Source organism: Peromyscus leucopus, chromosome 3 (genome assembly GCF_004664715.2).
Source record: "Peromyscus leucopus breed LL Stock chromosome 3, UCI_PerLeu_2.1, whole genome shotgun sequence".
NCBI classification, from domain to species: Eukaryota; Metazoa; Chordata; class Mammalia; order Rodentia; family Cricetidae; genus Peromyscus; species Peromyscus leucopus.
This window is the reverse complement of record NC_051065.1, coordinates 58,465,543-58,523,853: the sequence shown is the minus strand read 5'-3', so window position 1 is coordinate 58,523,853 and position 58,311 is coordinate 58,465,543. Positions and strand designations below refer to the sequence as shown.

Sequence of the window (58,311 nt, the reverse complement as noted above, 5' to 3'; positions counted from 1 at the left end):
ACATCAGCTGGGTCCTCCAGTTACTCAGTAACTACCTCTGAGGTTCCCAGTCAGGAGAACCTTTCACAGGCTCTGTGCATTCGCTCTGCTCGACTAACTCAGCGTTGGAAAGAAAGTCTCTCTTTCTAGAGGTGAATGCCAGTGAGAACAGCCAGGATGCCCTCCCCCAGTGCAGCCAAGTTCACAATACCCCACCCCACCCCCACTCTTGGCCCAGCACTGCCACCAAAGACCCCTCAATTTTATGTTTGCAATCAATGCACAAACTTTTGGCCCTCTAAGTGCCTTATTTTGGGGACAAGGAAAATCATAGAACAATTTTTTTTTTCCTGCCCCACACGGAAACTCTGAAATGGCTTGTGCTCCGCATGTAGCCAGAAAGAACCACTGTGCTGGATGGGGCTGTGGGGAAGTATAAAAAAGGACCCTGGGAAGCATCCACCTCCTTAAGCTCAGGAAGACAAGAGTGAGCTTCTCTTCCATGGAGATTCACTATCTGGATCCAAAGTTGACCTGTGTGCAGATTTCCAAGAAAGGAAAGCTTCCTGATTTCATAGCAGACTTAGCTGTCCGAAGAGGTGACCCCAGGCAAGTAACAGCCCTATGGGTGTGCCCAACAGGTAGGATGGCTACCTGCTTATCCTTGCTTCCAAGTCTGTCCAAGACTTGTTTCTAACTAGGGTTTGTCTCCAGACAGAGGCTTCCAGGAATGCTAGTAACTGCGTGACCAGAGAGGTGAGTGTCATATGTATCATGGAGTGGGGCTTGATGCATGCCTAAATAACCTATTAGACCCTCCCTTTTTTTCTTCCTGCTTGACCATTCTTGCTATATGAATTGAAGAACAAAGGCAAAAGAGCTAGGCTATTAGGCCACCACCAAACCACATCAAAACCGGTCCCGTCAGCCCCCATACCAACACAGCCAGACCTTATACACTTGTGGAATGTTCCTTTACACTGTGTGAAGATGTGTCACTGTGATTGGTTTAATAAAGAGCCGGATGGCCAGTAGCTGGGCAGGAGGTGTAGCAGGGACTTCTGGACAGAGGGAGCAGTGGGAGGAAGATAGGCGGAGTCTCCAGCCAGGTGGAGAGGAAGCAGGATGAGCAGTGCAGGATAAAGGTAACCGAGCCATACAAAAGGACGTAGATTTAAAACATGGGTTGATTTAAATTATAAGAACTAGCTAGGAGCAAGCCTAAGCTAAGGCCAAACTTTTATAATTAATAATAACTCTCCATGTCATGATTTGGGGGCTGGTGGTCCAACGAAAAATCTGTCTACATATCCTGTCCTAAGGGAAAGAGAGACTGGACAGGTTTGTCTCAGAGAAGACCCGAGGTAACTGGCATGCACTTGTTAAGCATTGACATTTTTATCGTCCACTTTATAATATCTGGACAAGCCTATTTCTAGATCCGGGTTAGGGACTTGGAGCCTCAGGCAGGCAGCAAGACCTCCTGGGCCACCAGCTACTCATCAGCATGGCTGACAGTCCTTACACTCTGTGCTGGGGACACATCAGTGATGCCATTTCTACCTCACTTTCTAGTCTTTGCCTTCATCAGAACAGCCCAGGCTCCTGGCTAAATGCAGGTGTTTAGGAGGGTGGCTAACTCCTTATGGGCGACTGTCTCCATCCGGCCCGTGGCTCCTGCCGGTGGTGTTTATATGCAGTGTCCAGCCTGAGAAAAAGCACTGGGTAACGCACTTTGTGAATGGATCAGATTTCATAGTCTTTATGCTGTGTGACGCTGTCCAAATATGCAGCTGCACTCAGAACTGGTTTCCTTCAGTCATCGGCTGGATGCTCCGACCTGAATGGAGTGCTGTGAGCTCATTCAGTATGTCAAACACAGGAGCTGTCCTCCCAAATCAGATCTCCTCTGTTTCTATTACCAGTTGATTAATCTTTGAAACTAGAAGAAAAACTTCAGAGTTTTCCCTCTAAATCCTGTCTGACCACTGTCCCTCACCAGCTACCTGACACCACCGGGTTCTTTTGTTGTTGTTTTAAGACAGTCTCACTCTGTAGCCCAGGCTAGTCTAGAACTCACTATACAGCCCAGACTGGCCTCAAATTTGTGACAATCCTCCTGTCTCAGCCTCCTGAGTGCTGGAGTTACAGGCACGTGCCATGTCTTAGGGTTTCTATTGCTGTGATGAAACACCATGATCAAAAGCAATGTGAGGAGGAATGGGTTTATTTCACTCAGTTCCACATGACAAGTGATCATCAAAAGCAGTGAGGGTGGGAACTCATGCAGGGCAGAAACCTGGAGGCAGGAGCTGATGCAGAGGCCATGGAGGGGCTTGCTCATGATGGCTTGCTCAGCCTGCTTTCTTATAGAGCGCAGGACCACCAGCCCAGGGATAGCACTACCCACAATGGGTTGAGCCCTCTCCATCAATCACTAATTAAGAAAATGCCTTACAGGCCTGCCTACAGCCTGACCTTATGGAGGCATTTTCTCAAATGAGGTTCCTGCCTCTCAAATAACCCCAGCCAGTGTCAAGTTGACATAAAACTATACAGCACATGCCACCATATCCAGTTCAGATTCTTTTCTTTTTCCAAGACAGGGTTTCTCTGTGTAGTTTTGGTGCCTGTCCTGGATCTTGCTCTGTAGACCAGGCTGGCCTCGAACTCACTGAGATTCGCCTGGCTCTGCCTCCTGAGTGCTGGAATCAAAGGTGTGTGCCACCACCGCCCCAGATTATTTTCAAATCCCTCCCTAACCCAGTGGTTCTCAACACTAGCTCAACATTAGAATTATAATTTTAAATTTTTTTCTGTGATGGTGAGATCAAACCCAGGACCTCATGTATGCTAGGTAAGTGTTGTATTCACTAAGCCTTTGTATATTGGAATTATTAGAAGAATGATTTTGTTTTGTTTTATATTCTGAGTCAGGGTCTCCTGTAGCCCAAGCTGGCCTCCAACTCCCTATGAAGCCCAGGGAGGATGCTCTTGAACTTCTGATCTTTCTTCTATCCCTAAGTGCTGACATGGACCACATTGGTCTACTAGAGGAACAATTAAAATACAGATGTGGGTTGCACCCGAGCTACCTTCCTCACTCACATGTATAGACAATCCATGAACACAGTAGCCTTGCCGTTGACCCAGCTCACACTCTGCTTGTCAAGCCATTGGCCCTGGGGTAAAGTGAAGTTGCATTCTTCTGGTTTGAACCTGGGATGTCTGTAGCAAGCTTTTTTATTGGTCCCTAGCTCACAAATAACGACAAGGGAGACTTATTATTAATTATGAAAGCTCTGCCTATAGCTTAGGCTTATCCCATTATCTCTTATAACTTAAATTAACTCATATGTTTATTAACCTACATTCTACCATTTCTACCATGTGGCTTTTACCTCTCTCCCATTCTGTGTATCAGACTCATTCTTCATCTCGATGGAGTCTCCTGCACCCTTCATTATCTCTTCTTCCTCTCTCTGCCCAGAAGTCCTGCCTATCTCCCCTGCCTAGCTATTGGCCATTTTTATTACACTAATCATAGCAACACATCCTCACACGGTGTACAAATATTCCACAACAGATGTCCCCTGAAGGCTCATGTGTTAAGGCCAGCTGATAAGATTTGGAGGCAGCAGCTGGGCAATGGTGGTACACGCCTTTAATACCAGTACTTGGGAGGCAGAGGCAGGTGGATCTCTGTGAGTTCAAGGCCAGCCTGGTCTACAAAGTCAGTTCCAGGACAGCCAGGGCTACACGGAAAGACCCTGTCTTGAAAAAAAGAAGAGGAAGAGGAAGAGGAAGAGAAAGAAGAAGAAGGAAAAGGAGAAGGAGAAGGAGAAACAAAACAAAAAACGAAATTTATACTAGTCTGAAATTGACCTAATCCTTCTTCTCTTCAAGACTGGAGACAATAAGTCAAGATAAATAAGGTGTTTTCGAGATTTAGGGGTTGTTATAACCGATGTATGTCTGTGGTGGCACAGCCGGTGACATGGCCCACCACTGCCCGCAGCTTCTCTTTCCCAGGAGCCTCTGCTCGGGTGAAGCTAGATCCTTGACTACACACAGAGAAGAGTTTCTTCACAATGATTTGTTGCTGGAGAGCTTCTCTCCAGGTTCCACCAATCCTCGCAGTCCCACAATCCATGTATAAAATAATCACTCAGACGCTTATAATACTTATAAACTGTATGGCCGTGTCAGGCTTCTTGTTAACTGTTCTTATATCTTAAATTAACCCATTTCTATAAATCTATACCTTGCTACATGGCTGGTGGCTTACCGGCATCTTTACATGCTGTTTGTCCTGGCAGTGGCTGCAGTGTCTCTCCCCCCTTCTTCCTGTTTCCCCAATTCTCCTCTCTCTTTGTCCCGCCTATACTTCCTGCCTGGTCACTGGCCATCAGTGTTTTATTTATATAGAGTGATATCCACAGCAATGATTGGATACGATTCTATGGCTTCCTAAGTCAAATTGCTCAAATGTTGTAATTCAGAACAAGGCTTAAAGATTAAGCAAAGGTTAGCTGAGTATAAAATCCCAGCACTTCCAGGGCAAGCCTTGCTTTCAAGGCCAGCCTGGGCTACAAAGTGAGTTCCAGGATAGCCTAAGCTACAGAGTGAGACCTTATTTAATCAACAAACCCAACCAAAGAAGGAAAGCAGCTTAAAATTTAAATAGAATTTATAAATTAAGTAAAAATATATGAGCTAATTTGTTAATGTGTGTGTGTGTGTGTGTGTGTGTGTGTGTGTGTGTGTGTGTGTGTGTGTGATAAGAAGATATCTTGAGGGAGTAGGTTCTCTCTTGGGTCCTGGGGATTAAACTCAGGTAGTTAAATTTGGTGGCAAGTGCTTTTGTTTACTGAGCCATATTGTCAGCCCTGGTTTATAAAAATCTTTAAAATAATTTTCTTCTAGGCCAGGCAGTGGTGGTGCATGCCTTTAATCCCAGCACTTGGGAGGCAGAGGCAGGTGGATCTCTGTGAGTTCGAGGCCAGCCTGGTCTACAGAGCGAGATCCAGGAAAGGCTCAAAGCAACACAGAGAAACCTTGTCTCAAAAAAAAATTTTTTTTTTCTTCTAAAAAATTAGTCTTAGTATTATGTAACACGTGTGCCTGGTGCCACATGCATCAGAAGAGGGCATTGGATCTCCTGGAACTGGAGTTACAGATGGCTGTGGGCTGCCATGTAGGTGCTGGGAATTGAATCTGAGTCCTCTGGAAGAGCAGCCAGTGCTCTTACCTGCTGAGCTATCTCTCTAGGCCCATAATTTGTTTTTTGTACAAGAAATTCTAAGGTGATTTTTTTTTTTGAGGTGCACTATTCAGATTTAAGGATTCGAGAGGAGCACAAACATGATAAAATTCCAGGTTAACAGCCTTTCTGTTCCTAAGTAAACACAATTGTTCTCTCTCTCTCTCCTTCCTTCCCCCACCTCCCTTTCTGTCCCCTTCTGTCCTTCTCTTCCTCCTTTTTTTCTTTTTCTAGAAACAGGGCCCAGTGAAGAAGTTTCTGAACCTCTTGACACCACCCAGCCCGTTAGGGTTACAGGTATGCACCGATATGTCCAGTTTACCCAGTTTTTGTTGTTGTTGTTGTTATTGTTTTAAACATTCTCACTTGAGAAGGAAAACAGGCATTATGTCTTCAGGCATTTCTAGCTTCATCCCTCCCCTGTCCCCTTAAATTTTCTGTCTTTCTGTCCTGCCTAGATACATTGTCCACTGCCAGCTTTAGCAGCATCGTATTCCAGGACACAGGAATGGTGCCTGAGAAAGGAGAGTCACGTCATTATCCACCCTCCCCAGAGCCATCCTCTTGCCAGCTTACCTCAAGCTCCTGGAATAGGGAGCTTTGTGGGGTGGGGGGATCTTCTCCCCCAGTGCCTGCAGGACCCTGCAGACCAGACCTGAGATCATGATCAGCGGACTTGGTTGGCCAACCTTGGTTGACTAAGCATATTCCCATCTCTCTGCCTTTGTTTTCCTGCGATCCTACGGCTGCATAGGTACCTGCCAGGCGGGCAGGAGGACCCTGGTCTCCCTGTCCACCCCATGGCTGACTGAATAAATACCTTTCCTGCTTCATCACCCTCTTTCCCATTGGGTCCTGTGGGGTGAGTGACTGGTCTGTTGGGCTCTCTGGAGCCAAACCCTCAGCCAGGATTCCAGTAACAGATTCACCGCTTCCAAGAGCCCCGGAGTTATCTTTTGTTTTGTTTTTGTTTTTTGAGACAGGATCTCTTGTAGTCAAGGCCAATCCAGCCTAGCCTTCAAAAATTGTCTAGAGATAGTTTATTCTGGGGTACAATTTTGTGCCTCACAGAATCCACTTTCTTGTGCCATGTCTGTCTAGGGCCCTGTAACTTGGAGATTTCCTCCAGATCAATGTCATGGAGACCATGATGAGTGGTATTTCTAGTCTTCAGTCAGGGAAGAATGTGATTTTGTTACCATTTCTATTCAAAGTAGCTTGTTCAATGTTCCCCAGAGATTCTGATCAGGACTTGGGTGATGAGACTTTCTGTCCTACATGCAGCTTTGGAGTCTGTTTTCATTCCAGAGGCACATTCAAGTGCTTTGTGTCATATTTTGTTTGTGTTTTGACAAATAAAGCTTGTTGGAGTCAGAAAGAGGAGCTAGCCATTAGTCAACCACAGAGGCTTGCAGCGCGGTAGAGAGACAGGAAGTGGGAAGGCCGGGCTGAAAGAGGCTCTCGGCCTCTTTGGTCAGAGGAACAGAAGACGTAAGAAGTCACTGGTGGCTGCTCCCCTGGCTCTCTTATCAATAAGATTAATTAGATCCATGCTTCACAAGGGTGTGTGCACAGTCCTTCTGACCTCAAAAGTTGAATGGACTTCCCAGAAGCCTCTTTACGCCTCCATGCTCTCCACAGAATTCCCAGCTCATCTGCCATTGAGCTGCTTTGTAGGGCTCCAGCCTCCTTATTGTTTTGCACCAAGGCCTCAGTTGTCCATCAGCAGTTCTCCAGGCTCCCTCCTCACGAGGTTCAGGTCCTGGAGCAGAGTTCCGAAGCTCTCAGTCCTCATGGCTGCCTTTCCTCCCGGGCAGGACATCGACAGCTCCATCAGAACCATGAGCAGGGGCTCCCTTCTCCAGGAGTGACACTAGGTTCTGTGAGTCAGCGACAGGAGAAGAAACTGGAAGTCACTGTGATGCAGTCTACATAAGAAATCCTGGAGATGAGTCCCCCAAATAAAACAGTCTGGGGGGCTCAATTAGTTCATTTTCTTTACCAGGTAAAGAATTAAAAGGTAGGAAAGTCTTGAGTACGGTAGGTGGCAGGTGAGAGACCTCAAACACAGCAGACAGAATCAGCAGTTGAAGAAAGGTGGGGGGGGGGGGGGCGTGCACACAGCAGACACACAGAGAAAAAGACATTCCACCAAACAGATGGGATACTCAAGGAGCTGAAAATCCAGTCTGTTCTTGAGGGCTAGTTTTTTTATTTTATTTTATTTTTTAAATGTCTCTTCAGAGTTTTCATCCTCTAATTTAGGGTTGGTTAGTTTGAAGAAATACAGGATGGTTGATTGGCCAACAACTGTTGTATAACATGTCCTGACCCAGCCTTGAGTTTATTGAGCCCATCCATCAGCATGGGGCCTGCTGGTGGGAGACAAAAAACCTTTGTTTTAAGATGCTGGGCTTTGCCAGGCAGTGGTGGCACATGCCTTTAATTCCAGCACTTAGGAGGCAGAGGCAGGTGAATCTCAGTGAGTTTGAGGCCAGCCTGGTCTACAGAGTGAGCTAGGACTGTTAAAACCCTCTCTGTAAAAAAAAAAAAAAGATGCCAGGCTTTAGGTGGATCTCTGTGTGTTCAAGGCCAGCCTGGTCTACAGTGGAAGTTCCAGGACAGCCAGGGCTACACAGAGAAACCATGTCTCAAAAACAAAAAACAAACAAACAAACAAAAACCCAAAAAATTGTATGTATAGGGGCTAGAGAGACGGCTCAGATGTTAAGAGCACTGGCTGCTCTTCCAGAGGTCCTGAGTTCAATTCCCAGCAACCATATGGTGGCTCACAACCATCCGTAATGAGATCTGATGCCCTCTTCTGGAGCACGCAGAACACTGTATACATAATAAAATCTCTCTCTCTCTCTCTCTCTCTCTGGTTTTTCATGACAGGGTTTCTCTGTGTAGTTTTGGTCCCTGTCCTGGATCTTACTCTGTAGACCAGACTGGCCTCAAACTCACAGAGATCTGCCTGGTTCTGCCTCCTGAGTGCTGTGATTAAAGGCATGTACCACCAATGCCCGGCCAATAAATCTTAAAAAAAAAAAAAAAAAAATGCCAGGCCTTTGTCTCAGGGCAGGAGGGTGAGAAAGGAACTGGCCACCTTGAAAATCCACCACCTTATTACCTAGCCGTGGCCCCTATCCCTAAGTCTGCCTATAGAGAGCTTGTCTAACTCTTAGTGTTTTACTGGGGCCCCAGGAGTCTCAACCTACTGCCCTACACTTGGGTTGGGGGAAGGTGTTAAACCCACTGGATGAGACTGTGACCACTACCACAGCTTTATGAGCCAAATCTGAAGCAAGCTCTATTAAACACTGGCCAGGATGATGGACACTAGCCAGGTCCATACTCGGGATTCCCAAGTATGGCCCCACATTACATTAGTCAGAGGCTTGTAAAATCAAAACCCACAAGGCTTCATACTTCCCACCTTCGTCCAATTAGGGGCAAGCATGCCTCCTGCCCATGTGTGATCAAGTACATCCTGTGCCGTTGGGGCAACCGACCTTGTTTACAGAAACGAAAGCATTTGGCTTGTTATTTTACATGAATAGCCCCTCAGCATTTCAGGAAGTTCTTGGGCAAGTGAGGCTTACAGGTTAAGGGCAATTTTGTTTTATAGATCTCTTAAGCACAGTAACTTAAACTTAAAACATAATTTTAGTCCTCATAAAGGGAGACTGGATACTTCCTGGAATGGAACTCCTAAAGCAGAGGACTGGGACAATAAGAAGTCTGGTGTCTGGGAGGAATCCAACAAGAAGCTGGGAAAGGGACAAGCAAATTGATTATGGCTCAAATGTGTAGACTGGATCTTGCTTCAAAAACATAGTCAGGGCTCTCTAGAGTATCAGAACCGATGAGTGAACATATATTAAAAGGGGGATTGGCTTACGTGTTTCCAGTTAAGTAGCCAACATGGCCCCTTGCATTCTGGAGGAGCTTAGAACAGTAGTTACTCAGTTCACAAGACTGGATGTCTCAGCAGCTCTGATATGGTGCTGAAAGCCTGGAGAATCCCAGAGAACCACTGCTGTCTAGTACACCATAGAAGGCCAGAGAAGCTGGGTTCTGATGTTCAGCAGAGGGCGGCAGCAGTCACAGCAACAGAGTGGATGCACTCCCCAACAGGCAGGGAAAGAGGACAGGTAGACACAGAAGCTTTTCTGTTGGACCTCCTCCCTATGTCTAAGACGGTGCTGTCCACTCTGAGGCCAGATCTCCTTCAGTTCCTCCCTCAGGAAATACCCTACAGTCCTGCCCCTCCCAGGGGGTATTTCTCTTCCTCTCACCTCCCTCTCTCCCCCTCCCTTCATCTCATAGATTCGTCAAAGGCACTTTATTTTATTTTATTTTATTATTGTTCTTGTGGTGAGGGGAGTGAGCATGTACCGAGGTACGCATGTGGAGATCAGAGGATAATTCTGAGAAGTCAGTTCTCTCCTACCTTAGTGGTTCCAGATATCAAACTCAACTCATCAGACTTTCACAGCAAGCTTCCTTTACCTACTGAGCCATCTCGCTGGCCCAATGTGTCTCTTAGTTGATTCCAGATCCAATCAATTCGACAACCCGATAACCATCCCCAAAAGAAATGAGAGATGGTTCTTCAGATCCCAATGTGAGTGACCTCAGTCCAGGAACACAGGCTTAGGTTGCCCTGAAGATTCATTTCACTGAGGAGGCAGATGAACAATTTTTTATAGTCACAGAACAAAAAGGTAGTTATAAATCAATGCATTTTACCAAGCACATTGATGAGGACATCAGTCGGGTTACAGCAGAGCGGGAAATGTCTGATCAGGTTTCAGACGCCATCTAAGGAATGACATCCTAATGTTCTACCTGATACTTAGATGCAGAGATGGACCAGTGATAAATGGCTATCAAGGAGGCCAAAGACAGCCCCAAATAATCTTGATTCTGGGTCAGCAACATTCCAACTTTCAACAGCCAGAAAGTTCTAATCCCAACCTGCAGAATCTTGGACACAAGAGTGGTATTCAGGGTACTTCAGTCCACAACTGGCCACTCTTATCAAGAGCTAAATCATCTTGGGTGGCGTCTAGGGAGGAGGCTCAGTTGGGAAAGTTCTTTCTTCTCAAGCATGAAGACATGAGTTTGGATCCCCAGCAGGCACACTGAAAAACAAAAACAAAAACAAAAAACTAGCATGGGAACAGCAAGGCAGCTTTAGTAGGTGGAGACACTTGCCATGCAAACCTGAAGACCTGAACTTGATTCCCAGAACCCATAATGGAAGGAGAGAACTAACTCCCACAAGTTAACCTCTGACCTCAACACACTTGACGTGGCATGTGAATTTCTGTAAAAACACACACACACAATTGTGTGCCTTTGATGAATCTATTAAAGGAAGTGCAGGCCTCTGGCAGATCTATAAGGGTATTTCCTGGAAAGACGAACTGAGGGACAGGGAAGGCCTTTCCCCAGAGATGGCCCAGATATAAGGAGGTCTGAGGAAAAAGCTCTGCTCTTGCCTGCCTGTCGTCACTCCTGCTGATGTGTTCATCCACCCTGTTCCTGCCACTGCTGCCATCATTCAGTGACTTTGGAACCCAGTGTCTTTAACATTAACTCTTTCAAGAGCAACGCCCCAGCAACCTAGTTCTCTTCCTCTAGGCCCCACCTTTCAGGACCCACCATTGTCCCACTGGAGACAAAGCTTCCAACACATGACTCTTTGGGTAGCACATTTAAAGCCCAAATTTGGGGTACTGACATGAGATTTAAATGTAAACAGAGGGCAAGAGGTAAGCAGAATTAAGCAGTCTTGGTCAAAATGCCTTTCCAAGTGCTGGAGAGATGGCTTAGAAGTTAAGGGCACTGACTGCTCTTCCAGAGGTCCTGAGTTCAATTCCAGCAACCACATGGTGGCTCACAACCATCCATAATGAGATCTGGCGCCCTCTTCTGGCCTGCAGTTATATGTGCTGTATTTATAATAAAATACATCTTTTACAAAAATGCCTTTCTGCCCATCACTGAGCCCGCTCTGCTGCACTGTGTCTCACTAGGGAGCTGGTGAGTCGTCAGAACCGTGTGGACATCCTCTAGGGAGACAGTTCCTCCCCTGGCTGGCATCAGGGTGTCAGCCTTTCCCCATCCCCCGACACGAGAGTCCTAGGAGAATCCAGTCTCTGTGGGACCATTCTCTCTGTAGTTCAATAGCCAAAGGGAGGGGCAGACGTGGATCTTTAGAATATTCTCCTGTCAGGATGGTCACACTTCTGTCCCAAGGATCCACTCCATATCTGTTTATGCTTCTTCCCACAGGCGGCAGTCTCCTGGTCAAGTGGAAGCGCTCTGGGTGGAGCCAGCACTTGCCCTTCATTTACTTATGGGTCATTACCACCTACCAGCCACCATTTTCAGAGGGCCTATGAGGGCGTAGAATCCTGGAGGGGGCTGTGCTCAGTTCTGTATCCCACTGTACGAGGGCAGTCTTAGAACCCCAGAAAACGTCAAAGCCAACATGCGCAGGAAGACCGTGTCTCTTCTCAGAGGAGGAACTGGTGCCGAGAGATCAAGGGGCTTGTCCTCGTCACACAACTACTCAGCAGACTTGGAACTAAAACCCGGGCTTCAGTTCCCAGTCTGTTCCTTCCTCTAGAGTCAGCTCCTGTCCTCTTGGTATTTTGGGCATAAGAGAGAAGGGGTATATGTATCTCTAGAGAAGTTTTGCTCTTGGATTCAATTCTGATTTTTCTCTTCCCAAAGCTTGTTGAAAGCCAAATAAAAATTTCCTCTGCTGGATTTGAAATTTTTTTTAAATGAATCTGAAGGAAAAAAATAGCAAATCTGCTATCCTAATGAGATAATGAATGCATAAGTGCTTTGAAAGAGGCAGAGCTCTTCCGCGCTTTCACATATAAGGTATTATTATGCCCTTGAAAGAAGCGCACAGGCCTGCAGGCCTTGCTGCTGTGGGGGCTGGGCCTGGCAGAACGTTGAACACAATTTTCTCTAGAAGGCTGACTCATCCCTTGATTGTCCCCAGCTTAGAGAGCCACATTTCTTGGGGTTATTTTCCACCTCCGTCGGGAACTGCTGGTGGGACCCTTCTGGAGCTGGGCTCTGCGGGAGCCCATTGCAGAGAGGTGGTGTCGGCCTGAGGACTGTCCAGGCCAGCTCTGGTGGCACAGCTATCTGTGGTCAGCTGTCTGTATAACTAGCCTTCTGGATCTGCCTTTAAAGGAGTCCCACTGTGGGCTCCCTGCTAGTGCGGCTGAAAGGAGGCCTTTGCCAGAGCTAAAGAGAAAGCCAATAGCTGAGCTACAAAAGGAGCCGTCCTAGATCTGACTACCTACTGCATGGCAGGTTTGCATGTGGGATGGACTAAGAAAAGGAGAATCCTATTAATGTCCACAGCACACAACCAAAGGAACGGTATGCAGGCCAGTCCTTTTTAAGTTGCAAGGTGACTATTTTTGTCTGACTTAGGCAACAAACAAAATACGACAAAATTTTAAAAAATCAAAAACCCCACAATTTTATTGACCCACATAGCTGAGAAGCCAAAGGCTAGGGCTGATTATAGGAACCATTGGATCTTCAGTCTCAAACGTCATCAGGGCTTGGTTTAAGCCTGTCTGTCAGCTCTGCCTCTTTCCACTGTGGGCTTCTTCTCTCAGGACCCCTCTGGTGGCACTTCTAGCAACACTGATGCTAGACCTCAGCAAAAGAGAGAAGGAATCTCTTTCAATAATGCTTCCTCCCCTACTGAATCCTAGACTTCATTCTGATTGGATCAGTTTGGGTCACATGCCCACCCTTCTATTCTTATTGGCTAGAAGAAGTCCAGGGCTCCAATTCCAGGGCCCAAGGGTAGATGTGCCCCTTAGTAACTTAACTTAAAATCTCAGAGGAAAGATTTCAGAAGGTTCCAGACAGGACAATGGCTGCTTAGCTCAGACAGAATTGAGTTCTACCTACATAAGCATTTGAAATGATTTCAGAGTACTCAAATAATTGAGTACTCAATCTCCAATGCATGCCTGAGCTCTGTCACCCTTTGCTTTCTGGTGGCTTGAATGGAGAGTACAGAGAACAAGTGTCTTGATAGTGTGTCACTTTTAAGGTATAAAGTACAGATTTCAGGCTGGGTATCCCTCCATAAATAGATTCATTTTTAAAAGCCTGCCTGGTTAGGGGCAGAAGTGTAGTTTAGTGGTAAAGTAAATAGTTAGCTGAGGGCCTGTCTTAGTTAGGGTTTCTGCTGCTGTGAATGAACACCATGACCCCAGCAACTCTCCTAAAAGAAAACATTTAAATGGGGCTAGCTTACAGTTTCAGGGGTTTAGTCCATTATCTTCATGGCAACGTGCAGGCAGACATGGTGCTGGAGAGGGAGCTGAAAGTTCTACATCTTGATCTGCATGATCAAGGGGGGTGCATGAGGGAGACCATACAATCTAATACCTCAGTCCAATAATAATGCAAATTTAGAGTATGGTGGTATTTATAAAGTCCCTCAAATGACTCAACATACGCAACACCATTTGTGGCTTTTACTCTCTGGATAACCCTAGTGACAGCATCACCAAATGTGAGCTAGCTCTCAATCACAGCCATCTTGGCCAGTTTCTTCTCTGACCTGTTCTCCAAAGGCTAACCTCCCTCCATGTCTCTGGTGGTCAATCTTGGTTGTCAGCTTGATTATATTGAGAAACGTCTAGGAGATCAAGTGTTCCCAGAGACTGTAGCCTAATGAATAGTTGGATCCATTGATGGATTTAAATTTAAACCATTGGGAAACTATGAAACTGTGGAGCTTAGGCTGGGTTAAACAGTATTAACTGAAGTGTGTCCTTGGAAGCTGTCCTTCACCGGAGCCTCTTCCTGTCACTGCTTCCCTCTGCTCCCTGCTCACCAGGGCATGGGCTGCCCTGCTCTGCTTTCTCTGACATGATGCATGAAACCTTCCCTTTGAACAGAATGAGCTTTCCCTCCTTTGGAGTTGATTTCTCAGGTGTTTCTCATTGCCATAGCAATGAGGAAAGTAATTGATAAGTCATCTGACTGTTCTCTGCTGTTCCACAGAATAACACATATTGGATAAATTTTAAACAAAAACCTTTTATTTGGGTTATGGTTCTGGAGGTTAAGAAATACAAGACCAAGGACTGTATCTGGGGAGGGCCTGTCTGTTATAGTTATAGTGAAGTAGAATGGCAAGTGAGCATGTGTGAGGCAGAGAGAAGGGACAGAGTGTAAGGGGTGGTCAAACTTAAAACAAACCCACCCCTTGCCTGGGGCTGCAGCTCATTGGTAGAGCACTTGCCTAGAATGCACAAGACCCTGGGTCCCCAGCACCACGTAAACCGTGTATGGTGGTGTATACCTGCAATCCCAGCACTTAGGTGGTGGAGGTAGGAGAAATCAGAAGTTCAAGGTTATCCTTGAGTATACAGCAAGTTCAAGGCCAGCCTGGGCTACAGGAGACCCTGGAGAGGCAGGGGAGTAAAATAACAAAAATGAATCCTCCTCTCATGCTCTGTGATAATCAACACATTTCCTTGATAAGGACCTGAATCCTAGCACTCCTTACCCAGTGTTAAAGGAATTCCACTGTGCTGCTCCCTCTGGAAGCTGCTGAAAGGAAGTCATCTACCATTGCCGGGGTAAAGAAAACATTAGTTGTTACAGCTTCACTATATAAAATAAGCTATAAAATAAAGCGCCCGAGGTACTCGAGAGATGGTTCTGTGCTTAGGAGCACTGGCTGCCCTTGAGGGGACCCTAGTTCAATTTCTAGCACCTACATGGCAGTTCACAACCATCTGTGACAGCAGTTCCGGGGATCTGCTGTCTTCCTCTGGACTCCTCAAACACAAGGCATGCATGTGTTTGGTGAACATACATACATGCCAGCAAACACTCATATACATTTAAAAATAAAAATGAGAAATCAGCATCTTAGATCTGGCCATTCTACATGGCCCCACATTCTACAGTTCCAACCTTTGCCATAGTCTATTCAAATTTTGGATTCATCAATGGATTAAACTGTTCACTGGATCAGAGCCCTCATAATCAATCAGCCAATGCAATAACCACACAGACATGTTCAGAGGTGTGTTTTCTAATCTAGACATCGCTCTGATCAAGTAACAAGATAATCTTAGGCAGGGATGAGGGGAAATTGACCTTTACAGAATAGGATGGGGTCCACCTGACCACCCATAGTAGACCCCATCTCCTAACATTGTTGAATTTACAGAAACTCTGGGGACACATTCAAACCATGGTAGCAGGAATTTTAAAAGTTCTTATTCATAAAATCAAACCCGAGGCCAGTTATTAGGGTCAATGCTGGTAGATCAGAGAGACAGAACAAACCACAGCTATCTCACCTCGCCGGATCCTCAGCTGGTCCTGTTTCCTCAGACTGGAAGCTTCTGTGTCCTCATCCCGAATGAATCTCAGCTGTACTGTGTTGCTCCATAGCCTGAAAGCTTAACCAGGCCACATGCTTAACCAGCCAAATGCTTCTAGTTTCCGGTCCTCACGCCTTATATATCTTTTTGCTTTCTACCACCACTCCCTGGGATTAAAGGCTGGCTTTCTGGGATTAAAGGCGTGTCACCATGCTTGGCTATTTCCAATGTGGCCTTAAACTCATAGAGATCCAGAGGGATTTCTATCTCTGGAATGCTAGGATTAAAGGTGTGAATGCCACCATTTTCTAGCCTTTGTATCTAGTGGCTGTCTGTTCTCTGACCCCCAGATAAATTTATTAGAGTACACAATATTTTGGGGAACACAATACCACCACAAACCATAGCATTTCCTCTGATGTGCTATGTCCCTTCTTCTCCATCCATATCTGGAATGACTCTTCTGTCCTATGTTGCAGCTCTAGAGACAATACAGTTCAGACAGAACATCTTACCAAGGCATTTCAAGGTTCTGGATAACAAACCCTTTTTGTATCTCATTTCTCATAGCTGGAAACCTTTTGAAACCCACTGCCATAAGCCCCAAACTTAATTCTTGCTACTCTTCAGTCTGCTTTGGTTTTGAAGTCATGCTGTTTCTCTGGCTCTTTCTCCCTCTGAAAGACCCATGATGCTTCTCTTACTGCCTCACCCAACTCCACTCTCCTCTCCTCTATCTATTAGGATCTAAACAGAGGTGCTGTCAATGGAGGTTGAATAAACATGGAATTTTCCAATGGATTCTAACAGGCAACAAAGCTTTTGTCTTCTTCTTTGTTTGTTTGTTTGTTTGTTAGTGGTGGTTTTTTAAGACATGGTTTCCCTATGTAACAGCTCTGACTGTCCTTAAACTCACTTTGTAAGCCAGGATGGCTTCAAACTCACAGAGATCCACCTGCATCTGCCTCCTGAGTACTGGGATTGAAGGCATGTTCCACCAATGCCTGGTGCTTTGTCTTCTTGAGTGAGCTCAACAAAGAACTGAAACTTCCTTTACTTGCTAATGCATAGACCTTTCAAAATCTCCCAGGTCCCACCATTCCTAAACATGTTAGATTTTTAAAAATTCCCGGGGCTGGAGAGATGGCTCAGTGGTTAAAGAGCACTGGCTTTTTCAGAGGTCCTGAGTTCAATCAGTTCCCAGCAACCACATGGTGGCTCACAACCATCTATAGTGGGATCTGATGCCTTCTTCTGGCACAAAGTCATACATGCAGATAGAACACACACACACACAATATATATATATATAATATATATATATATATATATATATATATATATATATATATATTTCCCATACAACATGTTTCTGGTCTGTAAGTTTTACTACTTGACAGTCTTATCGCCATTAACAACTTGCCTCTAACTACTTGGAGCCATTCTTCACTGGCTGGTCATTGTTGGCATCACTCTAGCAACACAAACTAAGTCTACAGGCAAAATTCTAGTACTGAATTGTTGAGATTACTGTATTATTCACAATAGCCAGGAAATAGAATCAGCTGAGATGGCCATCAGCAGATGAACAGGCACATAAAATGCAATGCATATACACAGTGAGACTTCATGCACTTACAAAGAGAAATTAAAGCATGACATTAGGAAGAAAGTGGATAGAAGTAGAAATCATTATGTTAAGTGAAATAAACCAGATGAAGAAAGGCAAATACTATATGTTTGTCTTGTATGCAGAATCTATAAATACAGTTGTGTGTGTGTGTTTATATGACTATGTAGGCAGGTTACAGAACTTAAAAAAAAGGATAATGAGAGGGAAGGAAGAGATCTTTAGGCAAAGGGGTAAAAGAATATATGTAACATGAAAGCCCACAGAGGGGTGGGGACACCCATCTAGGGGAAGGAAAGAATCCAGTCAGAGGGAGGTAGAACTATGAGGGAGGCCGGAGTGAATGAGAACAAAGTGTATTGATACATATGTATGAAGACACCATAATGAAGCCCATTGTTTTATATGCTAACTTTTTTTTTTTTTTTTTTTTTTTTTTTTTTTTTTACATTCTAGCACTTGAGGCTATAATTCCAAGTGCCTACTGGGGCCAGGGTAATTTAATGTTTCTAAGTAGGAGAGGTAGAAACAATGGCTGAGTAGAGAATGTGAGCTCAAGCTATAGGCATTCAAATTCAAATTTTATAAGACACTGTGGGACAAAGAAAAGTCACTGTCATTCAAATAATCTAATATGCGTCATGACTGCAACCACCATTTTTGCTTGTGTAGCAGCTACTTTTCTGGCTGTTGTTATAAAGTACCTGACAGATGCTATGGAAGGGAGCAAGGGTCTACTTAGATTATAGTTAGAGAGGATAGTCCACCACGGCAGGGAAGCCATGGCTTGCAGCAGAAGCATGAGACCAGTGGTCACAACGAATTTGCAGTCCGGAAACTGAGAGTAGACAGGAAGTGGAGCTAGCCTATAAAGTCCCAAGGCCTGCCCAAGGCCCGCCCCCAGTGAACTACTTCCTCCAGTGAGATTCTACCTCCCAAAGCATCCCAGACATTTCCACCAATGGGGGGTAGGTGTGGGGTAGGGGACGGCGGTTATACACCAAGGTTCATAGTATGAGTTTATGGTGAATGGTCACATTCAAACCCCAACAGCTGGTGTTTCTGACTTGCAGCCATTGACTTCTCAGCTGGTAGTGAAAAGCCTCCTCTTGGGTGTGGGCAACAGAACCAGGCTCTTCTGCAAGAGCAGTAAATGCTTTTAACCCCTGAGCCACCTCTCCAGCCTCCCGCAAGATCGTGTTAAAATCACTTTATTATTCCTCTCCCTTTGGTTGTCAGACTTAGCCTCCCTTTCAAATCATCAGGCAAAACATCCTCTGATCAACATCAAAGTAAACACTTACAAACAATTTTAATGCTCACTAAGAATTAATCAAAAAATGGTTACCTAATAAAATTATCAGGAGGATCAAAAGATAACGCAGATGGAAATTATTAAATAACCCCCTCAGCTCTTTAAAAATTCCAGACATTGCCTCTGACATTGTTTAGTTTTCTAGAAACAATAAACATCCATCAGGCGATGCATGTCTTTAATCCCAGCACTCAGGCGACAGAGCCAGGCAGACCTCTGTGAGTTCGAGGCCAGCCTGGTCTACAGAGGGAATTCCAGGACAGCCAGGACTGTTATACAGAGATTCTTGTCTCAGGAAAACAAAACAAAACAAAACAAATCCATCAGACCTATGTGGGTATGCATACATGTGAAAAAAGAAAATTCTGGAAGACAGTGGGATTCTAGATTTTGTTTCCTTTTTTTCAAATTGTGTGTGTGTGTGTGTGTGTGTGTGTGTGTGTGTGTGTTGCATGTGCATATGTGCACTTGTGTGTGGAGAACAGAGGTCAAACTCAGGTGTCTTTCCTCAGATTCTCTCTCTCTCTCTCTCTCTCTCTCTCTCTCTCTCTCTCTCTCTTTTTCTCGGTAGTAGGTGTCTTAGAGTTTCTATTGCTGTGAAGAGACACCATGATCACAGCAACTCTTATAAAGGAAAATATTTCACTGGGGCTGGCTTACAGTTCAGAGGTGTAGTCCATTATTATCATGGTGGGAAACATGCCACAGCATGCAGGCAGACATGGCGCAGGAGAAGGAGCTGAGAGTTCTACATCTGGATCCATAGGCAGCAGAAGGAGATTGTTGCACTAGGTCTAGCTTGAGCATGTATAAGACTGCAAAGCCCACCCCCACAGTGACACACTTCCTCCAACAAGGCCACACCTCTTAATAGTGCCCTCCCTATGAGCCAAGCATTCATGCACAAGATTCTATGGGGGCCATTTCTATTCAAACCACCATATAAGATCTCCCACTGGCCTGGAATAGGCTAAGTTAGTCCACCTGTCACTCACTCCCAGGGCTGAGATTACAAGTACACATAGCCAGGCAAGACTTATTTATTTATTTATTTGAGACAGGTTTTCCTTCTGTTCCCACCTCCTAAGTGCTGGGAATCATAGATGTGCTCCACCATTCTGGACTTTCTTTTCTTTTTAATTGAAGTATTTTTTTCATTTTAAAAGGGTGTTGGAAGCTAGCCATTGTGGTACCAACCATGCATGGTACATAGCTACAACCTTTAAACAAAATATTTAGCTACATTTTTTAATTTATATGTATGGAGGGATGTGCACACACCCAGGGGTAAGGGTATTGCTAGGGAGGTTGACTGTCTCCTTCTACCATGTGAGCCCCAGGAATCAAACTAAGTTCCTCAGCCTTGGCAGCAGTACCTTTACCATCTTGATGGCCCCGGGACCTGTAATCTTAACAATGGGGAGACTGCGACAGGATGACTTCAAGTTTAAAGCCAGCTTGGGCTACATAGCAAGACATGGCTGGCCTGGAACTCACTATGTGGACCAAGCTGGCCTCGAACTCACAGAGATCTACCTGCCTCTTCGTCCTGAATGCACCACCATGCCCAGCTTTAAAAAAATTTTTTTCTTCATTTTCTTCTCCTTAAACAGTCTTACTTTATAACCCAGATTGTCTTGGACTCATTATGTGGTTCTGGCTGACCTGGAATTCAAAACAATCTTCTTACCTTAAGCCCTCATGCACTGGAGTTACAAGCATAAGCTAACACACTTACCTAAATTTATATTCTTTTATCACTGGCAAAGCTAGACCCAATTTCTGTTATCAATCTAAACAATTTAGCCAAGCTCAGAGCGAGACTGTGTGCACCTAAGTTTATGGCTGTACCTCATCAATATTTGTACCCCAGCGCTTAGCACAGTACAATGGTGTTCACACGTGCTTGCTATTCTGTGTTTGAACACTCCCATAAGCATAGCTCTAAGTAGATGCAAGGATCTAAATTTTTGGCATGGATATTATTATCATGGGTTTTCATTCATGGTGAGTGCCCACAAAAGGTACCACAGAGAACAATGTACCACAAAGAACAAAGTACCACAGAGAACAATGTACCATTACAAACACCTCACCTTGAAAAGGTGAGTTGCATCTTACCCATAATCAGGTGACAGAAATACCCCAACAATTGCCATCACAAATACATGAATTTCATAATAGAGCTAATGTAATCTATGAAAACCAATTTATATCTAGCCTCCCTTTCAAAATAGGCAAATCTCATCTATTTCTCTATAATGAAATCATATCTGTAAAGAATGGATCATACTTGAAATGTAAAATTCAATTACACTTCAATATTTTTATTTATTCTCCCCGTGTCATTCCATTAAAGGTTTGTGACAGACTTTCTTCGCCTGAAGAAATCACACAGGCTTCCCATGAGGTAGGTGCTTTACAAGGGGCGCATTTCCCCCATACGCCCACCCCTTGGCTTCTTATTGTTCCCACATCTATTAAGTCCCAAGTTAAAGCAGGTCCACAGCCTGACAGTCAAAGTCTAACCATAAAAAGATAAGATACACAATGAAGAACTACATTATTCCACTAATATGTATCTTCCCAGACTGAAGAAAGCTTGCAGTTTTGGGGTTTTGTTTGCTTGCTTTTAGATTTACTTATTGTGTACGTATGTGTGTTTTGCCTGCATGTGTGCAAGCACCCCATGTGTGCACAGTGTCCTTGGAGTTCAGAAGACGGCATTGGAGCTCCTGAAACTAGCGTTATGGATGATTGTGAGCTACCATATAGGTGCAGGGAAACTGAACTTGGGTCCTCTGCAAGGGCAACAAGTGTCCTTAACCACTGAGCAATCTCTCCAGCAAGTTCACAATTTTTAACAACCAATGTATCTTTTTGTTGTTGCTGTTGCTGTTGTTGTTGTTGTTCTGGCTGTCCTGTAAATCACTCTGTAGACCAGGCTAGCCTTGAACTCACAAAGATCTACCTGTCCTTGCCTCCTAAGTACTGGGATCAAAGGCGTGAGCCACCACTGCTCAGCTAACAACCAATGTATCTTAACCTGAGGATATGTGTGGGAATGGATCTGAAGAGTGTAGGACCAGAGTGAAGAAAGTATGAAGTTGAAGTAGCCAAATTTATTACATATGCTCACCTACAGGGATTCTTGATCTGAACGGGCTCTGGGTGTTTGGTTAGTTAGCAGAAATCTGGACCTGAAGGTGACCTAAACCAGCAGATATTCCCTCTCCTATACAGCAGAGTCACTCAGCATTGGAAGTATTAATATAACACTTTGTCATGGGGCCTGTCCAGGGCACTGTACAGTGTTTAGCCATAGGGCCAAGACTAGGATGAGCTAACTAACATATCTAGTTGTATGCCTGGGTGCCTTGCCTCCTCTGAATCCTGCCTCATTTGGCAGTACCTGGCCCCTACCTACTAGATACCAGTGACACTTTTCTAGTTATAACGTCCAAAACCGGCTCCCGATATTGCCAAGTGCTGCTGGAGGGTGAAATCAGCTCTAGAAGTCAATCGCTACTGCAGAGGGGAACTTCCGAAGGCTTGGAGATCTGGGCTAAAGCCCAGGCTTGTGTAAGGCACTCTCATCTACCTTTTCCTACACCCACCAGGAGGGTCCCCAGAGCAAAGAGAAATACACCGTAAACGATCCCTCTTTGGTGACAGGTCTCTGCAGGCCAGGAATGACAGCAGACTGCAGCCATTGAAACGAGCTCCCCGAATGCAGGGAAGATAATGGGATTCTGGGGGCCTGGAGCAGGTGGCAGCAGCTAGTCAGCGATTGACAGTGGAGCCGAAGCAGTCATCGGAACGGCAGACCTGCAGAGTCTTCGGCAACGCCAACTTGTGCTGCTAGGACAGGAGTCGGGGAGCAGCCTACAGAAGGGCTCGTTCCTTTCTTTGTTTTCGTGCTGCTGAGAAATGGACTTAGGACCTTATGCATTCTAACACGTGCTCTTCCTCTGAGCCATACTCTCAACCCTTAAAATCCTAACTTTTTTTTTTTTTAAGTAGAGAAGCTTTAGGTGAGGTACCATAATAAAGAATCTTCGTTCTTTAACCAGTTTACAGACTGGAACAAGGCCCAGACCTAGAGACCCTGGCATGAAGTCCCTGTGAAGAAGGGTCCCACTACACAGTCAGCCATTCACAGTACAAATCTTCCGAGTCCCCTCTACAGAAACTGTAGTTCTTTGCTGAATGACTGTGAATCAGAAAGGGGGAAATAAGTGTAGGGAAACTGGACAGGCTCTGGACTGACACCGAGTCATAAACACCCGAAATGTTCTAGTCAGAACAGGGCTTTGTGGTTTTCAGGTGAGCCACAGGGTTCTGGCATCAGTTTAGCTCAGCTGTTGTCCAGGTCTATGATGTACAGTTGACACAGGCATGCTCCACAATGGCAGAATCCCTGCGCTGGCTTCTGAACACATCCAGTGAGGGCTGTTGTAGTAAAAAAGGCCAGTTGGAAGCCTTTCAAATTGCTTCTAGCTACCAGGCCAGTAAACTAAATGCAGGACCACTCTCTGGAGATCAAGGCCAGTCTCAAAGACTTGGGCTTCATCACAGTGATGATCTCTAAGAAGTTCCCTCTCGACTTGCTTATTTGGCTATGAAGTCATATGGATCTTGAGAATGAAAGCAGGTTGATCGTTGAGATGTGGCTCAGTAGTAGAGCACTTCTGTGGACTGCACAAGGCCATGGGTTCCATCCCTAGAACAAAATGAAAAAAAGCAGGGAGGGAATTATGAAGTTAGTGTTCAGTACACTCTCTCCAGATCAAGAAATGAAGGCAAGTTAGCCTGAACTCGATCATGTGAGATGAGTCAGCTATCAAGTCTGCCATAAACTATACTAGCAGGGCTGTTAAGGGCCAGTTCCTTCCGAAGGGAGGTTTTGGTCTCTCCTTCAGATCACAACCTGCGGAGGTGAGTGCTCAAGGTGCAAGAATAAGCTATAAATACCATGTGAACAGTTGCATGCAAAGGTGCAGTAATTGTGAGTGTGGTTTCCTGTTGGTGGAGTGAGGTGGTGTGTAACTGCTTCCCACCCATCATGTGTGCCTGCATGGCTTGTCCCTCTTCGGCAGCGTCTTCTGCATGCCTTCCGGCTCAGTTCAGGTGCCCCTCGGTTTCTCCTCTCTAGCATTTCCCTTCACGTTCTTTATACCCCATCCCTTTCTAGCAACATCAAGTTCTCTTTTCCTCCCACTCCAATAGATCTTGGTTCACAATTTCATGTTATTGATTAGGACTGTTTGGCTGGGGGAAAAGAGAATCTGACTTAGAGTAAATAGGAATTCTATTGCAATAACTAATAAGGAGTTCTGTGAGACTCAAGAGCAAGTAGTCCAGCGCACCCAAAGTGTTGATCTAGTGGCAAGCTCTTCTCCTCAGCCTCCTCTTTTCTGCTCATTCTCCTGCTGAAAAGCATTTTTGGGGGGCTTTCTAGTCCCCATGGCAAAAAAATCTTGGCTGTCTTCTCAAGCTACCAAAGTTACCCATTAGAAGTTTGCCAAAATTTATATTTGAGGAGGAGGATTAAGTGGCCCTCTTTGTGTGATGGGCAGTGTGTTATCTCATAATATGAAATGGAAAATTAACTGGACTAGTAGGGTTTAATTGGGAGGAGGTATATGATTTAATTGTTCAAAATAGCCACTACCTGTATGGATGGGGCTGGAGCAATTAGGGGTCCTTGGGGACATGATAGATGGTCTAAATGTCTCGTGGAGTTCCATTTGTCTCTGATTTCCCAGCAAGAAAGTGAGATCTGCCAGGTGTTGGTGGTGCCTTGCTTTAATCCCAGCACTCGGGAGGCAGAGGCAGGCAGATCTCTGTGAGTTCAAGGCCAGCCTGGTCTCCAAAGCCAGTTCCAGAAAAGCGCAAAGCTACACAGAGAAACCCTGTCTCAAAAAAACATAAAAAGGAAGAAAGAAAGAAAGAAAGAAAGAAAGAAAGAAAGAAAGAAAGAAAGAAAGAAAGAAAGTGAGATCTCCATGGGCAGTGGTGACTAACTCATATTTGTATTCTTTTCCCAAGAAACAATATTTGTGAATACATTCACAACATTTGTGAATAAGTTCTGTGGACCTTAACTTACACATTAGGCGCATATAACTATCTGAATTAATACATGCAGACTTACATGTTTAGACACCCCATCATGCCATAAACACCTCAATAAAGATGTTGCAGTACAACACTGCAAAATGGTTCTGGTTTTCTGCCCACATCGATTTTCCTATCCTGAAGAGATGGCTCAGTGGTTAAGAGTGCTTATTGCTCTTCCACAGGACATGAGTTTGTGTCTCAGTACCCATGCTGAGCAACTCACAGCCACCTGTAACTCCAACTCCAAGGAATCTGACACCTTTTCTGACTTCTGCACAAATGAAAATACATCTTTAAAAAAATCATAATAAGGTGGAGGTAAGCAAGATGGCTCAGCAGGTAAAGGCACTCAGCACCAAACCTGACAACTTGTGTCCACTCTCTGGAGCCCACATGTCGGAAAGACAGAACCACATAGTGGAGAGAACTGACTCTTAGAAGTTGTCCACTGTCCACAAACCCTCAACTCCCCTGCCACACAATACAAATAAATAAGTAAGTAAATAAAATGGGGACCCAATTGAAGAGAGCAACTGACATTAAACTCTAGTGTGAGTGCACGTGCATGCGTGTACGTACACACACACACACACACACACACACACACACACACACACACACGAGAGGCCAACCCTCATTAATCATTCCATTTACTGAACATCAAGGTACAGTACAGGTAACTGGTTGTTTTTGTTCTCTGGGTCGTAGGCTTTGGCTTGGATGTTTCCAGTTCTGCAGCCATCCACAGACTTACTGACCTTCTTGAGAAAGTCCTGAAGGAAGGCCTGGCCCCTGGAATGATAACTGCCAGGCTTCAGTAAGAGCACACAGCTCTGCTTTCTTCATAATGCTTATTTTAACTAAGTTTTCTCAGCCTCAAATATCATACCATGTCTGCTTTCTTCTTTTTCTGAGCACTGCCAATCATATTTCCATTTTGAATGCGCAATTGTACCCAGTACCTATTCCAATTGTCTAATAAATTTGAAGCGTGCAAAATCCAATATAATTCTGATTTAATATTCCTTTAGTTTAAGCCTTTCCTGAGTTATTAATTGTTTTCAGGCTCAAAATAGTCCTATCCAATTTTGTCTTTCTTTTTCAATTAAGTTATTCTTACATAAAAAGGCAAGTGTTTTATTATTTATTTTATTTATTTATTTTGAGACAGATTCTCACTGTGTTGCCTGGATGACCTGGAATTCACTATGTAGACCAGGTTGGCCTCAAACTTGAAGAGATTTGCTTTCCTCTGCCTCCTGAGTGCTGGGATTAGGGTATGTGCGGCCATGCCTGGTCCTAAAAACAGATTTAAAAAACCCTAACATCTGAACACGGAGTCACGGCCACTGTGAGTTCACGTGTGCGACATCCCTGTCATGTCCAGCAAATACTGTCTCACTATAAACGTTCACTACCTCTCATTCTTTCAACTTCCTACTTCTTCCTCAGGGATCTCTGAACCTTGCGGGGAGAGGGGATATAAAATAGACATTCCATTTACAGCTGAGTCTTCCACAGTACCTTATTCCGTGTTTGCTGACTGGTTGTGGGTTTCTGTGTTAATCACCATCTACTGCAAAAAGAGGTTTCTTTGATGAGGGTTAAGAGGTGCACTAATGTATGGACATAAAAATAAAAACTTAGGGGACTACTTAACACTATGTCCATTTAGAAGAATAATAGTATTAGGATTTTTGTTTAGATAGGATCTCACAGTGTACCCCTGACTGACCTAGAACTCACTATGTAGACCAGGTTGGCCTTGAACTCACAGAGATCCACCCGCCCCTGCCTCCTCAGTGCTGGGATTAACCTTTCTTCAGCCTCTTTACCACTCTATCTGAAAACAAAGATTTTACCCCATTTCCTTCTACAAAACTCTTATTTCCAAATCAGTTCAACACAAACTCGGCAATCTGATATCAAGTCTTGCTACAACTTTAATTCAACCCAATGCATCCTGGCCTTAGCTGGTGTTGTCTTGCACTGCTATGCCAAGCCAAGAAAAGCGATATGCTTATTTTTCACATAGCACATGGTATACTTTCACAGGTCCAAGCTTTGACACACCTTTTTGTGTCCACCTGGACCTCACATCCCCATTGTCTGTATGAATTCTAAATCTCACCCTCCCCGAGTCTCTCCTGCCGTGACACCTTCTGGTGCTCGGCATCTACCACCTATACCATAGTTATTCCACAGTTATTTTATTTCCACATTGGATTCTGAATTCTACTAAAACAAAATACCAGGGCTGGAGAGGTGGCTCGCTTATTAACAGCATTTGCAGCTCTTACAGAGGAGGACCAAAGTTCAGATCCCAGCACTGACATGAGGTGGCTCACAACACTCCATAACTCTAGTTCCAGGAGATCTGACACCTTTTCTGGCCTCTGTCAGCACCTGCCTGCATAGTGGTGTATACATGCATGCACTTAGGCCCACACACATACACATTTTTAAAAAATCTTTTGAAGAAGTAAAACAAAACATCACATTTAGTGAGCCCTAGTATGAGCCCTCGGTGTGTAAGTGATTTACATGCACCGTCTAACAGTTAAGATTCTAACTCGATCCTTCCATCAACAGCTTGGGCGAGGACTCTCCCCATTTAACCTTACACGAGGTGCAGCTTGGAGAGAATATGCTAATGATGGCAAAATCAGGCCCCTCCCCGAGCTTAGGTGTGTCTTACTTGTTGTAACCAGTGCGAAGTCCACCAGGTGCTCGGGATTCAATCTGTGCATGTCCCATCAGCATGCTAAAAAATGCATGTAGACCAAGGTTCTGAGAAGGCTTTGATGGAGGGACTGGACGGTAATGAGAGGATGGCCAGACAGATGAGGATGGTTTGAGAATTCCGCTGTTGAGTTATGAGGCTTTTTAAAGGAGCGTTCAAAATACATGGTTGCTGAACAGGATTGCATCTATTCTTAACTCTCCAGTTAGTACCTGCCGTCGTCTCTCTGATTTTATTGATCCCTGGGGATCACCTTCATTCTTTTCTGTTCCCACACCGTTTAACGAATTGCTCAACACGGAGTACGTACTTGTTGATTTTTAACGTACGTGTGTTTGCTTGTGTGCACAGCAACTGGACAGAGGACGTGGGTGTGGGAGGCAGGGCGCATTCCTTTTCCTCATTCTTCTTCCCTTAAGCAGCTGCAGCCCGCAGGCTTTTCCGTCTAGGCGGGGAGAAGCAGAACCACTGACCCTTTAACAAGTTGTCCCTCACAGAACAGGTGTCTCCCCCGCCTCTCGGAGGAGAGGGATGGCTGGCTGCTTAGTGACATCAGCCGGCGACCAATGAGAAGTCAGGCTGGGGCAGCCTCACCAATGGCCGGCCAGGGGGCGGGTCCGATTGCCTGGGAGCCGGGCGGGCTAGGCTGGTCTGCGGCCGCGGTGGAGTCTCCGCTGCTCACGCTGCCCGCTGCGACTCCAGCGGCGGCGCCGTTCCCCCGGCTGCGCGGCTCCCCGACGCACGGCTCGGGCGGCTCCCGGTGCGGTGAGGCTGCCCCGGCGTTCGGGTCCCCGTGGGCCCACGGCTCACGCCCCGGGCTGCGGGGCACGCAGGTGGGCCGGCGGCCGCTGGGAGATAGGCCCCCGAGGGCAGCGGCGGACCATGGCGCGGAGACCTGGAGCGCCCGCTGCCTACGGGGAGGAGTTCTCCTTCGTCAGTCCGCTGGTGAAATACCTGCTCTTTTTCTTCAACATGCTCTTCTGGGTGAGGCTCGGGGGGTCAAGGGGCACCCGGGCTGCAGGGCATCCTCGGAGCGCCAAGGGGGGCTGCCTGTGGCTAGGGAGGGCCGGCCTGGGTTGTCCGGTGCCCAGGAGCCTGGTGAGCGGTGCCGCCTAGTTTTCTGGGCTGGTGACACTTCGGGGGCATCTCTCCTGGGGAGGAACAGCACAGTGGCGCCGTGTCCGGAGGGAACGTTAAGAGGGGGCATCACCCTTGTTGCCAGGGATGAAGGTTTAGCAGGGATGAGAATCTGTGTCAGGCCAAAAAAGATGTGTTTGGGGAAAGAGCTGGCTGGACAGCCCCATGGGCACATTTCATGGTTAGGGACTTTCAGGCCTGGGTACTGGAAGGCCCGACTGCCAAAGAGGGGGAGTGGGGGGTGGAGAGAAGGAAGGGAAACCCCAAGCCTTCCCTCCCCAATTCCTCAGGCGAATGGGTCAAGGGGCTGTATCTCTCGTTCCCTGCTGCAGGCCTCAGTGTCTGCTCCTGTCAAGGCTGAAAAGGGTTAAGAATGGCCTCCAGGTCCGATGTGTATCCTGCCTATCCCAGAGTGGTCCTAAACTTTGTCCTACCTCCTTCAAGACCAGCTTTTTCTCTCGGAGCTGACAGTCTTCAGATAATTTAAATAGGATCCTCTGTTGGGCTGGAAGGCTGGGGGTCCTATCAGAATCTTCTGTTTGGGGATGGGAAAAGTGTAAATAATATTGAGGTACGGCCCCAGACACCTGGATTTCCATCCCCACTCTACCATCCTTGTTGATTTGACTGATCTGGGCAAATCCATTCAAGTCCGCAGGCCTTCTCTTCCTCCCAGGAAAAATCCAATCCAGTGTGATGGGAGATGGAAGACAGGGCTGGGAATTCAGGGGGAGCCCATCAGAAAATGCCAGCTGAGCCCTGTTTCATGGCTAGAGAGTGCTTGGTCCCCTCTGGATTTGATAACACAGGGAAGTCCTTTTCCCATCGTCTGCCAGCTCCTACCACTCCAGAGCTGCAGCCTGTGATGCCTATCATCCTCGCCTACCTCAGCCTGAGAACGACGGTTCAGATTTGCAGGAGGGAAGAATAGTGGGTCTAAACTGTTTCCCAGGAGAAAGAGCAGGCCAGACCTCTAAGGCAGCTGCTGGAAGGGTTTCACAGGGGCCTTGGTGTGAAATGCAGACACAGAGTACAGAAGTGCCAGCCTGTTGGGACGAACGAGAGAAATCCCAGAGGGCGGTGGTGACGGCTCACTCTCAGCCACCATACTCTCGGGAAGATTGAAGTTTGGGCTTCTAGCAAATTCAGTTTTAGAACTAGGGTAAAAATGTAGCAGGCCTCTTGTTAGACTGCCACATTTACATGGGAGAAAGCTAAATCGCAACAACAGCCAGTGTCTTCACCGGGGTCCAGCAGCTGGTTAGCAGGCCCGGACTGGCGATTTCCTATGGAATCGGCATGCTGGCCAGGGGAGTCTGTGACCCAGATGGCTGCCACTGTGGCCTGTGGGGTCACCAGTCAACCTAAGTTCTCATGACCTAGGTTCTGCTTCCCCGAGAGGTTTGAGAACAACAGAAGCCCTCGCTGCCACACTGCAGGGCTGAGGGGATGTACCGAGGGGAACTCACCCCATAGGGGCAAGTACCAGTGAAAACCCCTTCGAGGGGGCCTTCCTGTGAGCTCTCAGCCAGGGCCTTGCTCCTTCAGTGCCTCACTCTTCCTTGGCGTCAGGAGCCTGAGCATCTGTCACTCTGGAGTTCAGGAACCTCTTCCTGAACTCTTCTGCCCCACTCTTTTATCAAGCAGATGACTTTGGGAGGTCGCAGTCCGGGAGAGAGCGAGGCTCACAGGCCCGTTTACCTTGGTTAAAATGCTTCAGGAAGGCGTTTGGCCATCGGCACTCGTGGGTGACAAAATGCTCCCTCACCTTGGATGAACAGGACCCTCTCTAAAAACTAAACAAAAAATCAAAAATGCTTCGTTCAAAATCAGAGGCTAGCCATGTTGGTACTACCCCAGATTAGAGCAGAACCCCCCTTTTGGACCTACTGTGGATGCAAAAAGTTAGTGGCACTGGAAATAGCACATGGAAGGACCAGAGCCCCAGTTTCCTTCTGGCACCTACTTAGTGCGTGACGCTAAGCCACCATATCTGTCTCTCTGTCCTTAATCTTCCTCCTCTAAAGGAGGAATTTGTCTGTTTCTGTGAACTATTTATAGATGAATAAATGACTTTGGGAACTGTTTTTTCTCTTTAAGACCTGGAGCAGGATCTAAGCATAACTCTCTGTGTCTTGGTCTCTGGGACACTGGCCTCCCTAAGGGAGGGGGAAAGGGTGGTACTTTTTGGGCCTTACTGATTATCACTTCTCTCCCAAGTCCAGAGCCCCAGTGATAGTCCACACCCATGAGCTGTCAACGAAGGACCGCTCCTCCAGCTCTGAGCTCATCTTCCCATCCACTTAAGGGACAGGTGAACATGGGATGCCCCTTGCAGGCTTCCACTGTCCTAATCAAATTCCCCTTCTCTTCATGGAAAGCACCCATGACTGGCACAGTTGGACCATTTTGCAGGCAGAGTGCATATCTGGCCAGCTCCTGGGGAGCTGTGTAGGGGTGGTGTTTGAGACATGTTAGGAAGGTGGCCACTGTCATCGGGCTCACATCAGGGGTGCTGGCAGGGGCCACCTCTACTGCTGCAGGGGCCCTGACTCTCAGGGCATTTGGAGGCTGATTCAGAAGGCTGATGCCTCCCTTGGAGTCAGAATCAATCCCTCCTGTTTATATTTCAAATCTCATTTCCTCTTTGGCCTGGAAGCTCTGGTTTTCTCCCCAGAATCAGGTTGCTGGGCGACTGATTGTTGGGTTTCCATGGCCTGAAGTAACTGCTCCAAGATCCTAGAAGTTCTGTTTAAACTCCTTAGAAGTAACTGCCTCTCTCCACCTCCCTGTGTTGGTCACCTCTGTACAGAGTAAATAAGAAACTGCTGTACGAACCAGTGTGTTAGCCCCGGGCATCTGTTGAGTTATCAGCACAGCCCTGCTCCTCCCTGAAGGTCCTTTATCTCTCCTCAGCACCGCAGCTGGAGGGCTTTTGAGTCAAGCAAAGGCCGGAAGCTCAGCCTTTCAGCCTTTCCGTCTCATCCAGGCTTCTCTGGTGACTGTACCTCTGGATTTACTTGGTACTTTCTCTTCCTTCCCTGTACTGCAGTCCTGTGCTTCTTTATCTGTCCCCCATCTTGACCCCAGGCTCCCAAGGATACAGACTGCCTTATTCAATTCTGGATTTTGTTTTTCAAGACAGAATTTATCTGTGTAACAGCCCGGGCTGTCCTGGAACTCGCCTTGTAGACCAGGCTGGCCTCAGACTCACAAAGATCCTCCTGCCTCTGCCTTCCAAGTGCTGGAATTAAAGGCGTGTGCCACCGCCACCCCACCGATTCTGGATTCTTACTACCTGGGGCAGGAGTAAATGTTGATTGAATGTTTGTTGCCTGAGAGAGCAAAGCTTCCTGGGTGGAGACACGGTGCCCTTTCTCTTTCTCTCCCTCACAGGCTTGTTCTGTGGAAATGTAGCCTAGCCTTGCCTGCCAGCCATTCCTCTCTTGAGCTAGTCAAACAAAAATGACGTCCATCCTCTTGAGTAGCTCCTTAGAGCCACATGTGGTTGCCACCCCAGCATCTGGATTTCTTCTCTTGTTAGTGGCACATTTGGACCACATCTGGATCTTCCCTAGGGCAATCCCAGCTGCTGGTGAGAGCCAGGAGGCGGTGGCGCATGCCTTTAATCCCAGCACTCTGGAGGCAGAGGCAAGCAGATCTCTGTGAGTACAAGGCCAGCCTGGGCTACAGAGCGAGATCCAGGACAGCCAGGGCATCACAGAGAAACCCTGTGTCAAAAAGCAAGCAAACAAACAAACCAAAATTAGTTAAAGGCATTGTTCTAACATCAAAGGCTCTCAAATTTGTAAAGAAGGCAGTATAATCTGAGCTAGAACAGACAGGGAGAAGGCTGACGTGTCTATTACTTTCCGCTCCAGACCATGGTCAATGGAATTGTAGGTGTATAAGTATTGACCTAATACTACTTTGTTATCAAAATGCGGTTTTGTGCTGTGGGGGCAGCATGGCCAGTACGGAGCCTAGAGTAGGCTTCGGAGATCTGTTTCCTTTGGATCCCAGTTATCTGATGATGCATGTTGTTTCAAAACCCCTTTGGAATAAATGTCATGATTTGGATGAGGAAGAAGCACCCATCATAGTCCATGCCCTGGCCATTTTTTTTTTTTTTTGAGTCCTCCAGGCACTGAGAATCATCCCAGAGCATCTGTGACACTGTCTCAGTAACTTGGCTAAGAAGCCAGGAGGAGATGACCAGACATCAACCCTGACAAAGTCTGTGTAGTGAATGTCCTTCGGTCTCTCCTGATAGACCCCCCAAATGCCTTAGTCACCACCCCCTCTTCTCCCCTGCATTCCTGAAGCCCATGGGCTAGGTAGGCTTCCATAAAAAAAGTAATCAGATTCTTGTTTTGTTTTGTTTTGTTTTTGAGACAGGCTGGCCTTAAACTCATTATGTAGCCAAGTCTGACTTTGAACTTCTGATCCTCCTGGTTGCTGAGGTTACAGACACACTTGTACCACTGAGTCTAGCTTCTTTCTGATTTTTTTCTTTTTTCTTCTCTTTTGTTTTTTGAGACATGGTTTCTCTATGCAGTTCTGGTGACTGTCCTGGATCTATTCTCTTTTCTCTCTGTGTGTGTGTGTGTGTGTGTGTGTGTGTGTGTGTGTGTGTGTGCTTGTTGTGTATGTGTACCTCAGGTGTCTGTCTTCACCTTTCACTGAGTTTGAGACAGGGTCTCTTAACGCTGCCTATGCTAGGGTAGCTGGCCTCAGGGCTTCCAGGATTCTCTTGTCCCTGCCTCGCATCTCACAGTAGGAGTACTGGAATTCTAGACAATGTGCTGTAAGTCCAGCTTTTCGCATGGCTCTGGGGATTTGAACTCAGGGCTTTATGCTGGGGCTAGAAGTGCTTTGCTCACTGAGCATCTCTCCAGCCGCTCTTTCTGATTTTTTGAGACAGGCCTCAAACTCACAGAGACCTTCCTGTCCCAGCCTCCTGGGTGCTGGTTTTATAGGCATGAGCCACCGTGTATATCTCCAGATTCTTTTTAAAATCCAATAGAAATGCCAGATTAGCGAATTCCTGTAATCCTACCACTCAGGAAACTGAAGAAGCAGGAGGATCCTAAATTTAAGGCCAGAATAGACTACACAGTGATCAGATCAGCCTGCACCGCTACAGGCAAGTTCAGGCAAGCCCGGCACATAGTAAGGCTTGGCCACTACAGGACAAACGAACTTCAAATCACCGTAAGTGGAGATAAGAGCCATCATAGCCTGCGTGCTTTCCTACCTCCCCTAGAAACCCTGCTGGTCTTGTACTAAGTAGAAAGTTCAATTTTAAGCAACTTTTAAAAGGGATTTTTAAGATGTAAAGTTCTTCTCATAGTCTCGGTAACAGACTATCAGACTATGACTTCGGCTGGTCCTTCCAGGACCTTGAGTTTGGATTGGGAGTGGTGGCCTTCACTGTGTAGCTCAGGCTGTCCTTGAACTCCACAGCAGTCCTCCTGCCTCAGCTTTCTGGGGATTCCAGTCATGTATCACTATGTCCAGCATCCATTGAGTATGAACAGTTGTATGGTGGAGAGCCTGGTGGACTTCCCTTCCTCATGTATTACCTTGGAAGTGCAAAAGTAGCCATGCTCTGAGGAAGACACCAAAGGGTCAGCCACAGACAGAATGAGGAGCGAGCCCTGTGGACTCCTCCATTCCATCAAGGTAACATCATCCAGTTCAGAGGGAGCAAGCTGAGAGCCGGCGTCACGCAGACAGCTGCCTCCTCAGAATTCCAGGACCAGCAGTTCTATGGAGGTCTTGGGCCTGCTTTGGTCTAGGAGGCTGTGACTTCCTGCACTCCACCCAGAAACAGGATAGAAAATCTGGGAAACAAAGTAGAGACTCCTTTCTGCTTCCCCTGAGTAGAGCGGGAGTTACTGCTTTGGCTTTTGCTAAGGATTGAATCTGGGGCCTCAGCTCAGGGCATTTGGATTTCCACACAGTGCAGAGCTGTCTCTTACCACCATCCTCTGAAGAAGAGAGAAAAAAAGACTCTAATGGAGTGGTCATTGAAAGCCCCCCAACTGTCTGCAGACTGGATTATGAAATGTGGAGCCAGGCAAGCCCATGCTTTCTCTTGGAGGACTCTCCGGCTGGGTGGGCCCTGGTTCCTCCTGCCATGCCTCCTCCCCTTTTCAGGGTATCCCTTAGAGACTCCTCTGAGCGTCCCCCTAGGCTGGTGCCCTGTTAGGTTCTCATGCTTTCTCTCTCCCCTCCCTGAGCTCCACCTACTTTGGAGATTGCCAGCTGGTCCCCAAGAGAGCTGAGGGCGGCTGATCTCCTGCCTCATGATAGCCCCACGGGGACATGTGGGGTCCGGGCAACTGTGATGCAGAGATAAGAAGGCAGCCAGCCTCGTGGCTGAGGTCCCAAGGCTTTGAGGACCAGAATTAGGTTCTCACAGCTCACTAACTGAGTGAACTAGGCAAAGTTACTTGAATGCCATGAACCTCAGCTCTGTAAAATGGAGACACTAATGCCCTCTTGGTTGGGATGAGATAACATGTATAAGTTTAGTCTGGAGCTGGCAGAATGGCTTGGCAGGTAAAAGCACCTGTCTCTACATTTGGTGACCTGAGTTCAATCCCTGGGACCCAGGGCCTGGAAGGAGTGAGCCAACTCCTAAAAGTTGCCCTCCAATCTCCATGTGTACACGGTGACGTGAACATGCATGTGTGGGCACACACACAAACAAGTGAATAAATAAATAAGTGAAGTGTAGTCTGCTGCTAGTTTGGCACTCACTGTCCTTGGAAGCAGCCCCTTGGAGTCCCCCGCTGGGGGCGGCCTTAGGTGGGAGGCCCGAAGGTGAAGCCTCTTCCAGGGAGGAAGAGAAGGCTGTGTAGATGGGGATGAGGCAGCCTGGAACTTGAGACTCGTTTGCTCACAGCTCCGCCATTAGCCATAGAAAGATGGTAATTAGTGGTTCTAATAATTTGGGAGTAATTAATATTTTCTATTTTATAAAAGCTTCCTGCTCGTGTGTAGCCCCTAGGAACAGGGTTCTATTCTTATCTCCTCGGGTCTCCTCAGAGTTTGGCAAGTCACCAGCCGCCGATATGCCGGGAGTCGTTGACGTTGAGCTTGGGAACCCTAACTCGGCACCTGAACTAGTACCGTAGGGTTTAGAACAAGACTTTTTTTTTTTCCCCCTACAAATATCCAATCATGGGTGTCTGTTCCTAATATGCAAGAGAAGCCAAAATAATAGGGTTTCCTACTTTCTTTTTGAACAATACCTTACCTGTCCATCCTCTAGTCAGTGCTAGCAGAGAGAAGAGGCCTAGCAACAATACTGGAATGGAAACAGGGAAACTACTTATTTAGAGTACTGACTGTTAAACATGTAATTTCCCAGGTGTCGTAGCGAATGCCTGTACTCCCAGCACTTGGGAGGCGGGGATAGGGGTGGGGGGTGGAGAGGGATGGGCAGCATCAGTAGTTCAAGGTCATCCTCAGCTACATAGTGAGTTTGAGGCCAGCATTGACATGAGACCCTATTTAAAAACGTTAGTTACCCCAGCTTGCCTTCTAGCCCATCTCCAGTTTTTACTAGGGATCACACTAACCTGGGGTGCAGATCCATACCTTCCTCAACCCATATCAGTGATGCTTCTTCCTGCAGTAGACGGGAATTAACACAGAGACTCACTTTTTGACTGGACAGTGTACAGAGAGTGAGGAACTAGAGCCTGAGTTCTAAATGGGATGCTCTCATCAAACCCCTCCCCTCAAGACTCAGGGATCTATGCAAAAAAAAAAAAAGAGGCGGAAAGATTGTAAGAACCAGAGGTAACAAATGACTTCAAGGAAACAGTGTCTTCCAGACTCATCAGGACTGATGCGTATATGAACTCACAGAGACTGTCAATATGCATAAGACTGATACAGGTTCAATCAGATGGGGTCCTAGCACGAAGAGGGTGAAATAGATATGGGGTCCCACCCCTAACCAGGTAGCTATCTGCAACTGAGACTCACTGGCAAAGGGAAAAACCGGTTTTGTCCAGTGGAATCCCAGGAGCAGTTGGCCAACACAAAACTAACCCAATGGCATTTTTCTGGGCTTTTTGTTTTGTTTTGCCATTCTTTTGGCTTGTTGGCTTTTTGCTTGTTTTGATTTTTGTTTTTGTGAGGAGTTTTTTTTGTTGTTGTTTCTTGTTTTTCTGTTTTGTTGCTGTTTTGAAGGAGACGGAGGGAGGGAGAGAGAGAACATAAAGTTGGGTGGGTAAGGAGATGGATAGTATCTGGGAGAAAGGGAAAACATGATCAGAATATATTGTATGAAAAAAAAAAAACCTTTTCAATAAAAGATGCCACCCCAAAACCTAAGTTTGAAAACTAAAAAATTTAAGAGTTGGTTTTTATTTAAATGGATTTTTTGCATTTGTTTTTCCTTATTGTATGTGTAAGTGTGGGCATTCATGTGCCACTGCACATGTATGGAGATCAGAGGACAGCTTGCCAGAGTTGGCTCTCTCCTTCTACCACGTGGGTCCCAGGACTCGAACTCAGATCTTTAGGCTTGTTGTCAAGCCCCTTTCCTCACTGACCCATTTCACCAGCCCTTATTTCAATGGACTTTTAAAGAACAGCTCCTCCATGCTAACATCATAGGGTGAGTATACTGTATCTGTTCCAATCGATGGCACTGCCATCATGCTGCGGACTTCAATCAGATTTCCTTAGTCTCTCCCACCTCTCTGTTCCAGGATGCGACATTACATTTAGTTGCCATGTTTTCTTCCTCTTGGCTGTGACAGTTTTTCAAACTTGTTTTTGATGGCCTTGAAGGCTGTTGAGGGTACTGTTTTGTAGACAGTGCCTTTATTAGAACTGCCTGATGTCTTGCTCTTGGTGTTCCTGAGGTTGTGGGTTTTGAGGGTGAGACACAGTGGCAAAGTAACATTTTCCTCACGTGGTGTTATCTCAGTGATGCATATCTCATCTCTGTTGCTGCTGACCTTCATCGAGAGGCTGAGAGGCTGTGGGTTGGTCTCAGGATGTGTGATTATTTGCCCTCTTCTGTGCTGTGCTCTTTGGAGGACAGACTATGCTCAGTGCACAGTGCGTGGACTTGTGTTCTACCTCTTTGATACCTACATTTATTAGCTATTCTCTATTTATTAAATAAAGTTCTTCATTTGTATTAATAAAGATGCACAGATAATCTATTTTATAATACAGTTAAATTTGTACTTTATTTTTAAATTGTGTTTATGTGTGTGTTCATGTGTGTGTGGCTTTGTGTAGGTATGTGCATGTGAATTGTGTGTATGCAGATGTCCATGTGCGTGTGGCTGTGTGTAGGTATGTGCATGTGAATTGTGTGTATGTGGATGTCCATGTGTGTGTGGCTGTGTGTAGGTAGGTATGTGCATGTGAATTGTGTGTATGCAGATGTCCATGTGCGTGTGGCTGTGTGTAGGTATGTGCATGTGAATTGTGTGTATGCGGATGTCCGTGTGTGTGTGTGTCTGTGTGTAGGTATGTGCATGTGAATTGTGTGTATGCGGATGTCCGTGTGTGTGGCTGTGTGTAGGTAGGTATGTGCATGTGAATTGTGTGTATGCGGGTGTCCGTGTGTGGCTGTGTGTAGGTATGTGCATGTGAAGTGTGTGTATGCGGATGTCCATGTGTGTGTGGCTGTGTGTAGGTAGGTATGTGCATGTGAATTGTGTGTATGCAGATGTCCATGTGCGTGTGGCTGTGTGTAGGTATGTGCATGTGAATTGTGTGTATGCGGATGTCAGTGTGTGTGGCTGTGTGTAGGTAGGTATGTGCATGTGAAGTGTGTGTATGCAGATGTCATGTGCGTGTGGCTGTGTGTAGTATGTGCATGTGAATTGTGTGTATGCGGATGTCCGTGTGTGTGGCTGTGTGTAGGTAGGTATGTGCATGTGAAGTGTGTGTATGCGATGTCGTGTTGTGTTTGTTAGGTATGTGCATGTGAATGTGTGTACGGATGTCGTGTGTGTGGCTGTGTGTAGGTAGTATGTGCATGTGAAGTGTGTGTACGCGATGTCGTGTGTGTGGCTGTGTGTAGGTATGTGCATGTGAAGTGTGTGTATGCGGATGTCGTGTGTGTGTGTGTGTGTAGGTATGTGCATGTGATTGTGTGTATGCGGATGTCATGTGTGTGGCTGTGTGTAGGTAGGTATGTGCATGTGAATTGTGTGTATGCGGATGTCATGTGTGTGGCTGTGTGTAGGTAGTATGTGCATGTGAATGTGTGTATGCGGATGTCCATGTGTGTGTGTCTGTGTGTAGTATGTGCATGTGAAGTGTGTGTATGCGGATGTCCGTGTGTGTGGCTGTGTGTAGGTATGTGCATGTGAAGGCAAGTGCCAGAGAGAACAGAGGCTTCAAATCCCCTGGAGCTGGAGGTCCAGGCAGTTGTGAGTCACGAAGTGTGGTTACTAGGAACCAAACCCGGGGCCTCTCTTTAGCCCCTTTCTTATTTATTTATTTATTTATTTATTTATTTATTTATTTATTTATTTTTGATGCTTAAGTTGTTCTAACTTTGGCCATTGGTGGTTCATTCACTTGGTGCCTGTGTCTCACCAATGTGAGAATTTTGATTGTGGTGTGTGTGTGTGTGTGTGTGTGTGTGTGTGTGTGTGTGTGTGTATCTCTGTGTGTGAGCGCCCATGTGGAGGCCAACAGAAGACACCGAGTGTTTTCCTCTCCCATTCTCTGCCTATTTCCTTGATATGGGGTCTCTCATTGAATCTGAAACCCTCCACTTTGGCTGGGCTGGCAGGTCAGCAAGTTCTCCAGATATGTGCTCCCCAGTGCTGGGGTTACAGGCATGCGTAGCCATACCCAGCTATCACATGGTGCTGGGTATCTGAAGCCAGGTCCTCATGCTTGCATAGCAAATGCTCTTAGCCCACTGAGCCATCTCCCCTACCCCAGATTTATTGCTGAATACTTTCTTGCTTTCTGCTGCAAACTGTTCCAGGCTCATCATAATACATTTCTGCTCTGGTCCTAAACCAGCCCTTCCTCACTGGAGCCCAAGGGATGACCATTTTCATTCCAAGGTGATAACTCACCTTATATAAGAATAAAGGCACCGGTGCATACAAATTATTTTATATCACTTGACTGACAGCTTTTCAGAAACATAAATTTACCTAAAAGCTAGACTCAGCTATTTTAAAAATGGTCCCTAACTTTTTAAAGTTCTAGCCAGGCTTCATTCTCTCCATTAACTGGAAACCCACTCTAAGAAGAGAAGTGACTTTACCTCTGTCCTCATGAGAGCAAGTCATTGGTGAGATTTTTATTATGGGGATTTTGTACCAAAGATTGAAATCTAGAAAGATTACTAGAATGAGATAGGGAAATTGCATTGGGTCCAGACATTGCCACGCACCCATATAGACTTGACCAAACGTCCCTTCTACTTCTCCGGCTTCCTCTGTATTAAGAGGTATGAGTCTGTTTCTGAAGTTCTGTTCAGCTTTAAAATGTGATGCTGTTAGTGTCTGCAGGACTCGCCTTGCCGCGTGGCGGCGGCTTTGAGGAATCCAGGGTGGGAAGTGCAGGCAAGAATGGAAGTGTGAAAGAGAAAGCCGTGAAAGACAAACGCAGGTCTGGAGAGCTCCGAGGAAGGGCATTCTTAACGATCACGTTAACTATTAATACTAGTCAAGCCTCAATCTTGATTTTAATGCAACCTAGTTTCTATTTACATTCCTGGTTGGCTGCACCTTAGGCTTTAAAGTCCTCCAACTGGCTGCACTGTGATCACTTGGAACTGTTTCAGGACTATAGTTGCCTGGGTCTCCTTGCCAGAGGTTGTAAACTCTTTGGTTTGCAGGGCATCAAGAGTTGAAGTGTCTCCTTCACTTCCAGGTGCCCAGGTGACTCTAATGGCAGCCAGAGGTGAGAGCCACTGCTCTAAGTTACAGATGTTTTCTCTCCAGATAACCCACAGATTGTGGGTCCTCCCAGTATCGTATACTACCAGCTGATTGGTTGAATTTGAATAACGTATTAGTTCCTGTCTCCCCAAACTTAATGTTTAAAACAACACAAATATCTTTCACATGTCTGGAGGTCCAAAGTCCAACACGGGCTTCCCTGGGCTACCATCAAGGCGTCCGCAAGTGCCATGCTTCTTCCTGTGTTCTCTAGGGGAGATGTCCTTTCCTGCCCCAGCTTCTGAGGTTGCCTACACCCCTCAGTCCATGGTACCGCATCACTCCAACTTGGCCTCCACTGTTCTGCCTCCCCCTCTGAATCTGACCCTCTTCCTTCCTTCTGATAAGATCTGCCGTGACCATATTGGGCCCTGGGGGTAATCTCTCAATCCTGAATCCTAAATCACATTTGCAGAATGTCTCTTTGGCCATATAAGATGATCATAGAATTAGAACATTATTCTACTTACTCCAGCAGACAGAGCTGCTGTTGTAATTACAGGCTCATGGAGAGAATTAAGTTGCCTCTTTCCCTCCCTCCCTTTCTCCTTCCCCTCCTCCTCTCCCCTCTCTGTTGTTGACATAAGGTCTCATGTAGCCTATTCTGGCTTCCAACTTACAACATAGCCAAGGCTGGCCTTGAACTTCTGATTCTCCCATTTCTCCCTCCAGAGCACCGGGATGACAGCTCTGCGTTACCACCCCTGCTAATGTGATCCCTGTACAACGTTATCCAATCTAGAAAATTTCAGCACGCAAGGGGACTGGGAGCAACAGAACTAGAGAGCAGATGCTCATTGTTAACTAAGTCCGTGTTGTGAATGATATTCAGAATTGCAGTTGTGTGTAGTGACAAGGGAAGTGCACACTGCACTGGGGGGTTTGTGTGTCAACCTGACACAAGCTAGAGTCATCAGGAAGGAGCCTCAGGGGCGGAAATGCCCTCATGCCCCCTGGAAGGCATTTCTTATTTAGTGATCAATGCGGGAGGGCCATGGTGGGTGGTGCCATCCCTGGGCAGGTAGTCCTGGCTTCTATAAGAAGGTGGGCTGAGTGGGCCAGGGGAAGCAAGCCAGTAAGCAGCTCCCCTCCATGGCCTCGGCATCAGCTTCTGCTTCTGGGATCCTGCCCTGTTTGAGCTCCTGTCCTGACTTCCTTCAGCGATGAGCAGCGATGCTGCAGTGTAAGCCAAGTAAACCCTTTCCTCTCCAGCTTGCTCATTGGTCATGGTGTTTCGTCCCAGCAATAGAAACCCTGACTAAGCCACGTGTCTGTGGAGGGCAGAGGGCCGTCTGTGGAGTTAGTTCCAGGAATTGTACCTACCTGTTGAGCCGTCTTGCTGGCCCAGGTGTGGTACATTTTAAGGGACAAAGACATTTGCTTACACTGTCAAGTGCCCTTCCATACCTGGAGGTGACTGACCTAGGCTTTCCCTGCCTCCCCCATGTTTCCTAAGCCTGGCCATGCTAGAGGAAGAGTCAGGTGGCACTGCCAGCCCCACATCCAGCTCTTTAAGCTGCCTTGTTTATTCTGGGCAGAAGGTGAAGCCTGATAATATATGGATTCAAGTTGAAGGAAGGGCTAGATTGTGTGTGTGTGTGTGTGTGTGTGTGTGTGTGTGTGTGTGTGTGTGTGTACAGAGCTATGGATGCACAAAGACAAATATGGAGACTAGCTGATAATGCTAGGCATGAGTCAGAGGAAGGGCCAGATGAAGGAGTAAGGAAAAAGGGCTATGCATTCACAAAGAAGCATTCCAGAGACTTTTAACTCAGCATTCGCCATTAACTACATACCTGCTAAATAGCATAGCATTTTCAGAAATAAGTCCCAAATGCAAAAATACCTTTCTCGCAGAAGACTAGTTTGACCCTATTCCCTGTCCAGGGCCCAGCTCCCTTCTTTCACTGAAGACCTGTCCAGGTGGCCCCTTCCAGCTGGTTCTTGTCTTGCAGGATGTGTGGTCTAGCTGCCTTACCCTTCCCTGCTGGGTTGGTCAAGCCCCTGCTACTGAGAACTCTCTCTGCCAGAGCTTGGCCTCATCTATTACCATGGTGACCGTCGGCTGCTGCTTAGCACCAGCCTGGAAGCTGAGCGCAAAGCTGGGGCTACGGAGCACTTGTGGAGGCCCAGGGGACAAAGGCCCCTCTGGGGGCCTTTAATGGGTTTGCTCTCACAGGGAGGAGCCATGGCATTTGTCTGGCCTAGGTTGTCTTCTCCCACACTGGCATCAGGGTTTATAACGATTCCTTTCCATGGCAGTGCCAGGAATCACACGCACTCCTGCCTTTCGAGGCCGTGTACATCTTACTCTTGGCTTCCAAGGGAGTTGGAGAGCTAGAGCCTCATCTACATGAAAGCCCCGCCTTCTGAGCAGGTGGCTTAGAATTCAGAATTGTACAGTTCCGGTGGTCATGTGGGGGGGGTGTAATTTAATGTCAAAGGTGGCGTCGGGTGCTTTCCAAACATTACTTAACTCTTTTATTATTATTATTATTATTAAGAAATTTTTTCCATTCATTTTTACACACCAAAGATCCCCCTCTTCACGCCCTCTATTTAACTCTTAAAAAAATACTTTTTTCTGGACTGACAATATGGTTCAGTGGGTATGGCCAAGCCGGACAAGCCCAAGTGTGATCCCTGGAAGGAGAGTATCAGCTCCTCCAAGTTGTCCTCTGACTTTCGTGTGCATGGTGTGGCATGAGCTCATACATAGACACATAAAGAAAAGAATGTAAACAATTAAAAATTAACTTATTTTTATGTATGTATATGAGCATTTGCCCGCATGTATATATAAGTGCTGCCAGAGGCCAGAGGAAGGAGCCAGATCACCTGAAACTGGAGTTAAAGGTGTTTGTGTGAGGCCGTGTGGGTGCTGGGCCTCTGCAAGAGCAAGTGCTCTTAACCACTGAGACATTTCTCCAGCCGCTAAAACTTTTTTTAAGACATCAGAAATATAACTTTAATGGGGCGTGGTGGCTCACACCTTTAATCCCAGCACTTGGGAGACAGAAGCAGGTGGATCTCTAAGTTCGAGGGCAGTCTGGTCTATAGAGCAAGTACCAGGACAGCCAGGGCTACACAGAGAAACCTTGTCTGGGGCAGGGGAGAATAAAGAAAGAAATATAAGTATACATTTTAAAAGTTTTGGCTCGAGAAATGGCTTATTGATTAAGAATGCTTGTTGCTGTAAGTCAGAGGACCGGCAGAGCTTAGATTGTAACACCCACACCAAGCATTTCACAGACACCTGTAATTCCAGCGCCAGGGGTCCAAGGATCTCCTCTGCCCTCTTCTGGCTTCAGTGTGCACCCACACAGACACGTGCACAGACAGAAATAAAAATAATTTTTTTTTCCCTTTGAGGCAGGTGCTTGCACTGTAGCACAGGCTGGCCTCAAACTCTTGATCCCCCATTTCATCCTAAGGGCTGAGATTAACTGCGGTAAGCCATCAACCACACCTGGCTCTTTCTATAGCTTTCACATGTGGAAATCAACTGAGAATCAGAAATTTGTCCTAAATAGGGTTAAATATCTGAATCTCTCAGAGGCCATGCTTTAAGTGTGTGTGTATGTGTGTGTGTGTGTGTAGTTTTGATGCTTGTGATTGAACCCAGGCCTTGTACTGTAGCACTGGGTTATACCCCAAACCCCTCTGGAAGCTTGTGTTTTTAACCACTGTTCTGTTCTATATTAAGCTTGTACAGCCTTAATTTCTCCATCTGTGAAATGGGGAGACTATCTGTCTCACGAGATAATTGTGTTATAGAGAATGAAGGAGACAATACTGGGGAGTTTCTCACGGTGGCAAAGCACTTATTATCACCAGGAGTGGGTAGGGGATGTTACCCCTGGACGCTGGGAAAGCCCTCCCCCTGCCCTCCTAGAAGATTTTTCATTGTGGCCAGAGCTCTCCCATTTCCAGAATCTCAATCAGACTCCTTGCTTGTCCCCACAGGTAATTTCCATGGTCATGGTGGCTGTGGGTGTCTACGCCAGGCTGATGAAGCATGCAGGTGGGTTATAGGTCCCCTCTGCCTCCCACACTCTCACTGTGCCCCAGCTTGCTTCCGCTCTGGCCCTGGGCTGAGGTTGGAGGAGCAGCTCCCTGAACCCAGTCTTCCTGGGTCACTTCAGACTGGCAGTTCACTTGGGCTTTCCTGAGCCCCGGCCCTCTCCCAGATCTGCCCACATCTGAGACTAAGTGCTGCAGAAGCCAGGTCTGTGGAAGCAGAGAGCAAGCAGTCCAGCACTGGCTAGCTTACCCTGAAGTCACCTGGATTCCTCTGCAGAGTCTCTAGGAGTCCACCCAGCTAGTCAGCCCAATGTCATTCTAATTCATCTCTGGACTGACAGTGGCGCCTGCCCTCACGAGCCTGGAGTAAGGGCTTTTCCCTGGTTCCTCCAGACATGCACGACTCTCCCAGCACACTTTCTGCTCTTCCCTGTGAGGAAGGGCTTGCTTTCTCATAGTCTTCACCAGACATGGAGAATCCCCTAGGACAGGAAGAACAGTTTGGGACACCCCCATCCATCCCTGGGAGCCCCCTCGGAGGGCACTGGGCTCCAGCTGAGGGTCAGCCTCTCTCCCAGAAGCAGCCCTGGCTTGTCTGGCGGTGGACCCTGCCATCCTGCTCATCGTAGTGGGCGTTCTCATGTTCCTTCTCACCTTCTGTGGCTGTATCGGATCCCTTCGGGAGAACATCTGCCTTCTGCAGACGGTGAGTGGTCGAGGGCTCCACTCCTCCTTATGCCTCGGGGACCCCTGTGCCACACTGTAGACAGTCCATTCCGTCCCATTCCACCCTCTAAGTGCTGGCCACTCCTCACAGCACAGAGTGGCCGCCTCCACTTCCTTGTCCTAGAGGTAGCAGTCTTTGCCATGTCAGGGGTGTGTGGGGAGGAGCCTAGCTGCCTCAGTGCTGTACTCCTTGGCCCTGGGGAGGGCTGTTTCCCCGAGCAGTGACGGTCCTCTCCTTGTCTTGCCCGTGTGCCACAGTTCTCGCTCTGCCTCACCATCGTGTTCCTGCTGCAGCTGGCTGCTGGCATCCTGGGCTTCGTCTTCTCAGACAAGGTAACATGGGAGCCTAGAGACGGCTTCAGTACCAGAGGGAGGAAGGGGAAGTTTCGGCTCCTGACTAATTAACCACAGCGCTTTTTCTCCTGGGAAGCACCAGCCTTTGAAAGGTCCCCTTAGGGATGAATAAATGGCCTTTAACGTCAACCTGTTTAAAGAGAGCTTCATGACTGTAAGGTGTTTTCCTTTGACAACCTGAGATGCCACTGGGTTACAAAATTCTATAAATGCCGAATGGTGGTGGTGCACACCTTTGATTCTAGCACTCGGGAGGCAGAGGCAGGCAGATCTCTGTGAGTTCTAGGCCAACCTGGGCTACAGAGTGAGATCCAGAACAGGCTCCAAACTACAGAGAGAAACCCTGTCTCAAAAAAACAAAAATAAGCCGGGCGTGGTGGTGGCGGCGGCGGCATACGCCTTTAATCCCAGCACTCGGGAGGCAGAGCCAGGCGGATCTCTGTGAGTTCGAGGCCAGCCTGTGAGTTCCAGGAAAGGCGCAAAGCTACACAGAGAAACTCTGTCTTGAAAAACCAAAAAAAAAAAAAAAAGAATAAAAAAAGAAAGAAAAAAGAAAATTCTATAAACATGAGAAACATTAAAATAACTGCAATCTTGAAGGATGAATGACTAAGTAGAGCTCAGTGATGAAGACCACACACAGCTTGAAGAGACTTTTTTTAAGATTTATTTATTATGTATACAGTATTCTGCCTGCATGCCAGAAGAGGGCACCAGATCTCATTATAGATGATTGTGAGCCACCATGTGGTTGCTGGGAATTGAACTCAGGACCTCTGCAAGAACAGCCAGTGCTCTTAACCGCTGAGCCATCTCTCCAGCCCCTTGAGGAGACTCTTGTTCAAAAACTGTCTATTGAACTAGATGTGGAAGCAGGGGAAGGCAAACTCTGTTCTGAAGCCTGTTCCCACATCTGGAGGTGGCCTGCCACAAGGCAGCAGTCCTAATTAAGAACCAGCCTTTCTTTAATCCCAGCACTGGGAAGCCAGAGGTAGGGGGATCTCTAAGAGTTTGAGGCCAGCATTGTCTACATAGTGAGGTCCAGACTAGCTGGGGCTACATAGTGAGAAATTTGTCTTTTAAAACAAAGGAAGAGGGCTGGAGAGATGGATCAGAGGTTAAGAGCACTGGCTTTTCTTGCAGAGGTCCTGAGTTCAATTCCCAGCAACCACATGGTGGCTCACAACCATCTGTAATGAGATCTGGTGCCCTCTTCCCTCTTCTGGCCTGCTGTCATACATGCAGGCAGAACACTGTATACATAATAAATAAATAAATAAATAAATAAATAAATAAATAAATAAATAAATCTTAAAAAAAATAAAGGAAAAAAGATATAGCCGGGCGGTGGTGGTGCACGCCTTTAATCCCAGCACTCAGGAGGCAGAGCCAGGTGGATCTCTGTGAGTTCAAGGCCAGCCTGGTCTGCAGAGTGCATTCTAGGACAGCCTGAGCTACCTAATGAGACCCTGTCTCAGAAACAAAACAAAAATGGGGTGGGTGGGGTGGAGAACCAGAATTCCATTCTCAAATTCAGATAGTTACCAGGAATAAAGTGCAAAACTATGGAATAAAGTCGTAGGGAAAGAGGGCAGGTGTGGTGGCGCACGTCTTTAATCCCAGTGCTCCGGAGGCAGGCAGATCTCTGAGTTCTAGGCCAGCCTGGTCTACAGAGTGAATTCTAAGACCTCCAGGGGCACACACAGAGAAACCCTGTCTCAACAAACAAACCGACACACAAAAAGCCATAGGAAGAGTAGTTGAGCAGAAAGAGAACATCGTACAAATTTATGAACTGATGGGAAGCAGAGCCAGGCAGATCTCTGTGAGTTCGAGGCCAGCCTTGTCAAGAAACTACACACACACACACACACACACACACACACACACACACACACACACACACTGAGAGCTGATGTGAGGTGACAAGTTCTCCCTCCTGGCTGTGTCAAGTCTAAGGAGGTGCAATTTTCTTGTGTCCATTAGGGGTCAGTGTCTCCACTCAGTAAGCCCCTCTCTTCTAAAATAAAACAAAATTCGTTTCTTCGCTGCGCTAGTCAATACATATTTTGGGTACTGATGTGCAGAGGCTGATAAACACTGCATTATTTTGAAAGATAGTTCCGAGGAGCAATGACATCAGGATCAGTGTTTCTATTGTCCACTGTCACCTGAGCCCCAGAGTGGACGGGCCTTGAGCCCACCAGCTGTCTTCCCTTGGTAGGTCTGATTTCAAGGCTGATTCAGATTAAAGATGATCTGAGGGAATATGACCATGACCTTTGGTAGATGCCTTAATTTTGAACTTTAGTCTGTGATTTCTCCCAGCTCTTGGGGGAAATTAGTGACTGCCTAGTCACTAATACCTTTTAGTGACCCAGACCCCTTAATTATGCTTTGCCATTTTGTTGTTAAGGAGAAAATAACATGAATTTTATCTCTCTAGCAGCCAGGCTCTCCCTCTTCATCCTGTATGAACAGGGATTGGAGGCTTAGCGGGGTCTTATTTACCAAAGCTCACAGGACTTCTCATTAAATTTAAGGCCTTTGAATGGTAAAGTGACAAAATGAGGCGCATTGGTGAGTTAATGGCCCCCAGGATGTGATAGAAACATCAGTGTGTAAAAAGGAAGCCAGAATGGGAGATGATGGCAGTGAATAGGTTTGCTGGAAAGATGGGTGCTGGTGGGGACGTAGGGCCACTTGGCTGCACTGACTTGAGTGTTTGCTGTTGGCAAGCGTGTACCCAGAATGGATGGAAGGACCACGCCTGTGCTCATCTGCTGGCCTTGGCATGAGAGTGGGAAGGCCTCCTGGGCCTCTGACCACACTGCAGTATGTATGGCAGGTACCCTTCTGCCTCCTACAAATTGTGCTGTGACTGTGAAACATGGGGAAATCTGAAAAGGAGAGCAAAAGACAAAGCAATAGTGTGCTAATTACCTTCCCGTTGCTGTGACAAGACACCACAATCAAGGCATCTTAGAGAAGAGCGTCTGTCATGGCAGGGGAGACATGGCATCCAACAACAGGCCTGGTGACAGAGCAGGGGCTGGGACTGATGTCCTGAACCACAAGGAAGAAACAGAGAGAGTCCACTGGGAACGGTACCAGCTTTTCAACTTCAGTGATACACTTCCTTCAACAAAGCCACGCCCCCTACAGCTCCCAAAACAGTGCCACCAACCAGGGACTAAGTCTTCAAATATCTGAGATTATGGGGGACATATTCAAACCTCCACAAAGGGTGATCTGTGTTTGCTGTTATTTCTGAGGGGATTAATCAGTTATGGATTAAGCCTGTGTCCTGATTGTCTCACTGTGTATCTGGCAGGCTCGGGGGAAAGTGAGTGAATTAATCAACAATGCTATTGTGCATTATCGAGATGACCTGGACCTGCAGAACCTCATTGACTTTGGCCAGAAGAAGGTACCAGCCAAGCATGGTGTGGTCATCCAATATCCTGGGGGGGGGGGAGGTGGAGGAGGTGGATAGGGGTTAAAGTTAAGGTTGTCTGTAGCTAGAGTTTTCCTGCCTTGCCCACAGTCAGGACAAATCTTTGTCACCCTCCAGTCCCACAGCCGCTCAGACCCAACCAAGTAAACACAGAGACTTATATTGCATACAAACTGTATGGCTGTGGCAGGCTTCTTGCTAACTGTTCTTATAGCTTAAATTAATCCATTTCCATAAATCTATACCTTGCCATGTGGCTGGTGGCTTACCGGCGTCTTCACATACTGCTGGTCATGGCGGCAGCTGGCAGTGTCTCTGCCTCAGCCTTCTGCTTCCCAGTATTCTCCTCTCTCCTTGTCCCACCTACTTCCTGCCTGGCCACTGGCCAATCAGTGTTTTATTTATTGACCAATCAGAGCAACAGATTTGACATACAGACCATCCCACAGCAGTTGTCCTAGAAATGCCTCACTCTCTAGGCCTGTGAAGTTCTTTTATTTGCTAAATAATATATTCTAGGAAGGGCTTTGTATGAGAAACAGGTACTGCTCAGGGCATAGACTGGTACATACAGTGTTGATAATCAACTGCTTATGTAGAGAAAAAGAGAGGAATGACTCTGTAGTCTTATTTACAAATGGATTCTGGAAGACTTTTTAAGAAGCCCCTTTGTAAGGGGTTACCTGTAGGGGAATGAGGAACCATCATATTTTATTCTATATCACATTAAAAATGGTGGCCAAATATACATAACCAGGAAATACCATTTTGTTTTGTCTCTCTTGTTTTGTGGAACTAGGAGTAGAACTCAGAGCCTTGAACATCATGGGCAAACGCTGTAACGCTGGGCTGTACCCACAACCCAGATTTGCCATTTTAGGTATTAGAAATATTTACATTAGCTGGATGTGTCACACAACTTATAATCCTCCCTGCTTGGGAGCTAAAACAGAAGGATCAAGAGCTCAAGGCCTTCCTGGGCTACTGAGTAAGTTCAAAGATAGCCTGAGTAACTTGTGAGACCCTGGGGTTATAGCTCAGTGGTAGAGCACCTGCCTGGTATGTGTGAGGTCCTAGGTTCAATCCCAGTATAGGAGGGAAAATCACATTGTATGTAGCCATCACCACCATTTATGAGCAGAACTTTTCCATCTTTGCCTGTATGGCAGTGCATACCATCCCGTGTGCTAGGAACACAGAAGCAGAAGGATTGGGAGTTCAAAGCCAGACTTAGCTGCATACTAAGTTCCAGGTCAGCCTGGCTACAGGAAGCCCCAACTCAACAACAACAAAACAAAACCTCTTTCCAGGCTGGTGAGACGGCTGGGTGGGGAAAGGTGCCTTTGTAAAAGTCTGACAGACAGCCTGAGTTTGGTTCCAGGGCTCGGAAGTGGAAAGAGAGGACTCACTCCCCAAAGTCGTCATCCGGCCTTCACGGCCTTCACGGGTGCACTTCGGCATCTGTGTGCACACATAGGCAGAGGGAGCACGTGTGTGCATGTGCACGCACACACACACACACTCACATACACACACTCTCACACACACATACACACACACACACACTCACATACACACACTCACACACATTCACATACACACACTCTCACACACACTCACATACACACACACACTCACACACACTCACATACACACACACTCACATACACACACTCACACACACACTCACATACACACACACTCTCACACACACTCTCTCACACACACACACACACAAACTGATAAACAATTTAAAAACTAAACCCATTTCATCTTTCCCTACTGAACTGTGCCCATTAAATATTTCCCATTTCGCTCTCATGGCGGCAACCACCATTCAACTTTCTGGGATGTAACTGTTCTGGGGGCTTCATATGAATGGAATTGTGCAGTGTGTCCCCTTCTGCGACTGGTTTCCTTCACTTGGCATGTTTCAAGTTTCATCCATGTTGTAGCATGTGCCAGAATTCCCTTTCTTTTTTCTTTTCTTTTTTTTTTTTGTTTTTTTTTTTTGGTTTTTCAAGACAGGATTTCTCTTCATAGCTTTGCGCCTTTCATGGAGCTCACTTGGTAGCCCAGGCTTGCCTTGAACTCACAGAGATCCACCTTGCTCTGCCTCCCGAGTGCTGGGATTAAAGGCGTGTGCCACCACCGCCCGGCTAGAATTCCCTTTCTTTAAGGCTGAATATTACTCTTTGAGTGACTGCCATATTTTGCTCTGCCATGGGTGGACACTTCGGTTGCTTCCACCTTTTGGCTATTCTGGGTTATGCTGCCATGGATCAGAGTTAGATTTGAATGGAGGGTTTCCACACCAGTGCTGAGTGTCTCTTCCTCTGTCAGCAGACCTTTAACTTTAGGGTTCAGTTTGCTTTCCTGAAGTAATTGTGCACCCATGACATTGAAGATTCTCTTCTTGATTTTTTTTTCTTATGTCAAGGTTTTGGGTTTGGATTTTTTTAAATATTCTTTTTCTTGGTAATGCTTAAGTGAACCCAGGGGTCACACATTCTAAGCATGTGCTCTATCACTGAACACCCCCAGTCCTAGCCAGTAATTTTAAATACCTCCTTTTGTCAGACTATGCTTTATATGGTTATAAATCCAGAACCTTCTCCAAGAGGTTACACCTGAATAATATGTACAGTTGTGTGTATGTGTGTGTATGTGTGTGTGTATGTGTGTGTGATGTGTGCAGTTAGAGTATCAAGCACTAGGTAAATTATAATAAGGTACATAAAGAATTAAAAAGGGAATTTCTTCAGATGAAAGCAGCGGAGATGCTTTGAGTTGAGTTCATAGATGTGTTTAGAATACCCTGACATTACAAATGGAAGCTTGCCTTAGGCTTGGTGAGCCCCCCTGGCCACCTTAGTGTAGGAAAGTGGTGATTCTTAATCTCTCTGGTGGGCTCTGTTGCAGTTCAGCTGCTGTGGAGGGATTTCCTACCGAGACTGGTCTCAGAATATGTACTTCAACTGCTCAGAGGACAACCCTAGCCGTGAGCGTTGCTCTGTGCCTTACTCCTGTTGCTTGCCCACCCCCAATCAGGTGAGCAAACACCCTACTTCACCTCCTGCTGGGTAACACTCCACGTTACCTCCTGATCAGAAAAGCTGTTACAGTTGGTGTGCAGGATGGCTGGCAGCAGGCGTCTGTGTTCACCCCACTGTGGTGGCCACACTCACCTTTCACTCCGACGGCCCACGTGGGGCTCAGAAGAGGCAGTTCTAAAGTGGGCCATTGGACCCAGAGAATCTGGAAAGGAATTCTGCAATTAGCCATTTCTGTTCCGGTATTCTCCGCAGACATTCTCAAACAGCTTAGGGGCTTGGGAAAGTTGGCAAGCTCATCAGGTAGTGTTTCTGGTGTGGGAGTACCATTCGGCTTCTCAACTCTTTCCTCAGGCAGTGATCAACACTATGTGTGGCCAAGGTATGCAGGCTCTTGACTACTTGGAAGCTAGTAAAGTCATCTACACTAACGGCTGTATCGACAAGTTGGTCAACTGGATACACAGCAACCTGTTCCTACTTGGTGGTGTGGCACTGGGCCTGGCCATCCCCCAGGTAACTTACCCTTTCCAGCTGGCAGGGCTCACAGACTCTACAAAGACTGTCATTTGTGGAGGCATCAGGGATCAGTGGGGTCCTGACATTGGGTGAGGGTGGGGTGGGGGTAGGGGTGGGGTTCTTGCTGCCTTGGGAAGACTAAGCCAGGGAAAGCCAGATAATCACTCCCTGCTGAAGGCTAATTCCTTTCTGCCCCTTGCAGCTGGTGGGAATCCTTCTGTCCCAGGTCCTCGTGAATCAAATCAAAGATCAGATCAAACTACAGCTCTACAACCAGCAGCACCGTGCTGACCCATGGTACTGAGAAGCCTTCCCGGGACCCGACCATGGTGCCGGGCAAGCCTCATGGACCACCAGCAGAGGGTGCTGAGAACAGTTCCCTGTGGCGATTTGGATTCCAGCCCCCCAGCAATGAGGGTCCAGTGGAAAGAAGCAGACTGCAGAGACAGAGCACAGGGTGGCTCAGGTCTCAGAAGGACGTGCCTCATCTCCCCCATCCTAGCCTCAGCATTGTTAGCAAATTGTTTCGTCCTGTTTCTAACCTCGAACACGGAGTTTATGTTTTTGAGTTTTGTTTGGGCGAAGGTGTGCGGGGAAACAGCAGCGGTCCCGAAAGCTTAGGGATCCTAGCTGCAGACTCTCACTGGGCACAACAGACAGCTCTGTTAGGCTGCTCCCGAGCTAGTGGACATACTTCGAGTTTGCAGCCAGGGAGACCTGGCTGTGGAACAGACGCTAGCAGCCCTGCCTGGAGTCCAGTTGGCATAATCCCAGCTCCAGAGGGGAGGGGAGGGGAGCAGGCAGAAGGGAGTAAGCCTGGGCTTGGATCGGGACAGCTGGGTCTATGGGTAGGAGTGGAAGGGGCTGTGTTTACCCAGTGCTTGCCTTGCCATCCTCCCAGGTATTGAGAGTGAGCTACATCCTGCCCCTCCTTTATTTCCATGGAAACATGGCAGCAAGGGCAAGGGGTAAGGCAGCAGCCAAATTCATCCCCACCCCCTTCGCAAAAAAGTTTGGAACCGTGGTCCCTACGTTCTGCAGTCGGGAGGAGCCGGCCTAAGCCATACATGCCCTTGAATTCCTGTCTGTCCAGCCCTCCCTCTCCAGCAAGTGGGGTTTTCTTTAACTTGGCAGAGGGGTGGCCACATCCTCCATCCTCATCCCCCTGCACCAGAACTCAGTGTTTCTACAGTGTAAGAATCAGGAATCTGGCAGAAATGGCAATAAAAGTTTGTTGACCTGTTAGCTGTCCTACATCAATTTTCCATTCAGACAACTAAAAGAGAAGAAGGGACCAGACTGTGGGCCCTTTCCCTGGAGGAGACTTGAGACCCCTAAGTTGCACAATGCCTCCCTGTTCCCCCACATGTCCCATCTACGTGCGGGTCGCACTCTGGGTTTCTAAATTAGGTAGAATGATTTCAGGTGCTGATCTAGAGAAATGGCGTTACTTTCTCCCAAATCCCTACCTTGGGTTTTTTGTTTGCTTTTTCTCGAACGACTGGGTTGAAATTTATTTAGGATGGGGTAGGGAGTTAGGAGAGAGCACTCTACATCAGAGTGGAGGGAGACTAAGAGAAAGGCCTGGCCCACTCCCCGTCTTTATCTGGAGTAGCCGGGCACTGACGACCAGCCAGCCGCAGGGAGGACTCGGCAAGCCTCTGCAGTGTGTGGGGCTTCCTCAGCCCAGCAGCTTGCGAGGGCGGGGCCCCCGGGGAGGGGCGGGGCGGCTCCGCTACATGGGTGGTCCCCACACCCGTGACCTGGGGACCTGGAGAACGGCCTCTGCAGCCAGGGCCTTGGATTGAGGGGGTGGGGGGTGGGCTTTGGCCTGGCCCAGGAGACTTGAAGAGAATCCCTCAGGTTCTAGGAAACAAAAGCCTGTGTGTGTGTTGGGGGTGGGGCGGGGGTGCTTCCCGCCCCTAGGTCTCTCTGCCAGCCTTCTGCGCCTGCGAGGGCGCCTTTCCAGCAGGCGCCTGGGGCCTAGGCCAATGTTTAGCGCCCAGCTTGAAACAACGGAAAGCAGAAATAAAATCATCATGAATGTAAAATTTTATTCTGAGGGAGGAGAGTAAAAAGGCACACTTTCGTGGTAAGGTACCATTCTCTAGTAGTGCCCCAAACATTCTTTTTATCCTTTTCCTTCTTTCGGAGAATGAGTCTTGAGTGAGGGGTTTGGGGTGGTGTGTATTCCCAAGTACTGCAGCTTTGAGCAGCTCGCGGGCAACGGGTTCCGCTTGGACCAAGGATCTCCAATTTCTGCCAGTGCCCTAGACTTGAAACTCAGTGAATCAATGTTGAGAAACACAGCTCAACGAGCTAAATTCAAGTTTGTTCCCCGCGCTCCCTTTTTCTAGGAGAGAAAATGTCTCCTTGATTAAACAATTTCTTTTGTTTGTTTGATTTTTGTTTGTTTTTGTTTCAAGACAGGCCTTCTCTGTGTAACAGCTCTGGACCAAGCTGGCCTCGAACTCACAGAGATCCGCCTGCCGCTGCTTCCCTAGTGCTGGGACTAAAGGCGTGGGCCACCACTGCCTGGCTAAACAACTTCTTTTTCTTCCTTTTTTTGTTCATTGGTGTTTTGCCATGGGTGTCGAATCCCCTGAAACTGGAGTTACAGACAGCTGTCATATGGGTGCTGGGAATCGAACCCGGGTCCTCTGAAGAGCACTGACTGCTCTTAACCACTGAGCCATCTCTCCAGCCCGACTTCTTGTTTCTTTTTTTCCTTTTCTTTTCTTTTTTTTTTCCAGTTGTATTTCTACATATTGCTAGTAACTTCAATCAATCAGGAGGGCTTAACATTCGTATATTGGAACAGCTGATCAAATAAAAAGTAAGAACTAAAAAAACCAAAGGTAGATGAGGATCCCATGAGAATCTTCACTGACTGCTGAAATCTAGAAGTAGCCTACAGGACCAGAAGTTGGTGGGAACCTGGCCGGTCACAGCAAGGAACGTGCCACGGGGTTCCCAGGGGTCTTCTTTTTTATCCCCCTCCCCCCCCCCCCCCCCCCACCCCCCTCCATGTTTGAGACAAGGTTTCACTGGCCCAACATCATGTAGACTAGGCTGGCCTCAAACCCACAATGATCCACCTGCCTCTGCCTCCTATCTTTTTTTCTTTTTCAAAGATTACCACAAATTTAGTGTTTTAAAAGAACACAGATTTGTTACCATACCATTCTAAAAAACAGCAGTCCCAAATGAGTGGCCGAGCTAGATTCAAATGTGATTAGGACTCCACATTTTGGGACTCTGGGGAATGATTTTTTTCTCCCCCTGAATTCTGGAGACTACATGGGGTCCTGGGAATGCCCCCTTCCTCCTTCAGAACTGTCATTCCGACTTTTTCTAGCTCTCCCGCCACCTTCTCATAGGGCGGGCCTTGTGATTCTCCAGGACGACCGTCCCATTTCTAAATCCTTAACTTGGGGCCAGTTAGGTGGCTGGGGACGAAAGCGCTGGCTGCCAAGCCTGCGCTGGACGCCAGGAACCAAACAGCTGAGAGATAGCCCCTGACTGCCGTGTACAAGCCAGAGATAGCCCCCGACTGCCATGTACAAGCCAGAGATAGCCCCCGACTGCCATGTACAAGCCAGAGATAGCCCCCGACTGCCATGTACAAGCCAGAGATAGCCCCCGACTGCCGTGTACAAGCCAGAGAGAGCCTCTGTGTGTGTGTGTGTCCCACAAAATAAAGTAGCAAATGTAAAGAAGCTAAAATCCTTAATGTAACCACATCTCCAAAGTTCCTTTCACCTTGTAGGGTGCGATCTGTAGACTGCAGGGTTTCCGACATAGACATGTTGAAGGGGGTACGGTTTAGCCTATCACAAATCCCTTTTCTAGTCTTATGAATGACTTACAGTGAGGAGGCAGAGGATGGACAGAGCTGACTACTGGCAAGAGTGAGGTAGGAATTCTCTGGTCATCTCTGACTATCACCAGACATGGACTGAGGGGTTACTGTGTGTGTGCACATACCTACATAGGAAGGTCACTATGCAGGCTTCATTATGTTTTAACTCATCCTAAGGCCAGATGTGTTAACAGGACCAGGATCTGTTTCAAAAAGAGAAACAGGCTGGGCACCGTGGTGAACCTGGAGTCTCAGCTAGTCGAGATAGAAGAGCACTTAAAGTGGGACTTCAAGACTAGCCTGAGCCATGATGAAACCGTCAGAAAAAAAAAAAAAAAAAAAAAAAAAAAAAAAAAAGAGGTGGGGAGGGGAAACTGCAGCTACTTCTCCTGAAGAGTTCTAGTGTGTTTTTTAAAAACCTCAGAAAAGCTTTATAGACACCCTCATTCTCTCCAGAGTATGCTTGTAGGAAGGGAATATTTCAGATTGCTCTAGGTAAAGCATTTAGAGAAAATAAAATAAAGGGGAACTCAGAGCTCAGTTTGCAGAGTTGCTGGAAGATGTAGTTCAGGGGTAGAGCCCTTGGCCAGCAGTCATGAAATCCTAGGATCAAACCCTCAGCCCACCCACCCACCCCCCAAAATCCTGCAAACTTTGGAGTCTTCTCACGCCATGACAGCAATCTGATGAGCCAATCAGAGGAACAGAGCCTAGAGATCCCAAAAATAATGTTCAAATATCAATGCTCAATTTAATAAATGAAACGCAACACAGCAATAAGAGGAACGTTATAGAAGTCATTAGACAAATAGATTGCAGTGTGGAAGACAACCAATTTGTATCTTTTTTTAAAATTTATTTATTTTATGTGGATTGGTGTTTTGCCATGGGTGTTGGTTTCACTGGAACTGGAATCATAGACAGTTGTGAGCTGCCATGTAGATGTTGGGAATTGAACCTGGGTCCTCTGGAAGAGCAACCAGTGCTCTTAACCATTGAGCCATCTCCAGCCCCCGATTTGTATCTTATACCACACACCACAATACATTCCAGAAGGTAAAAGAGCTAAATATTTTAAAGGGAAACCAGAAAAGAAGAAAGAGGAGGGTAGGAGAGACTATACTTGTCCCAGCCAGGTCTAGGGAAGAAGATGGACAGCATTTCAGGGTATCTGCCCACACACACTGTGATTCACCCTTTCACGGGGATGAGTCTTGAAAAGTCACATTTGTACTCTAAGACCTGGTCCCCTAGGCACAAAGGACTGGGTCACACTGCACACTGCATTGGTTTTCTAAATCTGCCACCACGAAATCAGCTGCCACCAAACTCACGTTGCTTTAAGCACAGAAACTTGCTTCATGACCTACCTTGGAGGCAGAAGTCTGAAAGTGAGGCTTGCCGGGGTTGTGTTCATCTGAAGCTTCTCAGGTAAGAACCTTCTTTGCCTCTTCCAGTTTTTGGTAGCCATGGGCGTTCCTTGGCTCAAGGCAGCAGCATCACAACCGCTCCCAATCTTTACACGACCATCCTCGTCTGCATCTGTCTGTGACCCAGTTTCCCTTACTGAGTACTAGTCCTTGAACTAAGGCTCCACTCGACTGTGTTATGTCCTCAGTATATCTGCAATGGCCCTCTCCAAGAAAGGTCGCATTCTGAGTTGGGGGAGGCCGTGTGTCTTTTTAGGGAGTTTGACCTGTGTTGGGTACCTGGTACAAATAGTCCCAGAGTCAATTTCTTCTTCTCCTGGGACTTTGGCTT

At 46.9% G+C, this 58,311-nt stretch overlaps 1 protein-coding gene across 2 annotated transcripts; it reads left to right on the top strand.

Annotated features, from left to right (window-relative positions):
- Window positions 1-28,121: 28,121 nt before the first annotated feature.
- Tspan33 (tetraspanin 33) lies at window positions 28,122-53,933 on the top strand. 2 transcript variants are annotated; one of them, XM_028866201.2, is made up of 8 exons: window positions 28,122-28,446; window positions 44,523-44,580; window positions 45,161-45,285; window positions 45,564-45,638; window positions 48,994-49,089; window positions 52,039-52,167; window positions 52,524-52,685; window positions 52,891-53,933. In XM_028866201.2, exons 1-8 carry the CDS (start codon window positions 28,345-28,347, stop codon window positions 52,990-52,992), a joined length of 849 nt encoding a protein of 282 aa, XP_028722034.1. In that variant the 5' UTR covers window positions 28,122-28,344; the 3' UTR covers window positions 52,993-53,933. The 2 variants fall into 2 exon arrangements, with proteins under 2 accessions (XP_028722034.1, XP_028722033.1); XM_028866200.2 differs by having other exon boundaries at window positions 45,158-45,285.
- The last annotated feature ends 4,378 nt before the right edge of the window (window positions 53,934-58,311 follow it).

What these genes read in the sequence shown, in the direction of transcription:
- Tspan33 (XM_028866200.2), top strand. Translation starts at nt 28,345, where the DNA reads ATGGCGCGGAGACCTGGAGCGCCCGCTGCCTACGGGGAGGAGTTCTCC. An exon ending in CAGGCTGATGAAGCATGCAG is followed by an intron (nt 44,581 to 45,157) that starts GTGGGTTATAGG and finishes CCTCTCTCCCAG; the next exon opens with AAGCAGCCCTGGCTTGTCTG. An exon ending in TTGACTTTGGCCAGAAGAAG is followed by an intron (nt 49,090 to 52,038) that starts GTACCAGCCAAG and finishes GCTCTGTTGCAG; the next exon opens with TTCAGCTGCTGTGGAGGGAT.